At 36.4% G+C, this 72,089-nt stretch overlaps 2 protein-coding genes across 7 annotated transcripts; both read left to right on the top strand.

Annotated features, from left to right (window-relative positions):
- The first annotated feature begins 13,203 nt into the window (after window positions 1-13,203).
- LOC133794790 (probable LRR receptor-like serine/threonine-protein kinase At1g53420) lies at window positions 13,204-41,196 on the top strand. 5 transcript variants are annotated; one of them, XM_062232193.1, is made up of 33 exons: window positions 13,204-13,463; window positions 16,562-16,739; window positions 20,512-20,583; window positions 20,693-20,764; window positions 20,898-20,969; window positions 22,098-22,172; window positions 22,687-22,746; window positions 24,369-24,422; window positions 25,420-25,491; window positions 30,590-30,661; window positions 30,752-30,823; window positions 31,485-31,556; window positions 32,246-32,320; window positions 32,414-32,485; window positions 32,992-33,063; window positions 34,371-34,445; window positions 34,591-34,662; window positions 35,681-35,740; window positions 35,888-35,935; window positions 36,018-36,067; window positions 36,168-36,556; window positions 36,647-36,842; window positions 36,965-37,099; window positions 37,203-37,315; window positions 37,447-37,657; window positions 37,870-38,113; window positions 38,215-38,374; window positions 38,477-38,726; window positions 39,107-39,228; window positions 39,371-39,581; window positions 39,913-40,153; window positions 40,265-40,427; window positions 40,576-41,195. In XM_062232193.1, exons 1-33 carry the CDS (start codon window positions 13,310-13,312, stop codon window positions 40,852-40,854), a joined length of 4,263 nt encoding a protein of 1,420 aa, XP_062088177.1. In that variant the 5' UTR covers window positions 13,204-13,309; the 3' UTR covers window positions 40,855-41,195. The 5 variants fall into 5 exon arrangements, with proteins under 5 accessions (XP_062088177.1, XP_062088176.1, XP_062088178.1 ...); XM_062232192.1 differs by having other exon boundaries at window positions 36,965-37,120; XM_062232194.1 differs by lacking the exon at window positions 34,371-34,445 and having other exon boundaries at window positions 36,965-37,120.
- A 21,056-nt stretch (window positions 41,197-62,252) lies between these two features.
- Window positions 62,253-64,397, top strand: LOC133794788 (uncharacterized). 2 transcript variants are annotated; one of them, XM_062232190.1, is made up of 4 exons: window positions 62,254-62,808; window positions 62,909-63,070; window positions 63,194-63,561; window positions 63,643-64,397. In XM_062232190.1, exons 1-4 carry the CDS (start codon window positions 62,274-62,276, stop codon window positions 64,105-64,107), a joined length of 1,530 nt encoding a protein of 509 aa, XP_062088174.1. In that variant the 5' UTR covers window positions 62,254-62,273; the 3' UTR covers window positions 64,108-64,397. The 2 variants fall into 2 exon arrangements, with proteins under 2 accessions (XP_062088173.1, XP_062088174.1); XM_062232189.1 differs by having other exon boundaries at window positions 62,253-62,808; window positions 62,909-63,561.
- The last annotated feature ends 7,692 nt before the right edge of the window (window positions 64,398-72,089 follow it).

Raw genomic sequence — 72,089 nt, 5'->3', positions numbered from 1 at the left:
CTTTGGCAGAAGAGATGTCTCAGCCCGGGGGTAATTTACGGGGTGTAGTCTTCGGCGGGAATCCCCCAGCAGGGCCAAGGCTGAAAAGGCTCCGAGAGTCCAAGAGCGCGGCCGAGGCCTCCACCAAATCCCCGGCTAAGGAGAAGGAAAAGACCCCGCCATCCCAGGTCGAGGGGGCGATCCTCCCCGTTTCCCGAGCAGGAGACATGCCCCCGCCGCCCCAGCGGTCTCCACCATCCACCCAGGACGTGATACTGGAGGTCGGGGCTCCCGTGCTCCCGGACGTACCCATACCGGTCAACTCCCATGATTTGGGAAAGATCCCCGAAGCATTCCGGGGGACGGTGTATGTAACGTCCCTAAGGTAGGGTACGTCTGCCACATACTCGTAATTCTAGGGTTTACGAGTATGTAAGGCACTTGACCAAAAGAATTAAATAAAATGATACGAAGAAATACAGAAAAATTTAAAACTTTTATATAAACTTATTAGAAGAAATTATTACACGTATGAATACTTTAAATTTAAGGCAGCCATATGAAAACTCTAAACCATTATTGCATTGCTACTGAGTCCGTGCTCCACAAGTTGCTCAACAGCTAAAGCCACACCTGGAAAAATGTTGGAAAATAACATAATGAGCTAACGCTCAGTAAGCAAATCTCATGCATACACATACACATGAGTGTCGTGAGTTTGAAGTGCCCATATACTAATATGCTGACTTATATACTTATGCATTTCATTTATTGCTCATACACTTTCAAACTTTACTTTTATGCTCTTTCTTTTGGTTTCACATTTTTATGGGCCCGATTTCTCTTGTGCACACTGTTTGATTCGGCAATTGCCTGCAGGGCTTATAACAGATATCATATAGAATCCCATGGGTTCTCCTCCGGCTAGCCATCATCTCAGCTAGGCTCATCATAACACTCATTTCATCGTTGCCATAGCTGCCATACTTATTACACATATGGAGGAGAAAGACGGGAACATGGCAAACATATCTGAATGGTCAACTCTGACCTAGCCCACACTAGTGGACGGCCACTATAAGCCTTAATAGACCTCCGTCTTCTTTACTGAACTTACTTGATTGCTTCATCGAAACAGTGGCACCCTTTTTAACATCTTATTATCACTTTGCTTAAGCCTTGTGTCATTAAAATGTTTAACTTTACATAAAACTTTTCAAGACATTTCATAACTTTTCTCATATTCATATGCATGGTCTTATATCACATAATAATATATCACATAACTGTACATGCCATGCATACATGCTGATGCTGAAATGCCAATGTTCATGTTCATGATTCATGTTGATGGTATTCAATCAAGGCATTGTATCACATCTCATATAACTCAAAACATCTTTAGTCATAATACATGAAGCTTTGGGTTGGTGGCGTTGTTATACCTTAACGTAGAGCTATGGCTCAGGTCTAAGGTTTCCAGCCTAAAAACTTAAACGCTTCATATATCATAACATATAACAAATCATGAACATAGAGTAATCCACATATCCATCAACATAAGAACACATACTTGCACATAATTCATATCATTCTTAACCAAGTAAGACATCTTTCACATATCACAGAATTCATCAATTACATATCACACAACACCCTTATGGTGTTCATATAACCATTCTTCACATACTTATCATATGCATCATCATCATACCATACTTAACTCATCAGATGTACACAATCAATGTAGTCATGCATCTCACACTTAAGCACAAAAAAGGTGAGATTTACTTACCTTAGGTCCTTAGCTTATTTTAAAACGGCTCACCAAGAGTCAATCAATTAAATCCATACAAATCATATTCAAGACACATAATTTATTAAATTCGATCAAATCCATAAATATACACTATTGATAGTGTATATTAACAATACCAGAAACTATATAAATGATAATAATAATTATTATCAACGTAATGCAAATCACTCTTCATATAAAACCATGCTTTAAACCTTGCTCATAAGATAATGTACTCTTATGATAATAATAATAATAATAATAATAATAATAATAATCCCAACAATAATAATAATTATCGTCTATAAATAAACTTATTTCAATATTCATAACAAAATACTTCAATAACAATACGTATATGAATGTATATATTCCAATAGTAATTTTATAAAAGAAATCATATTTTTAACATAAAATTGTAATAATCAGTATAATGATAATAATATAAATATAAATATTTATATTATTATTAATTAGTCATAATATCAATTACATTGATATAATAAATATACTTTATCCAAAATTCACTGGTCTTACAAATATCAATAACTGTAAGAAACTAATATTGATATTATTTTAATATTCAAATATTAACAAAATATTAATATATAAGAATAATTGTTAAATAACATGTTTACTATAAATCACACTTTTTATATATATATATATATGTATGAAACTATATTCTTGATTTACTTAACAAAATAATAACAATAATAATTAAAATTACTTAATCATAATAATTTCCATATTAATATAAAATCAATTAAATATGTATTTTTTTATACTTTATTTAATATCTAATATTTTCTAGAAAATTGGACAGCACAACGGCTATAAAGTGGACAATTCCAAAAAATCAAAACATGTATCAAAAATATATATAATTCCAGACAGCCAGTATAATTACAGAAAAATATTCCATATATCAATAATATATAATTATATACTATAAATACACATAATAACAATCACTCTAATCAATCACAATTAAATCACAATATATAGGTCAAAGAAATTATACCAAAATGATCGGGTTCCACAACAAGTCAAACGATGATTTTCTGAGACTCAAAACGTACTTCAAAACCCCGAACACTAAGTTTCGACCGTCGGTCTATGGTGGATCGCGGTGGCTCGTGGTGGGCCCACCACCCAACTATGGTAGATGTAGGAACAAGTTATTGGGTTTTGAAGCCCACAACACGAGGAGCACGATGGTGGTGACGGATCGGCAAACGGATGCCCGAGGCGGCCGAATCGCAACTTTGAAGTCGCGGGGTGGCCGAACTTAAATCGAGTGGTTGAGGCATTTAATTGGCGAGTGAGCTCTAGATTCTCGCGTGGGTCGATAGTTCGGAGGCCTCTGAATCCAACGGTCCGGCGCGTGGATAAAAATGGTGGCCGGAAAGTACTCCTGCGTCGTCGGCAACAGTAATACGCAGAGGAGAGAGAGAGAGAGAGAGAGAGAGAGAGAGAGAGAGAGATTTTCTGAGGAGAGAGAGAGAGACTCGGGTAAAAAAAAGAAAGGCTGAAGCCTTTTCTTTTATTTTTTTTTTTATTTTTTTTATTTTTTATTATTTTTAAAATTACACTTGGACCCAAAATATTAAAATTCTTTTCAAATAAGCCCTTTAGCAAAACTTTCTTAATTTTATAAAAATCCCCAATTAAAATTATATGACATTTGGGTCCAATACTTGACTACTCAAGTTTCTCTCTCTTTAATCTCATTAAAAACATAAAATCATATTTTAAACACTATTTTTCCATTACTATTTCTTAAATTTGTAAACTTGTACATTTTATGTATTAAAACTCTGATTTATAATAAAAATGTTGGATATTACAGTGTATGAGTCGGCGAGCTATGCCGTCGGCCGCTTCTACAAGCTCAAAGAGAAGGATCTCCGGGCTATCGAAGCAACGAGTCATAGAGTCATAGAGTCATAGAGTCTTCGCTGGACATGACTTTAACGGTAATCTGCCCCACTCTTTTAAAGATGTAACACTTATACAATGCCTTATCTTTCCACTTAGCCAACTTATCCTTCCTTTCTTGCAGGGCATTGCTGCCGCTCATCGAGGTATCGCCAGGATCAAGGCTCAGCTCGAGGAGATGGAGGCTGAGCGCCAGGCCGCCCTTCAGGAAGCTCAGGCGGCGAAAGATGCGCTGGCGACTTCGAAGGCCGAGCTAGAGAGGAGCCGCTAAAAGAATCGAGAACTTGAAACCTCCCTTGCCACTTCGCGAGCAGATCTCGAGGCAGCGAAGACCGAGGCCCAGACTGCCCTGAAGGCCGCCTTGGAAGCCGAGAGGGCCATCTCGGAGCAGTCCCTGCAGGACCTGTTCTATCACTGCTGGGCTCATAACCCGGATGTTGATTTCTCTTTTATGCCGCCGGACCTCTGGGATTTTCTGCTGCCGAAACTCCAAGCCCGCCTAAACAAAGAGGCACCGCCCTCAGAGACTGGGGAGGCCTCTGGCGCGGTGGAGCAAGACGAGACCACAACCTCCAAAGGACCAGCTGATGGGGCTTAGGGCACTTCTCTTTGGGCATTTTTAATTATTTTTTATTTTCTTTGTAACCTTTTCATGAGGTGTTTCCACCTCGAGACGATTTACTTGGCAATCTTAACTTATATATATATATATTTTTATAAAAGCTTAGCTCATGCTAACCGTTATTTATATCCCGAGCTTTTTTAGAAAGAGCCACGACCAATAAACTTAAGTTAACTTCCAAGTTTTATGACCTGGTTAAAACCAGGACCTTATTTTGAAAACTTAGTTCGTGTTAACTTTTATCCATATCCCGAGATCTTTAAGAAGAACCACGATCAATAAATTTAAGTTAACTTCTAAGTTTTATGACCCGGTTAAAACCAGGAACTTATTTTGAAAACTTATTTCGTGTTAACTTTTATCCATATCCTGAGCTCTTTAAGAAGAACCACGATCAATAAATTTAAGTTAACTTCTAAGTTTTATGACCTGGTTAAAACCAGGAACTTATTTTGAAAACTTAGTTCGTGTTAACTTTTATCCATATCCCGAGCTCTTTAAGAAGAACCACGATCAATAAATTTAAGTTAACTTCTAAGTTTTATGACCTGGTTAAAACCAGGAACTTATTTTGAAAACTTAGTTCGTGTTAACTTTTATCCATATCCCGAGCTCTTTAAGAAGAACCACGATCAATAAATTTAAGTTAACTTCTAAGTTTTATGACCTGGTTAAAACCAGGAACTTATTTTGAAAACTTAGTTCGCATTAACTTTTATCCATATCCCGAGCTCTTTAAGAAGAACCACGATCAATAAATTTAAGTTAACTTCTAAGTTTTATGACCCGGTTAAAACCAGGAACTTATTTTGAAAACTTAGTTCGTGTTAACTTTTATCCATATCCCGAGCTCTTTAAGAAGAACCACGATCAATAAATTTAAGTTAACTTCTAAGTTTTATGACCCGGTTAAAACCAGGAACTTATTTTGAAAACTTAGTTCGTGTTAACTTTTATCCATTATCCCGAGCTCTTTAAGAAGAACCACGATCAATAAATTTAAGTTAACTTCTAAGTTTTATGACCCGGCTAAAACCAGGATAGGACTTAGTTCGCGCTAACCCTTACCCATAGATAAGAGTCAACACCTAAGTCGTTAAGGAGACCTGGTTATGTCCAGGTACCATATGCCCCCCAAGTAACTGGGAAAGGGTCTTTCGTGGTTACTTTTAAATTCACACTTGCAAATAAAAAGAAACAGTCGATTCTTATTTATACATAGAAAGTGGCCCTCCAGGCCTTACAAGTGGATCATTGAATGTATTTCTTTAAGTGGATGGCATTCCAAGTCCGCGGGATCGCCCCTCCATCAAGTCGAGCTAACTTATAAGTTCCCTCCTTGATGACTTCGATGACCTGGTATGGTCCTTCCCAGTTTGGTCCCAAAACCCCATCTTTGGGATCTTTTCCGGCCAGGAAAACTCTCCTTAGGACCAAATCGCCTACGCTAAAGACGCGTTTTTTGACCTTGGTGTTGAAGTAGCGGGTGATCTTTTGCTGATAATGGGTGAGTTGGAGTTGCGAATCCTCCCGCTTTTCATCAATCAGGTCTAGGGAATGGTACAGGAGTTCGTGGTTCCGGTCTTGGTCGTAGGATTGGACTCTATGCGACAGAACTTTAACCTCCACGGGGAGGAATGCTTCACTCCCGAAGGCTAGGGAGAAAGGAGTGTGACCCGTGGGAGTTCGATGAGAGGTCCGGTATGCCCACAGGACCTGGGGGAGCTGGTCTGGCCAGACCCCTTTTGCCTCGTCTAGCCTCTTCTTGAGGCTTGTCTTTAGAGTTTTGTTCACAGCCTCGACCTGGCCGTTCGCTTGGGGATAGGCCACGGACGAGAAACTCTTCACAATTCCGTGCCTTTCACAAAATTCGGTGAACAGATCGCTGTCAAATTGGGTGCCGTTGTCGGAGACGATCTTCTTAGGAAAGCCAAATCGACAAATGATGCTTTTCACCACAAAGTCGAGTACTTTCTTTGATGTTATTGTCGCCAATGGCTCTGCTTCGGCCCACTTGGTGAAGTAATCAATGGCTACCACGGCGTAACGGACCCCGCCCTTCCCAGTGGGCAGGGCGCCCACTAGATCTATTCCCCAAACGACAAATGGCCAAGGAGCCGAGATCATTTTTAGCTCGACCGGAGGAGCTCGGGCAACCACAGCGAATCGCTGACACTTGTCGCACCTTTTCACATACGAGATTGAGTCTTTGGATAGATTCGGCCAATAATAACCTTGCCTGAGAACCTTTAAGGCCATGCTTTGCCCCCCAGTGTGGTCTCTGCAGAATCCTTCGTGAACTTCCTGTAGGATGGCGTTCGCTTCGCTTGGAAGAACGCACCGAATGAGAGGTAGGGAGTGCCCACGTCGGTACAACACTCCTTCGACTAGCGTATATCTAGGAGCTTGATAAAGGACTCATCGTGCGTCGTTACGCTCTTCGGGTAACCTGCCTTCGACGAGATACTCAAGAATGGGAGTCATCTAGGTCGGCCTAATATCAATCATCTCGATCTCTACCCGATCTCCCTCTATACTTGGCTTTTTCAAGAATTCTATTGGCACCAACCCCAGGGTTTCTGCCTCTCCCGAGGTGGCGAGTTTGGCGAGAGCATCTGCGTTGGCGTTCTGCTCCCGAGGTATTTGTTCGATCGAACCTCACCCAAACGCGGACAGCTTGGCGTTTACCTTTGCCAAGTAGGCAGCCATCTTTGGTCCCCGCGCCTGATATTCTCCCAGAACCTGGTTCACCACGAGCTGGGAGTCACTGAAGCACTGGACGAAGTTCGCCTTTAGCTCGCTAGCTACCCTCAGCTCAGCCAACAAAGCCTCGTACTCTGCCTCGTTGTTAGACGCCTTGAACCCGAACTTTAGCGTCGAGTGGAATCTATGTCCCTCGGGGGATATCAGGATTATTCCGGCCCCGGAGCCGTTCTCGTTAGATGAACCATCGACGAAGATCTTCCACGACGAATGTGGGGAGGCGACCTGAGGCAAGCCTTCTGATGGATTCTCCTGGAATCCCGTGCACTACGCCACGAAGTCGGCCAAGGCTTGACTTTTTATGGCAGTTCGTGGAGTATAGAAAATCTCGAACTGACTGAGTTCGATCGCCCACTTTAGCAAACGTCTCGATGCTTTAGGCTTTTGCAACACCTGCCTTAGAGGCTGATCGGTCATGACGTGTACAAAGTGGGACTGGAAGTACGGCCTGAGCTTTCGCGAGGCCGTGATTAGGCAGAACGCCAGTTTTTCCATCAGTGGGTATCGCGACTCTGCTCCGAGGAGTCTCTTGCTAATGTAGTAGACTGGCTTTTGAACTTGGTCCTCTTCTCGCACTAGCACGGCGCTTGCTGCATCTTCAGTGACGGCCATGTACAGATAAAGAGGTTCTCCTGCCCTGGGCTTGGACAGCACAGGCGGCTCAGCCAGATGCGCCTTCAAGTTGAGGAATGCGCTTTCGCATTCTACTGTCCACTCAAACTTCTTGTTTCCCCGGAGCAGGTTGTAGAAGGGCAAACATTTGTCGGTTGATTTGGAAATGAACCGGTTGAGTGCTGCCACTCTTCCTGTGAGGCCTTGGACGTCTTTTCGCGACTTGGGGGAAGGAAGCTCAAGCAGTGACCTGATTTTGTCGGGGTTTGCCTCGATTCCTCGGGTATTGACTATGAACCCCAGGAATTTCCCTGATGCGACACCGAACGTGCACTTCTGAGGATTGAGCCTCATGCCGTATTCTCGTAGTATTCCAAAACATTCTTCCAGGTCAGGAACATGGTTGTCGGCAGTCTTTGATTTGACAAGCATGTCATCAACATACACCTCCGTGTTCTTTCCGATCTGGTCCGCGAACATTCTGTTTACTAGCCTCTGATAGGTAGCTCCGACATTCTTCAGACCGAATGGCATGACTTTATAGCAATAGACATTCGTTGGGGTCATGAAGCTGGTATGCTCCTGGTCCGCCGGGTTCATTGCGATCTGATTGTAGCCTGAGTACGCGTCCATGAAGGACATGAGCTCGTGTCCCGCCGTGGCATCCACCAGCTGATCGATCCTTGGTAATGGAAAGCAATCCTTGGGGCAGGCTTTATTCAGGTCGGAGAAGTCGATACAGGTCCGCCACTTCCCGTTGGGCTTTGGAACCAGCACGGGATTAGCGACCCAAATTGGAAATTTGGCTTCGCGGATAAAACCACACTTTTTGAGCCGAGCCACTTCTTCTTCAAGGGCTTCGGCTCGGGTCGTTCCTAAACGCCTCTGCTTTTGGGATTTGGCAGGAACACTTTTATCCAGGTGGAGTGTATGCATGATGATACTCGGACTAATCCCCACCATGTCCTCGTGGGACCAGGCGAATACGTCCAAGCTATTCTTCAGAAATGCAATCAGCTCCGCCTTTCTCTTGTCGCAGAGGTTCTTCCCAAGCTTAACCGTCCGTGATGAATTTTGCTCGTCAATGTTCACCTCCTCGAACTCCTCAATAGCCTGGAGCTCGGATCTATCCTCGCCTACTCGGGGGTCAATGTCCTCATTTAGGGCGATCTTTTCCTCCTCGGAAATCTGAGGTTTTTCAATCTCGGGAGCCGCCTTGGGTCCCTGAGATTCCTCTACGCCCTGAAGGGCCATTGCCAGCTGCCCGGGTTTAGACTTTCCCTTCATGGAAATGCTGTAGCATTCCCTGGCAGCGAGCTGATCGCCCTTGATGGTACAGACTCCTGTTGAAGTAGGGAACTTCATGGCGAGGTGCCGAACGAAAGTTATGGCCTCGAAAGCTATGAGCGCAGGTCGGCCCAAAATGGCGTTGTAGGCGGCGGAACAGTCAATGACCACGAACTCAAGCAACTTGGAGACTGTCTGAGACTCTTCTCCTAGGGTGATCACCAGCTTGATCGTCCCTATCGCTGCTGATCCTTCTCCCGAAAAACCATATAGCATCATCGAGGTGGCCTTTAGCTCGGCGACAGTCAGACCCATCTTTTCTAAGGTGGATCGGAATAGGAGGTTCACCGAGCTCCCATTGTCCACCAACACTCTCCTTACTTTCCGGTTGGCGAGCTGGACTGCTACGACCAAGGGATCGTTATGAGGGAATTGGACATGGCCTGCGTCTTCCTCCGTGAAAGTTATCGATTGTTTCTCTAACCGTTGTTGTTTTGACTGACGTTGCTCCGGGACGAACTCCGCTCTGTTATGAGCCTTTAACTCATTCACATACCTCTTCTGTGCGCCTCTGTTCGTGCCAGCCATATGCAGCCCTCCAGAGATGGTGGATATCTCTCCCTCGATCACGGGAGGAGGGACGTCCTGATCTACCCGAGGCCCGGGCTGATTGGCTGGGACTTCTAGAGTTGGTCGACCCGCTGGGACCCTGTTTCGTGAATATTGCGCCAAGGGGCCTGCTCGGATGAGAGTCTCGATTTCATCTTTTAGATGTCTGCAATCGTCAGTATTGTGGCCGATGTCGTTATGGAAACGGCAGAACTTCGAAGTATCTCTCTTTCCCTTGTGGTGCTTCAATGGCTCCGGCCTCTTCCAGGGGACCCGAGCAGCGTTGGCCAGGAAAATATTTTCCCTGGACTGGGTGAGCTCGGTATATGTTGTGAATACGGGCTTGAATTTATCCACAGACTTATTCTTCTTTTGACCGTGCTGACTGTTTTCACCGTTTCCCTTTCTTTTGCCCCCACCGGGCTGGTTGTTCTGCGCGTCGCCGGGAATTACCACTGCGATCTCCGTCCCTGCCCCTGCGGGCTGCTCGGGAACCTGGCTGGTCCCCGCGGCTGAAGCTTCAGCTTCCTCTAAGTTTATCCATTCTTGGGCTCTGTTAAGGAATTCGTTAACCGAGCTGACTCCCTTCCTTTGAATATCTTTCCACAGGTCTCCTCCAACCAGGATTCCGGTTCTCATGGCCATGAGCTTAGAGCTATCATCAGCGTCCCGAGCTCGAACAGCGACATTCGCGAATCTGCTCAAGTAGGCTTTTAGCGTCTCACCGGGCTGCTGTCTTACGTTAGCTAGGGAGTCTGCCTGGATTCGGGCGGCCTGGGAGGCGCGGAATGCCCTTTTGAAGTCAGCTGAAAAAGTCTTCCAGGAACTCATTGACTGTCTTTTACTTTGCTTGAACCACTGCCTGGCAGGTCCGATCAGTGTGGAAGGAAAGATCAAGCAACGCAGCTCCGGGCCAATGTTATGAGCCATCATTAGGGTGTTGAACATCCCCAAATGATCTGACGGGTCCTCGTCCCCGTTGAACTTTGACAAATGGGGCATACGGAAACCAGATGGGTAGGCCGTCGTTGCTATATTGGGAGCGAAGAGTTCCATTTCGTCGCCAGAATCATACTCGTCTTTTTCTTTTTCTGTCAGGAGCTTTCTCATCAGCTCCTCCATCTGAGTTAGGCGCTCAAGGGTTTTGTCCTGAGATCCTGGGTTATTCCGGGGCTGTTCCACAGCTCCGGACCCATTGTACACATTAGGTGGGTTGTTGCCCCTCCTATCTTGAGATAGGTTATTTGGGACATTCCCTCCGTTATGTACTTCGAATCGGACCCCCGCCGAGCGGGCCTGTCTACCATCTTCGGTTCGATCGTCTCTGTGAGAGTTGAGGTGATCTCGGAGGTCGCCTCCTTGTGTAGTCTGGATACTTTGTGCCGAACTCAGTCGCTGACGCAGGTCTCCTCCCGAGAGATCACTCCGGCGACTACCGGTCCAGTGACTCCTGCTGGATAGGCTTGGAGTGCGTCTTTCGCGGTTACGACCTGATCCTTCCCCTGGCACCCTGCTGCGCCAGGAAGGCCCAGCCGACGGCGGGTCTCTCCTACTACTCCCGTAGGCTGGGATGTCCCGAATGGGCTGAGGAGATGGGTATCTGATTGGAGAAGGAGGATGCCTGACTGGGGAGGCGATCCTAGTTCCGTCCGTACGGATCAAATTTGGCGGGGGCCTTTCGGCCCTGCCAGCTTGCTGGTCCTGCGCAGGGCGAGCTGGACGAGGCGCAGGACGGTCTTCTGGGACGGGCTGGCGCTGCTGGCCCGCCCCGGATCTCCTTCGGGAGTTTCCTCGAGCTCTCCTGGGCGCCCTCGAGGAAGGTTGAGAGCTAGGGGTTGACGTCCTAACCGAACGGCTGTATTCCTGTTGTCTGACCCCAGGCATTTCCCTGAAGTTTGCCTCTTGATGGTGTGATGAAGGGGCAGAGCTGGCTGCATGAGGCCTATCCGAATGGCTATGTCTGGACCGATTACTCCGGCGAGACTTAGGAGCCTCACCTTGCCTCTCTCCAACGTTAACGTTGGTTGTGAGAGGGGGTAGTCGGGCCAGAATATCCTGGATTTGCCGACCGGCTGTTGCTAACTGGCTCCTCAGTTGAGCATTCTCCATCTCCACCGCAGTATAATAACACAGGTTCATATTAGGTGCCCGGGGTGCTGAGCTACCAGTGTCGTCCTGGCCCGCCGGCTGCTTTCCTGGCCTCTGCTGGACTTCAGGAATTTGCTCATCAGGGATGGCAACCTGGTGGGCCTCCTGCCCATCATGAGGTTCTGTTTCGTTGCCATGTTTGGATCGAGTGGTCACCATAGTTGGATGTTTGCGGTAGCACTAATCGAACTTGCTCTCAATGAAAGCACCAAACTGTTGACGCGGTTCTTCGCCAACAGGTAATTAAGAGAAAAAGATAAAGGGATTAGTGCTGAAAGTAGAACCGTCACAGATATGAAATCTTAGAGAATGAACTATGTGACTCAAGACACGTTTTTTAAGTGGTTCAAAGGTTAAAATCCTTTTACTCCACTAGTCAATATTATTGATGTATTCTGGGTATTTGGTTTACAAAGTATATGGCTCTTCAGAGACTATTTTTTCCAACCCCTATCAACTCCCAGGGTCCCCATATTTATAGGAGAAGGCACCTGGAAGTTGGTAGGGAGGTCATCTCGTGACCTTACCATTGGTCATATCAACTCTGTAACATTTATGATTAATTCCTAAACCTGACACATAAGTGTGGTCTAATCAGTATGTAAGGAGATAATGGGCCGCACGGCCCAACCTAGCCGTGGGTGTCTGAATGCGCACGTTCCTGATGCGTGCCCGGAAAGTCAAGGAGATATCGGACACGTGATGTCAGATATAGGCACGTTTATCTTGCGTGTGTTGACTTTACAAAGGATCAGAGATCCACGAGCATCAGCTCGCACAACAAGCTGCTTTACCGACCCAACCTTCGGCCTTAAGGACTCCTTCCCCCAGCCTTGGGCAGCATTGGCGAGTTCTTGAGGATACCTCGAGCTAAATGACCCACGACCTGGAAAACAAAATCTCTGACCTGGGGAAGTTCTCGGACTAACATTGATTAGTCCGAGGCTCGACCTTCTAATCAGCCCGTGGGAAAACCAGGGCGTACAAATATAATTAATAAATATTTATTTTTAATTAATTTTAAATATTTATAATATCTTGTTAAAGTTAATAAAAAAAATGGTTAAAACTGATAAAAATGGCTAAATGCACATTTTTCATATAGAAGATATATTAAATGTTAGTAGTGGACTGGGGCAGAAAGAGGATAGAGAAAGTTTTAAAATTTAAAAACTCATTTATGAAGTTTTTTTTTAAATAAAAGTTAAAATATAATAAAAAGTTTCGTACCAACATATAGGTCCCCTTGATTTTCAATTTTATTAAAAAGTTTTTCTTAATTTGTGATTTTTTTTAAAAAGAATCTCGTGAAATTTGATAAATATAGTATTTTAAAACCTTCGTAAATTTTAATTACATCTGAGATTCCCCAGATAGTGCGATCCTCGTCAAAATAAAAGACAAGTGTGTTTCTTTTCAAAAAAAACATATATGGGGAAGAATCGAGAAACAGATATATGCTTATTAAATAGTTAAAACTATAGATAGATATATAAATATAGAAAGTGAGGAGATAACTGGATCATACCATTGAGCACCAGGCAGGCACTATGCTTAATAAAATAATGAGCAGTGATCGTTGTGTTGGAGCTTCTCCTAATAAGCTAATTATAGTTCACCTTTTCTTCCTCCTCTGCTTCCAATTTGGTTCTGAATTCAAGCACAATCAATCGGCACATGCTAAATATGTGCCTCATGAGGAAGGTACGTACGTAATCTGTCTAATTCTGTTTAATTAATACAAGCAAAAGCACTCATGTTTTAATCAAACAATATGTTTCAAGATGAACTTGAAATTTTGTTGTCATCTTTTCAAATACACATTTCAATATTGTGTTATCTCTAAAAACAATTAGCAAAAATTCACTTTTTAAAAAAGTTTTTTTACCCGAGCAACTAAACTGTCAAACATCAATAATTTTTTCTGTAATTGGTTAAAACTATGTAACTCTAGGTTTTGTTCGGATCTTTGATTGTTGTAAAGAAAATTTTTGAGAAAAGATGATGAAGGAAAATATTTTCTTAAAATTTTATAATAGGCTTTTTTTTTACATTTACTATTCTTAAAAAAAATTTATAATTGTTATAAATTATGACATTAATTTTTTTTTCAAAACCAAACCAAATAAAAGAATGACATAAATTAACATATTAAAAAAAAATTAAACCAAAACAAATAAACATTGTTTATGGATTTTAAATATATATATATAATATGATAACATTTTAGATCACACTACCCTATCTATCTAAGGTACAAAATATTTATGATATATTATTCAAATTATATATTAATAATTAGATAATAAACTTATTTATTCTTGATAGAAGATAAATATTATTCTAATTTCTTATGTTGTTACACGGTTATACTATTTATTATAGGTAGAAGCAACGTGCAATGCACGCTTGCTTAGTTTTAAAATTAAAAATATTGTCTATAATTTTAATAAAAACGGGTTCACTATTTTAAAATATATATAATAGAATGAATTATAGTTCTATAGCATATATAAATATTTATATTAATAATCTCTACATATATGACATCTAAATACAACGTATATATATATATATATCTACATGGCTACATGACATATATATAAACTACAATAATATTTAAAAATAAATTAATAATATAAATAAAATAAGAATAGAAAAAGTCATAGCGTAGACAGTAGTATACATGCATCAATTATTTTTAGTTTCTAATATATCTCAAAATGCTCATTGGTGAATTTGATGAAGAAAAAGAGCTTCAATCATTTGATAAAAAAAACAAGCTATCACACAAATTTATAAGATAAAAAAAATGATATGTATGTCTTTATTATTTTTAAATAAATATGATTTAATTGTTTAAATTATCATAAAATATCTTTAAAATATCATATTTTAATTAATTTATATATTTATGTTTAAGTTTATGTTTGTTCTAGTTTTTGAATTTGGCAGCAACAACAAAATATTATATAATATATGTTTAATATAATATTAAGTTTAAGTTTAATTAAATTTTATTTAAGTTATAAAATATATGGTTTTATTATTTTTAAATAATTATCATTGTAAAATATCTCAAAAATATCATATTTTAATTTTTTTAATTATTTATTTATTTAATTTTATTTAAATTTAAGTCATGTTTATAATCTACCGTTAAATATAATAATATTCTGTAAAATATAAGAATATTCCGTTAAAAGTTAACGGAAAAAAATAAAAACTCGTTAAAACTAAGAATTTCCGTTATCTACACACTTTTTATATAGAAGAGATATACACACAATGCCTATATAGAATACATTTGTAATATTTATTATTATTCAATATGAATATATCTCTTCTATATAATAAGTGTGTAGATAACGGGAAATTCTTCATTTTAACGATTTTTTATTTTTTTAAGGTTAACTTTAACGGAATATTCTTATATTTAACAGTAGTTTCTAAACACTTAAACTTAAATATAATTAAATTAAAAATTAAAATAGAATATTTTTGAGATATTTTACAATGATAATTATTTACGAATAATTAATAATTAAACAAATGAAAAATAAGATATTTTTCATATATTTTACAATGATAATTATTTTTAAATAATAAATAATTAAACAAATGAAAATATGATATTTTTGAGATGTTTTACAATGATAATTATTTAAAAATAATAAAACCATATGTGTTTATAACTTAAATAAATATTTAATTAAAATTAAACTCACTTATTAGAATAATATCATATTAAACATATAATAAAATCTACTTTGAATTAGCAACAAATTATTATTTATTTTTTAAAAAAAAGTAGAAAGAAACTTAAATTTAAAATCTAAGTATAATATTTAATATTACATTAACCATATAATATATAATCTCTTGTTGTCACTCCCAAATTTATAAACTAGAACAAACATAAACTTAAACAAAAATAAATAAATTATATAATTAAAATAGGATATTTATTTCAAGATTTATATAATATTAATATAAATTTAATAAAAATAACTAATAAATTCTATACATAAAACTAAGCAAACGTGCATATTGCACGTTACTTGTATCTAGTATATATATATATATGTATTTATGAGATAGATCAAATAAAAAAATAATATTTTTTCTTTTTAAATATAAATGAATATTTTATTAATAAAAATTAAGATTATGTATTATATGTACATAAAATGATATACACACGACACTTATATATATATGATATTTTATTATATTTTAATTTATATTAATATAAGTATTAAATATCTAGTTTTGTATTAAATATTAGTATAATAATATATTATAATATTTGAATTCATATTAATATAATTAGTAAAATAATAAGATTTTATTATCATAATAATATTTTATAACATATGAATTTACATTAATATAATTATTAAATATTTAGTATTGTATTATATATTATTATAATAATGATATTTTATAATATTTGAATTTAAATTTAAATCTATATTAATATAATTATTAAATGTGTAGTCTTATATTAAATATTATTATAATAATAATATTTTATCATATTTAAATTTATATTAATATAATTAATAAATTTCTATTTTTAATTAGCTTTAAAAGTATATTTTGTTAAATATTTAAAATATTTTGTTAAAATTAACAAAAAATACCATTAAAACAAAAAGAAATCGTTATCTAGATATATGAACAAGAACAAAAATGTCAAATTGAATATCTATTGAATGGCTTTTTCTTTATATTTTGGAACTACTTATTTAACATCATTCATTATAAGTACTTAACTAATCGGAAATTTTGCCATGTAGTAACTGCTTTGATAGAAGTAGCTAAGAATTTGGAGTTTCCAAGCGATCGCGGGATGCCGCCTGATTTTGAAAGCATAAGGAATTTATCTTGCAATCATACCTCCTCCCGTCTTTATGCGACTTTAGGCATTTCTTGTGCATGCGACTACACCGACAACATGTGCCACTTCTTGGCACTGTATGTGTATATATCTCTTCTAATTTTGTTTGTTAATTTTAATGAAATATTATAAATATTTAATAGAATATATTTTTAAAATTAATTAAAAATATATATTTATTAATTATATTAATATAAATTTAAATATTATAAAATATCATTATTATAATAATATTTAATATAAGATTATATATATATAAATTTAAATTCAAATTTAAATTCAAAATGTTATAAAATATCATTTTATAATAATATATAAACAATACTAAATATTTAATAATTATATTAATATAAATTTAAATATTATAAAATATTATTATGATAATAATATATAATCCAATATTCAAAGAGGTCTTTGCAGCAACATATTTTTGTAGTTGTAAATATTGTCACTGAAAAAGGTCTTATTTCTTGTAGTGTCTGAATTTCTGGGTTTGTTGATAATCTATGCGTTGGCAATGATGAACAACAAAATCTGAGATGAGGAAGACATTCTAAGAAGGAGTGTTGTGGGAAGGAAGGAGGAAAGAAGGATATGGGTTCATTTAATAAGATTATTAGATGCCAATTATATGATTCTTCGTCGGCGAATATGATGACAGGGAGACAATCAACTTGTATCTCTGAGAGATGGAACAGTTTGGCGAGTCATTCAAGGCATTGTCGTACAATCAGTTGATCAAAATAAGAAGTGAAAAAAAGTTTTAAAAAACAACAAAAAGTTGATTTTGGAATTTTAGTTAAAATTTTAAAAAATAAAAAACCGAATTAGTGTTACTGAACAAACCTTCTATTTTGTTTTCAGATTTTAAATTAGGTAAACAAATATATATAGGGGATGATTACAGGAGGTGCATACCTTTTGTTCCCACCAGTAGGGACGTTCTGTTTTTTGCACTTGAAAAAATTATAATCAAAATTTTCTTATATACTACTACAAAAAAAGGTAAGTGAGTCTTAAAAAAGTTTTTAGGACTCACATCTTAAAAAGTTAAGTTTTTCAGGACTCATGTTGCGAGCCCAAAAAGAATGTTTTTAGGACTTGTATTGCGAGTCCTAAAAAATTTTATTTTTAATTTTTTAAAAATTAATTGGTAACTAAAGCTCCCGACGGAGCTCCAACGATGACGGTGGTGCCACCACCCCACAGTGGTGGTTCGGGAAAACGATGAGTGGGCTTCGAAGCCCAAAGCTCGAGGAATGTCATGGTGGTGATGGTTTCTCTTAGAAAGGCCTAGAATGGCCGGAATAAAGCCATGAATTCTTGAATCTCCATGGATTCTGGCGAATGTCAATCCCAATTCGGACGACCATTGAGTTTGATCATTTAGTGAGTTTTGAAGCCCAAAGCACAAGGAATGCAGTGGTGGTGGTCCTTTAGCTCGAGGTGGTCGGAAAATGCCCAAATTTTTTTTTGGAAACCCACATAGTTGACAAACTTTGGACGCTCCATCGAGAGGGCTAGAGGGCGCGTGTGGCTAGGGGCTCGTAGGGCTGGGGGTTTCGAGGGCTGAGAGCGGGGGGTGGCCGGAGAACCGCCGTTTGTGGCTGGCAGCAAGTTGAGAGAGAGATCAATGGGGGAAGAGATAAGGAATCCAAGGAAGAGAAAGAGAGATAATGGGTTGAGTGTTTTTTTTTCTTTTCTGATTTAGTTTAATATATAACAAAACTTTTGTAAAAAAAAATTATTCAAACTTTTGGGACACATATAAATTTTTAGAGCTCGCACTAGGTGTCCTAAAAGAAATTCTTTAAGGACTCTCAATGAATGTCCTAAAAAATCGATGAACTTTTGTTAAAAAAAAAATCAAACTTTTAGGATACACATCAGTTTCTAGGGCTTACATCGCGTGTCCTAAAACAAATTCTTTAAAGATTCTCAATGAGTGTCCTAAAAAGTTCAGGAGTTGTTTTTAGGGCTCGCATCTAGGTGAGTACTCTAAAAAAATGTCCTAAAAGCATGTTTTTGTAGCAGTGATATGACAGTGTACATTATAGAAATTTAGGATCTTCCACCAGTTTTTAAAAAATTCCGAATAATTTTCGATACCGAAAACTATCTTCAAAATAACGTGTTTCATGCACGTATAAAACAAGCTTCAAAACAACTTATTTCTTATTTTTAGCACTATAAATTATTTAAAATTTCTCAAAAATTTATGGGGGATTCTAAATAACTACATTGTACACCGTCATAAAAAAAATGAATTGTAATCTATCCATATACCGAAAACACGAAAATAAGTTGTTTTAAGCCTGTTTTATGAGCGCGTGAAACAAATTATTTTGAAATCTTTTTTAGCACCATAAATTATTCAGAATTTCCTAAAAATTGGTGGGATTGCTACTGTAACTATAGTGTATACTGTTATATATATATATATAGAGCGACTCCAACGCATCCCTTTTTTTTGCAACACCAGTGTATCATTTTTCTATTTCGGCACCTGAATAGTTATAATCCCAAAAAAAAAATTATGATGGTGTACAGTATAGCTATCTAAAACATCCTACAAATTTTAAAGAAATTCTGAATAAATTATGGTATTGAAACATAGTCTAAATTGTCTGTTGCACTCATGCCTGTTTTTTTGTGTATGTGTGTAAAATTTGACAGTTTGAACTCTGTTTTCAGCTTCGTAAACTATTCAGAATTTCTTGAAAATTTGCAGAATATTCTAAATACCTACAATGTACACCTTCATATAAAAAAATTTGGGATTATATCTATCCAGGTGTCGAAAATAGAAAAGGATGCACCGATGTTGCAAAAAAAGGGGATGCGTTGTAATCGTTCCCTATATATATATATATATTGATTATAATTTTTTCACGCACTAAAAATTAGAAACGCCCCCAATTAGTGGGAACAAAATATATATTTATATACTAGATATAAGCAAAGTGCAATATGCACGTTTCTTTAGTTTTATTTATATAATTTATTAATTATTTTTATTAAATTTATATTAATGTCATATAAATTTTGAAATAAATATCATATTTTAATTAAATAATTTATTTATTTTTGTTTAAGTTTATGCTTGTTCTAGTTTTTGAATTTGGGATTAATAACAAGATATTATATATTATATATTTAATGTAATATTAAATATTATACGTGAATTTTAAATTTAAGTTTTTTGCTAGTTTTATTAAAAAAAAACAATTTGTAGCTAATTCATAGTAGATTATATTATATGTTTAATATGATATTATTTTAATAAGTGAGTTTAAGTTTAATTAAATTTTATTTAAGTTATAAAACGTATGATTTTATTATTTTTAAATAATTATCATTGTAAAATATCTTAAAAATATCATATTTTAATTTGTTTAATTATTTATTATTTTAAAATAATTATCATTGAAAATATCTTAAAATATCTTATTTTAATTTGTTTAATTATTTATTATTTTTAAATAATTATCATTGTAAAATATCTCAAAAATATCATATTTTAATTATTTATTTTATTTTATTTAAGTTTAAGTGTTTATAAACTACAATTAAATACAAAAATATTCTGTTAAATATAAAAATATTCCGTTAAAATTAGCATAAAAATAACTAAAAAATCATTAAAATTAAAAAATTCTGTTATCTACACACTTATTATATAGAAAAGATATAAAAAAAAAATAGGAAGCTTCTTATATATATATATATATAAATATATATATATATGCAGCCACTTATTTATTTATTTTCTCAAGTACTTTTACTTAAAGTCGGTGCTAGTTTTTGGTATGCTTACGAGTTACAATTGATTTCACGATGCATATGCAGCTACTGGGCCAACAAAGGCTTGACTGGGTTCCTGTCCAAAGAAGTGGGAAAACTTACTCATCTTAAAATCCTGTAATAATTCTCACTTCTTCTGGATACCTTAACTCTTCAAATAAATGCATATATGGATATATAGATTCCTTTCATTTTTTAAATATATATTGTGATATTACATAAACAGCCAATTGCAGAACAACAAAGTTAAGGGTAGCATCCCAGATTCTTTGGGGAATTTGAGTTTTCTCCGCACACTGTGAGTAAATGATTTTTCATATAAATATAATCATTCATATATATATATTTCAATAAATATAATTTGTAATTTATGAACATATTAAATCACATGTTAATTAGTTTAATTTGTAATTTATTTATGAACATATTAGGAATCTTGCATATAATCGATTAACTGGAGGAATACCGGAAAGCCTGGGGAATTTAAAGGCTCAAAAGAGGAGGTAAGTACTAGGAAAGCCTGGGGATTTTTTTAACCAAATTTAATAATCATAATTTTAAATGATAGATAAGATAAAAACATTCCTATTAGGCACAAATAGTGTCTAATACCATGACAAGTTGGCGCTTTATGAGTGGTTATCAACTTTTTATAATATAAAATTATCCATATTATATTACACTAATAATAATATTACAACTTATAATGGTGTTGTTAGGTAATATTTAAAAAAATAATTTTATTTAATTAATTAAAAATTTGATAATTAAACATAAAATATATTTAGTAATTTTATTATTTTTAAAATTTTAATTAAAATTCATTAAATTTTGAAAATAAAATTTTTTCATTTTCAAAATTTTTTTAAACCGTTTTCGATTTTCTCTTTCTTTTTTTTCTTCTCTTCTTCAAATCAATTCCTAAACAAAAAATAAAAATAAAAATTATCAAACGCATTTCTTATTTTTTGTTTTTAAAAACAAAAATAATTGCCAAACATATTTTTATTTTTTTTAAATAAGAAAAAAACAAAAATAAAATTATATTTCTAATTTTATATTTAAAAATTTCAAAAACAAAAATTTGACCGAACACAACCAATACTTTTGCACACATTGGCATTTAGCTTTAGATAATCAATGAAAGGATAAATCTATTATAGCACACATTTCCCCGTACATTTATATCAAATTTAATCATCACAATTTTAAATGATAAATAAAATAATCACCAAAATATAAGTCTATATAACACCCGTGCAAATCAAAATGCACAATTTCTAAAAAAAATATTATATAATATTAAAGAAAAGACAGTGGTAAATATTTTTGTTCAGAGCTTTTTTTTTTTTCCGTAAGAGTCTTCTCTGTTTTTTTTTCTTAAATAAAAAAACTTTTCTAAACAAAGTCTTGGAGCAATTTAAATAACAAAGAATGGGACAGGAATCTAAGACATGGATCATGTTCCAATAGGAATGTTCTTATCTTGTCTATCATTTAAAACTGTGATTATTAAATTTGGTTAAAAAAATCCTTTTGTAATCATTTATTTATTTATTAGCATTCTCAATTATTGATCTAATTTAATAAGACGGCTCACTTATTATTGTTTTTTTGTTTTATTATTAAAGTGAGGACTGTCGCAGAACTAGGACAGGCGAACTCTCCTGCGTTGCTATCCGTAGTAACTGCCCATCTTTCTACTTGTACGATTCTTCGTATTAGCTTCCATCTGTTAGTTTCTGTCGAATATTAAGTTTTTTTATTTTCTTCTTATAACATCAAAAAAAAGAATTATATATGCATCTAAAATATGTAAGATAAAATTTTAAAATATGTATATCAATTTACTAAGATTTTTTTTTAAAACAGTAACAGTTTAATTTTTTTATTGTTTATATTTTTTTTCGCAGTATCGTATAGAAAAGTTTTGTAAATTAAGCATTTTTATTAAAAAGAATAAGAATTATATATAATTAATTGTATTTAATTATTATTTTTTAATTGAATTATTCGTTGCTTCAAAAAAATAAGATTATTACTTTTTAATTCAAATATTTGATTGTAAAAATATTAAAGATTAAACAAACACCGAAAAAATATAAGATTTGGATTTCTTTTTTATATATCTAGGAAGGAATACAGTGCTTTTTGATTTGCAATCCTTTACTGTCATGCACTAGCTAACAAAGTTTCTAATTTATATATACTCTTTTCCAGGGATCTTTCATACAATTATTTGAATGGGTCGATACCAGAAAGCTTAGGGAACATAACATTGTAAGTATTTGTTATATTACGGGGTGGTAGCTACCTAATGTTTTTTATTATTATTAATCGATCCATTGGGAACTATATTATTGGTTAGATTTCATAAATTTGATTGTTTTATCTCTCTTTATAAATTATAAATATGACTAATGATATTTATGCACATAAAATATGTCATCAAACATTACACATAATAACGTGATATTGTTTTTTAAAATAGTGAATCTCAGTTTTGATAAATGTGATTGTGTAAATTAAACTGTCACGTCATTATGTGTAATGTTTAGATGTATATTTTTTATGCACATATCATTACTCTATAAATATATATATATGAATTTTCTTAGGTGGTGACATCACATTTGCCCCTACCATGAGAACATTTTTTATTATCAATACTTGAAGAAATTATAAGCCTGTTTTTTTTATGATAGCGTACATTATAGTTATAACAAATATCCCGCCATTCTTTGTGAAATTCTGAATAATTTACAGTGTCGAAATCAGAGTTCAAACAGTTAGTTGCACGAGTGCTTGATTTTTTTTTTATATGCGTGAAAAACAAATTATTTGAATTCTGATTTCAGTACTGTAAATTCATCACAATATCTTGAAAATTAGTGGGATGGCTACTATAATTATCATATATGTTGTCATACAAAGAAAACATTTATAAATTCTCAAAGTACCGAAAACAAAAAATACTTATAGAAGGGGCAAAAATAATGCCCCAACCTAATACTCTCCCTATAAATATATGTATATATATATATATAATGCAGGCTTATTTGCAGCAAAAATCTTCAACCTAATCCATCTTTTGTACTTAGGTCCCCAATCTTAAATTTTTTGCATTTCAATTCCCAATCTCTTAATCAGTTTGCGTCATTGGTCATTTTTCACTTTTTCATTCAATTTTTATGTTAAAAAACTAAGGTTTTTGTGGCAAAAATCCCTAACATATGTATTATTTTGCACATAAGTACCTAATTTAAAATTTTAGCTTTTTTTCCAAACAAATATAACTTCAAATTTATTGAAAAATATATATATTTCAGAATTTTTTTTAATAATAATAATTAAATGAGATTTATTATAATATTTAAAAAATAATTAAATTATTTTTTAAATGTGTTCTTAATGTAGTAGTAATAAATATTTGTTAATATATTTAATAACAATTTTAATAATTATATTATAAATTCTTCAAATTTAAAAGATAAAATTATAATTTTTTTATTTCTCAATAATTAAATCACAAATTTATGTCATTATTATTATTTTGATTATTTAAATTTTATTAAAAAGAATATATCAAAAATTAAAGTTAGGGATTTATATGCAAAATGATGTATAGATTAGAGATTTTTACCACAAAATCTTAATTTTTTAACATAGAAATTGGATGGAAAAGTGAAAATACCTAATGATGCTAACTTTATAAGAGATTAGAGAGATTTAAATGTAAAAAATTTAAGATTAGGAAGTTAAGTGCAAAAAGTAAATTAGGATGGGGATTTTTACTACAAATAAGCCTAGTATGCATGCTTTGAATAGAAATTGATTTTGAACTTCTTTGAGAATATTTTTTTTTTAAATCTCTCTAATTACTTATATTTACATATGAACAGTAATAATTCCAAAGATGCCAAGCTGGAATCTTATTGTGCAGACTCTTATTCCATGTGAGTGTGAAAATATATTAATTACATATTTACTTGACCAGCTCTTTTGTATGGAAAAATCAAATTTATTCGGAGAAGTTCAATAGATACAATTTTTTTACATCAATATGTAAATTAAATTTAAGAATAAAATTAAATCAAATATTAATAATTATATTTATAAAACCTAATGTGTTTGGAAATATAATTATTAGGCCGTAGTTACTAGAGTAGTAATTACATTATATTATAAATAGAAGGTATGTTTGGATTTCAAATGGTAATTACTTTTGAATTCATATTATCATGTTTGACAAAACAGTTAGTAAATATTATTTACCTCAAATTATATAGTCAGACAAACACATCAAATTAAGTAATTACTCCGAATCACAACAAATTTTAATTACAGGGTAAGTTTCCAAACGCACCCAATAATTAAATTTATGATATGTATATTTAGAAAGAGATAAAGAGAAAGAAAAAAAAAGTAGTGTACATATAAGCACCATAATCCCTAATTGAAATAGATTGAAATGCATTAGATATATAGGATTGAATAAATTCACTATATTATTTGTCAAATTTATATATTTTAAAAAAATTATTTTATTTTTAAAATATTAATATTTAGTTTACTTTTTAATTAATTAAAAAAATAAAAACAATAAATGTGTGCTATTCTAATATTAGAATTTTGTAGTTAAAGTGTGGCACATTAAGTAATGAGTAATTAAGTGGAATTCATTAATTATAAGTATACCATAAATTATTCTATAAATTTTTTATTAGGATAAATAATCTTATATAAATAAAACTATTTTAAATTTTAGTTTATTTACTTAATTCTAAATTAGTACCAAATGTATGATCAAATATATATTAAACCATCTAAGAAAAAGTGATTTATATATTACACTGTACACTATTGTTATCATTTGATTTATGTAGCATTTTTTAATATGATAATATTTATAATTAACTACTTGATGTTATTTATATACATATATAAATCCAGTGATCTCAGTAATAATTTGTTGACGAGGCGCATACCGAAGACTTTAGGAAATCTAAAGTATCTTAAATTCATGTAAGTCAATGTTAATCAATAATCTCAGGTACTCTAAACATAGTTTGTTACGTAAAAGCAGGGCTGTCATTTTAATTTGCTTCAAAATAGGGGACAAAGCAAGGGTATGAAATAATATCTCATTGCTGAACACCCCATTGATACTTTAATTTTAATATTAATATAATATAATAAATTTTTATTTTTTCTATTATATTTACAAAATTTGAAAGAAAAAAATTGTTATTTTTTAAATGAGTTTTCATTTGGCCCTCTCATCCCATTTAAGCGAGGTAAAAAGTGAAGTAATACATAATCTCGCTGCTCGATTAATATCCTACATATAATTAGTTTTTATTTGATTTTGATAGTAGTAGACCCAAACTTTTTAGTATAGGATAATATTAAAGGGGTTTTTTTTTAAAAAAAAAACTTATGTACGTAAAGAAAATACAATAATAATACACATAATTATTTTTACACAAGTGATGCAAAATATAACTCAAATTCGAAAATAGCCATTCAATAATCAATGCCAATCAAAAATAAAAAGTACCATATTTGACAAAATTGATTATAGATTATTCAAATAAATTATTTGACCAATTAGTTAACAAAATTATTAAACACCAAATCAATTACATCAAAACGTTCAGCCACTTATTTTAAAATTTTAAAATTTAGAAAACAAATGCTTCATCAAAATCTGTAGAAAAAAGAATACAACAACAAAGTTTTTTATTAAGTTGTTGTTAATTTTCATTATAAACCAAAAAGTGTGTTAGGTTGTAACTGTTTCCGCATCAATTACAACTACAACTACAAACTCCTAATAAAAAAAATGTTTATACTTTTTTGGACCATATATTTTATCATATTATTTGTTTGGATCTTGTGTTTCGATAAATTATTTTTTGAACCCTATATTTTGTAAAATGATTAAAATAAAACCCTAAACTTAATTTTGATGAAGAAAAAATTGAATATAACAACACAGTTTTTAAGCAGAATAATTTTATTTTTGTTCTGAATTCTTAGTTTGGTAAATTATTTGTGATTTTAGTTGAGAAAACATTGACCAAAATCGGATTTAGGGTTCTATTTTAACAATTTTACAAAACATATGGTCCAAAAAGTAATTTGTCAAAACACAGGATCCAAACAGGTAATAGGACAAAATACAGGGTCCAAAAAAATATAAACTCATTAAAAATGATAACTCTAACATTGGTATCCATTGTTGCCGACCAACAAAAACCAACCTTATGAAACCTAAACACACCGGTCATTACAAAAGTGGAATAATAATAATAATAATAATAATAATAATAATAATAATAAGATTTTGTTAACTTAAACTAACGTTATTTATATTTTACATTCACTACAAATAAGTGTAACTTTTAGTGACAACTTTTTAGTTTTTATAACATATATTTTGTGTGACTAAATACTACATTATAACTAAAACTAAGATTTTTTGTAATGATTATAATGCAAGTAAAACAAATCTTGTTTTGTTGTTTGATCCATTCATTGTGGCAATGTTGAATCTCATGTATATAAATAAACTAGGTAAAAGCGATGTGATGCACGTTTACTTAAAAAAATAAATTAAATGTATTAATTTATTTTTATTATGTCTTTTTAGCTTTCATATAAGTTTTAAATACTCATATATTATAAAAAATAACATAAACATATATATAAAAAAAATTAAATCAAAACATAGTCTATAGTTTAAAAAAAAGTTATTTTGTATTTTATTTTTTAAAATAAAAAACCGTTAAACTAAGAATCCATTAGATACACACTTTTTATATATAAAGATATGGTGCACATTAGTTTTAAAATTAAATACTTTTTTTTCTTCTAATTTTCTTTTAGAAAAAATACATATGAATTTCAATATAATAAAATATTAATAAAAAATCTAAATTGAAACTATGAATTTAAAAAGTTTATTTGATCAAATTTCAATTATTTATTATAAAAAAAAAATTAAAACCAACAAAAAGTTATATACAAATATATATTATTGAATTGCTAGAGCAATTAAAATAAGTAATTTTTTCTCATTAAAAAAAACTAAACGACAAAATAAGAAAATATGTATGTTTATGTCTTCTTTCACTATTACATATATGTTTGGATAAATAAAATACGTTAAATGAAAAACTAAATAATTAATAAAAGAAATAAAAGAATAAATTTAAGCACATAGATATTTTTCTGCTATAGTTTTGAAAACATAATTGATAGAGTATCATATATTATTATGTATATATAATATATTTATTATGTATCATATATTATTATAATTATAATATTTTATAACATTTTGAATTTATATTAATATAATAATTTAATATCTAGTTTTGTATCAAATATTATTATAGTAATGATATTTTATAAATATTTGAATTTATATTAATATATTATTTAGTTACACAATCATATTATTTGTACACACACAACACTTATATATAATATATTTATTTTGTATTATATATTATTATAATCATAATATGCTATAACATTTGAAATTATATTAATATAATTATTAAATATTTAGTTTTATATTAAATATTATTATAGTAATGATATTTTATAATATTTGAATTTATAATAATATAATTACTAAATATTTATTCTACTAAAATTTTATAAAAATTAAGATTATATATTATATGTTATATATTATTATAATAATGATATTTTATAAAATTTAAATTTATATTAATATAATTAATAAATATATAGTCTTGTATTAAATATTATTATAATAATAATATTTTATAAAATTTAAATTTAAATTAATATAATTAATAAATATCTAGTTTTATATTAAATATTATTATAATAATGATATTTTATAACATTTAAATTTATTTTAATATAATCAATAAATATCTATTTTGAATTTGTTTTAAAAGTAACTTTTATTAAATATTTGAAATATTATGTTAAAATTAACAAAATAAACCGTTAACAATAATTAAAAACATACTTTTTATATATAATATAATAAATAATAAATATAGATAGATATATAAAAAGGTAAAGATAATTTCATGTTGAAATACTGCCACGTCATAATATATATTATTACACAAATTATTTGCTGAGAATATATTTTATTTATATATATATCTTCTATATAATAAATACTAGATACAAACAACGTGAAATATACACGTTTACTTAGGTTTATTTATAGAATTTATTAATTATTTTTATTAAATTTATATTAATGTCATATAAATTTTAAATAAATATTTTATTTTAATTAAACAATTTATTTATTTTTGTTTAAGTTTATGTTTGTTCTAGTTTTTGAATTTGAGAGTATATTATATATTTAATATAATATTAAATATTATACGTGGATTTTAAATTGAAGTTTCTTGCTAGTTTTTTATTTTTTTTAAATAATTTTTGCTAATTAACAGCAAATTATTTTATATGTTTAATATGATATTATTCTAATAAGTGAGTTTAAATTTAATTAAATTTTATTTAAATTATAAAACGTATTATTTTATTATTTTTAAATAATTATCATTGTAAAATATTTAAAAAATATCATATTTTAATTTGTTTAATTATTTATTATTTTTAAATAATTATTATTTTAAAATATCTCAAAAATATCAAATTTTAATTTGTTTAATTATTTATTATTTTTAAATAATTATCATTGTAAAATATCTCAAAAATATCCAATTTTAATTTTTGAGATAATTTATTTTATTTAAGTTTAAGTGATGTAAACAAAACCATTAAATATAAGAATATTCTGTTAAATATAATAATATTCTATTAAAGTTAACATTAAAAAATAAAAAACGGTTAAAACCAAGAATTTCTGTTATCTATACATTTATTATATAGAAGAGATGTAGATAATGAAATTTTTTTGTTTTAACAGTTTTTTATTTTTTTCGTTAACTTTAACGGAATATTCTTATATATAATAGAATATTCTTATATTTAACGTTAGATTGTAAACATGATTTAAACTTAAATCAAATTAAATAAATAAATAATTGAACAAATTAAAATAAAATAGTTTTTTTAGATATTTTACGATCATAATTATTTAAAAATAATAAAAACCATACATTTTATAACTTAAGTAAAATTTAATTATACTTAAACTTCACATATTAGAATAATATCATATTAAACATATAACATAATATAATTTACTATCAACTATTAACAAACTTCTTTATCAACTATTAACAAACTTCTTTGAAAAAAAAATAAAAAAAACTAACAACAAACTTAAATTTAAAATTCATGTATAATATTAATATTATATTAAACATATAATATATAATATCTTGTTGTCACTACCAAATTAAAATCTAGAACATACATAAACTTAAACAATAATAAATTATTTAATTAATTAAAATATGATATTTTTAAGATATTTTATGATAATTTAAATAATTAAATCATATTTATTTAAAAATAATAAAGTCATACATATCAATTTTTTATCATTTATGTGATAGTTTATTTTTTATCAAGTGATTAGAGCTTTTTTTCTTCATCAAAGAACATTGCGAGTTACATTAGAAACTAAAAATAATTTATGCATGTATACTACTATACACTATAACTTTTTGTATTATTATTTTATTCTATTATTAATTTCTTTTTAAATATTATTATAATTTATATATATGTCATGTATCCATGTAAATATATATATCTATGTCAATATTGTGTTTAGATGTCATATATATATAGAGATTATTGATATAAATATTTATATATACTATAGAACTGTAATTTATTTTATTATATATTAAAAAAATGAACCAGATTTTATTAAAATTACAGACAATATTTTGCCCTAATTTTTTAATACATTTATGTCATATATTATATTAAACATATTTTATTTATTTTTATGATATTGTTTATTTATTTAAAATTTATATGATAATTAAAAAATAATCAAATTTATAACTTTAAAACTAAACAAACGTGTACGTTATACCTAGTATAAATGCATAAGTGCACGTTTCTTCAACTTTTAATTATCTGAAACTAATAATAATATACAGTAATAAACATCTCTAGCTTGGTCCTTGTTTTGAAGGGATTTGAGCGAAAATCATCTGAATGATTCTCTTCCAGTTGAACTTGGAAATCTGATCTCACTTCGAGCACTGTAAGTTAACATTTATATATATATATATATATATATATATATAAAAGGAGGGACAGAGATATATTTATATAATTGAGTGTTTATTTGCAGCTGGTTGGAATCCAATCATCTTACTGGTGAGTTTCCGTCCAGCTTCGGCCAACTTGTAAATCTATTAGGATTGTGAGTATAATTTAATTAATTCCCTACTAGATTTGATTTTTTTTCTTAATCATTTATTAATTAAATAAGAAAAAATCTATATACTTCTTTTTTAGTTGCTCATAATTATGGCAACCTAGCTACTTTAGTAAATTAAGTGCATGTAAAAGGAATTAATAATTGGTGTATTGATATCATCGGTATTGAATTTGAAGCTATACATAATTATCAAGAAGAATAACCAGTCACTGCGCCCACTTGCATTCTTGAGCTGTTATTGTAATTTGTAACTAGTATAAAGTTACTGTATGTGGTTAACTAAATGCCCAAATATTAAATGAAAAGATCATGCCATTTTCCTAGATCAGTCTACACTCCACAGCACTGTCTTGTTCTTTGATTCTTGTTTTTTCTTCTCTGGTCAAGTCAACTTCATTTTTTTTATTTTTAAAATATAAAGCTCTGCTGCACATATCCCTCCCTATATATTAACTTAATTATTAGAGAATCTAAATTCAAATATGAGTAATGTGACAATAAATGTTGGTTTCCGATCTAAGCTATACCATATTAATTACGCAACTAATTTGTAACTGATGATGAAACAGAAAAGCATATATAGATGCAGAGGAAAAGGACTAGAGAGCAAAAAAAGAAACTAATATATTTGGGCTTGATGCAGTTCAATCTCTGGGAATTACTTGACCGGTCCTTTCCCTAGCGTAATTGCCAATTGGACTCAGATCAACCATTTGTAAGTTATCAATTTTTTTTTCTAAGGATTCCATTTTATCATAGTTGGATTGAATCAATAAATTTACAATTCTTTTTAAAAAAAATTAAAACTAATATGTGACATAAATTTTTAAAATTTACACCAATTATCAAATTTGTGAAAACATTTTCCTCTATTTTTTCTCATAAAAATTTTCATTGCTAAAATTCAATGTCCAAACAAAATCTTAATGGAATGAAATTCAAATCATATCTTATATTCATATAATATTCTTTTGAGCAATTCTGTATAAATTATTGTATATTTTCAACTTTTACCCTACACAAATGCAAAAACAATTGCTTTTATTATTTTTTAAATAATATTTTTTCTTTTATTTATTTATATATATAATGTTTTTAGAGCTTGTTTATTGTTAAATTGGCACACCTTTTGCTTTCTAAAAGTAGAATTTAAAAAAAATGAAAACTCTCAATATAAATATATACAGCATTTCTGATTTTGGCATGCAAATACATTTTCATATTATAATTTTTTCATGTACTAAAAACAAATACGTTGTTCCTACTAATAAGTAAGTAGAAGTGACACCCCTATATCATAATCTCCCTATCAAAATATATATATATATATTTATATAGATAGATAGATAGATTAGTAGATAAAAAATTTGTTTGAAAAGAAATTCATTTTTTCCATGCTCACAGGTACTTTCAAGGCAACAGTTTTGAGGGGGGAAATATACCTTTAGAAAATTTTAACTTCTCAAGCCTAGACACTCTGTGAGAATTACTCTATTGGCATCGCTTATAAATTCACACAATTTTGCTATGTTATATTTTAATGATTATTTATTTTTCGTTTTATGTATGCAGGGAAATTAGTGATGTAGCCACTTCTTCTTTCCTATTCCCACAATCTATAAAGTTGAATGTCATAGTTACTCTGTGAGTTATAGCTAGTAAATTGTGTAGTCTTGATTGAAAAATGTTGGTTGCCCTAGCAAACTACGCATATACAGTATATTAACACTACAATATATAATTTATATAGATAGAGAGTGTTCGTGTTATAATTATATTTTTATACAAATATTAGTGATGAGTACAAAAAAATCAAATAAATAAATAAATAGAAGGTATTATTATTTTATTAGGAAAAATGAAAATTGTTCGAGTGTATATTACGCTCTTAGTGAGTATTTAAACAATAAATAAATATATATATAAATTTATAGATATGTAATTAGATTTAAATAAATTTATGCGTTACAATTGCCCTTTACTTAACAATTATATATGTTTGGATGAAGAACATGATCAAATAAGCATATATAATTGTTGTTTTTATATAGTTTCATGTGGGACTTTTTTACTGTAAAAAATTACATACTTATATAATATGCATATATATACTGCTATAATATATGTGTATATGGTTTTACTTTATACAGGGTTTTGAGGAATTGTTCAATTGGTGGTTCAATCCCTCCATATATTGGTGATCTGTCAAACCTGAAATATCTGTAAGTAGTTATTTTCGTTAAATGGAATACTATAACTTGCATTTCCATTTTCAACACCCACATATAAGTATGTGTTCGGATAATTATAAGAACCAAAATTAATATTCTTCTCTTGTTCTATTTGATGATTATTCTTACATTTAGTACTCTTCAAAATTAATGTTTGGTTTACTAATTCAAATACTTGATCAGTTAGTATGTATATGTCTCGTGCAATATTTGACGATGGATCGACCATCAGGGTTGAATTTTAAATTGAATATATATATATGCTATATTACATGTCTTTATTATATAGAAACATGGCCATGATGAGGTGAAGATTTATGATCTCCAGTTTCATTTTGATTTTTCTGATCCAGATTTTATCACCACATAAAAATTATTTTCATCTTTTGTCATTTGTTTTGCCAACCACTGTCCAAATACCATGAATTTATTTTTCTTAACAGAAAGTAGCTTAATTGGCCATCCCAACGAAATAAGAAGAAAAATATATATAAATGATCCATTAAACCTTTTCTCTATTATTTCCATGTGGCGTTTTCAATGTATAAGATCATCACCAGACTTTATTATTATTTATTATTATTCTAGGCTCTAGGTAAAGTAATTAATAACTTAGAATTTTATAATAGAAAAATATTGAAGATTGTGGTATATCTAAGTAGTGGGAAATAATATTTTCGTTCTTTTCAATAATTCACTACAAAAATGTAACTTTTAGTAACTACAAAAAATTATTTGGGATTAAAATTTAATATATAATTATTACTAATATAGTTTTAATTATAAATTGTTATATATAATAATAAAATTTGTTGGGACTAAAAGCGTTATAATACAATATACTTTTTGTAACAGATATTTTAAATACAGATTTTTTAGTGATAACATATTTATAATAATAATAATAATAGTTTTTTCATCGCAGATTTTTAAATTTTAGTACTAAATGTGATGGGATTAAAGATAAAAAAAATTATAATGATATTTTATGTGAGCTCCACAAATGTTCCCATATTATAAAATTTTAGTACACACTTGAATTAATTAGTAAACATGCAAAGGATAAGAAGTAATCTTAGCAGGCAATATTATTGGACAGTAAGAAAATATAAGACTATCTGCCGCAATTTCGGCATTTTATATATCTTTTTTGTCGGGCGGATTTATATAATTGATTATGTTTTCGTCTTTTGTGTATAAAGTCAAGTAATTATGTAAAACTATTATCGCAATTATATGTAAAACTATTATATCTCAAAGGTATATATAAATGAAAAGTTACCAATTTTGTCTTGCAGAGATTTGAGTTTCAACAAATTAACTGGTGCAATCCCAGATTCATTGAGAAATTTTAATTTAACTATCAGTTACATGTAAGCGATCGAGCGCAAATTTATTTCAATCCCTTTTGGCATGATTTTTTATTTTTAACATTTTCTATATACAATTTCCAATCATATAAAGAACTAATAGTTTTTTATATCTTCATACTTATATAAATATCCAAATTCTGCTTAGGTCTTTTGCGAATAATCTACTTGGTGGTGCAATCCCAGCTTGGATTTCTCGCGTAGCTGCCCCGGCTACTGTGTAAACTTTTCCATCAATATATACCATTTCCATTTCATACTCTTTTTGCAGTCATAATTAATCAAGTTAAATAGTCATTTTATTCTCTTAAAATAATCCATCAATTCTTACGTAAAATGACGTGGACAAGATACATGTATATCTCTTCTATATAATAAGTGTGTAAATAAAAGAAATTTTTTATTTTAACGATTTTTTATTTTTTTAATATTAACTTTAACGGAATATTTTTATATTTAACGGTAGTTTGTAAACACTTAAACTTAAATAAAATAAAATAAAAAATTAAAATATGATATTTTTGAGATATTTTAGATCATTATTTAAAAATAATAAATAATTAAACAAATTAAAATTAGATATTTTACAATGATAATTATTTAAAAATAATAAATAATTAAATAAATTAAAATATGATATTTTTGAGATATTTTACAATAATAATTATTTAAAAATAATAAAATTATACGCTTTATAACTTAAATAAAATTTAATTAAACTTAAACTCACTTGTTAGAATAATATTATATTAAACACATAATATAATCTACTATGAATTAACAATAAATTATTTTTATTAAAAAATAATAGCAACAAACTTAAATTTAAAATCAACGTATAATATTTAATATTATATTAAACATATAATATATAATCTCTTGTTGTCACTCTCAAATTCAAAATCTAGAACAAATATAAACTTAAACAAAAATAAATAAATAATTTAATTAAAATAAAAAATTTATTTAAAATTTATATGACATTAATATAAATTTAATAAAAATAATTAATAAATTCTATAAATAAAATTAAACAAAGTGCAAATTGCCCGTTATTTTTATCTAGTATATATATATATATGTAAGTGATCAATTGATTTTGATTTCTTTTTCTCTGGAGATAATATAATAATGTTTTCTACTTAAATGAAAAATAAATGCCATTTGGTTAACTTGCCTATATGGAATAAACTATTCTCATGCACTGATATTTCAATATAAAATTTTATCTTTTTCAGGGATCTTTCGTTCAATAACTTTTCAAAAGCGAGCATCGAAATATACAAAAAACCAAATGTGTAAGGAATTCAGGAATGGAGAACCACTATATATATATATATATATATTACCTGTAGAGTTAAGAGTACCTCTTTCTATGTTTTATTAATTAATTACGACTCTAATTAACCTCGATCGATCTATGGCCTTAATTTAATCTGTCGCAGCAACTTGTTTTCCTGCTGCCCCTCCTGCTCGGTTTGTCAACAAGAAATGTACGTGGGATTCTTTTAATTACTCTGTTTTCATTTCTGAACGGGCCAGTTTTGTAAATATATATATACATATTGTTTGCAGGAAAGGTGTGGACTATTTAAGGAAACAAAGTTGTTCGAATCCCAAGTACTGTATGTAACTTAATTCACATCACCTGTCCAATTTGAGCTCTACTACTGTGATATGTTTATTCCCCCAGTTGAGTAAATATACTGTGGTGTATATATACAGACAGTAATTCGATGAATGTAAACTGTGGAGGTGAGGAGAAAGAAATCGATGGAGCTCGTTATGACCAAGATAACGAAATAGCACTATATGGTGTGAATTCATCAAGCAACTGGGCTTTCAGTAGCTCGGGGAGCTTTTTGTCACCTAGTACAAATTCCAGTGATTATATAAAAACGGTCAAATGTGGAATTTCAGTTGATGAAGCACCTTTGTATGAGAAAGCTCGACTGGCTCCCGTGTCTCTGAAGTACTATGGGTATTGCTTACATAATGGTAATTACAGTGTCACACTTCATTTCGCTGAGATTGTATACGTAGATCAAGATGACGATGACCCTGATAATGATTACAAGAGCCTAAAGAAACGCGTATTCGACATTTATATTCAGGTAGATATAACTATTCTCTTACTTATTACTTTCATATATACATATATATATATATATATGATAGTAAAATAATGAATAAAAACGTTGCAGGGTGAGAGGGTACGAACAGATTTCTATATCAACAGCAGTGCGGGACCGAACAAAGTAGTTGTTGAAAACTATACCACTACTGTGAACAACAGTCAATTGGAGATTAAATTGTACTGGGCTGGAAAAGGGACTCAGTCATATAACTATGCACCTAGTTTTAATGGGCCTCTTCTATCAGCCATTTACGTAGCTCGTGGTAAATTTATATTGTTAGCTTAATTTGATCTCTTGGATAATAAATCAACGTGTATATATATATATATGTATTTCTATAATACAATTTATGATTATGAACCCTATTGATTTAAATGAAATCAGATATCCCAAAAGAGAAAAAAGGACTATCTCGTTGGCAAATAGCATTGATTACGATTGGATCCATTATATTTGCTCTGCTACTTTTATTGGCTTTCGCTTGGATTATGGGATGGCTGGGAAAAGAAGAGTTGCACTGTGAGACTACAATTAATCAGCGTAGCAAGTTACTATAATTAATTTTATTTTAATATAAGGTATTGTCTTTTAATTACTAATCTTTGTTGTTTGCGTCGAACAGATATAAAAGTAGGCGAAAATAGAACTGTTCCCCTTAAAAGATTAATAGCTGCAACTCAAAGTTTTAGCAATGAAATGGAGATCGGGAAAGGTGCTTCTGGGACAGTATATAAGGTACATTTAAATGTCTTTCTATTATGTTGTTGGGCCTTATTAATATATATCATTAGGATTGTTGAAAATGAAGAGTGATTAGTTTTTTAATGTCGGTCTCTGTTTTTGTGGATGGGAATGGGATGGCGTAGGCTGAACTATCTGATAATGACAATGTTGCTGTGAAAAAGCTTTCCACTCTTTCAGAAGCAGGAATCCAAAAATTGGACAATGAAATTGTTAACATCCAAACTTTGAGGCACGAAAACCTTGTTCGGCTGTTTGATATTTATGTAGGAAAAGGCTTGTGTTTTCTTGTATATGAATACATGAAAAATAAATCCCTCGAAGATGTTTTGCTTGGTAAGCTTTATTTTCACCTCTTGCTAATTAGATAATTATAGCGCTCGCAAATATTTTTTTTTCCTTTTCTGTTAACAATCATAAATGATTACATTTCGGCTGTCATAATTAAATTTGAGCTGGTTTTAGATGATTTCAAAATAGTTTAAAATGAAAATTAAAGTACTTGTAGAGAATATAGTAACAATTGCTATCATGTGGATGATTTGTAGACCCAACAAAAAAAGACCAACTTGACTGGAAAACAAGATTCGAAATTTGTCTAGGAATTGCCAAGGGTTTGAAGTATCTACATGAGCTTCCAAGACTGAAGATGGTTCACAGGGGAATTAAAGCTGCTAATATCCTTCTTGATGAAACTTATAAGCCTAAGATATCAGACTTTGGGTTTGCAAGAACTTCTACAGAGAGTGATAATGCTATTCAATTCCAAAGGGTAATGGAAGAAGCATCAAAGTAAGTACATAAATATATATATATATAGGCAATTATACTACTAGAACTAGCAACTCCTAAGCTCTTCTCATTTTCCTTTTTGTTGGTTGATATATATACAGTGGATATATGGCACCAGAGTATACAGCGAAAGGAAAGGAACTAACTGACAAATATGATGTATACGCATTTGGGGTGGTTGTACTTGAAACTGTCTGTGGGAAGAAAAATGTAAGTCTAAGCAGGAAAAACAATCAAGAGATGGAGATTCTTGTGGACCAGGTAATTATGAAGGTTTTTGCGTTTAATTTGCTCTAGCCAGTTATTTAGCTAGATGTCTAATCAAGCTAGCTAATGACATTTTTAATGAATCGATGAATACAGGTTCGCATAGCAGAAAGAAAAGGAACTCTGCTGAAAGATATGCCAGACAGTAGTATGAACAACATTTATGACACAAAACAAGTCATTACTGTCCTAAAGGTAGCAATTATGTGCACCAATATATCCCCTGGTGTTAGACCCACAATGTCTCAAGTCGTGAGTGTTCTAATGAATGAGAAGACCCTTGAAGAGATTTTTGAAGAAGATGATATATTTAGATATGAAGACTTTACGGAAGACGATTTTAAAGGTACAGATTCATTGAAATAAATGGCTTGAAAAAAGAAGCATAAGAGAGAGAAAAAAAAAAAAGAAACGAAAATTGCACCGCATTACTGATAGAGTGATTTGGTTATATAAATCTGGTAGCATGACTAAATCGATTTTTGATTTGTACAAACATCTACCTTTAAGGGGTTGACGATGATATGAACTTGGTTTTAATCGCTGCCTTATGTGATTTCAGTATGTATATGAATGCCAAAAGTTTCGTTTCTCATCTATTACAGAAAAGGACATTTAGTATGTAGTTTGTAAGTATGATATATTTGTATTATATATAAATATATATTATACTATGTATATTCATATTATGCCGGAGTAATTAATATGTATGGCTTGAAATTGCAGGGATTATTAAAGTAAGTGATGAAGAAGATAGAACTGTCACCCTGAAAGAACTAATAGATGCAACTGAAATATTTAGCAAACCAAGGAAGCTTGGTAAAGGAAGTTTCGGAACAGTTTATAAGGTAATTATATTATATAGTCTTTATTAATTTTCTACTAATTAAAAATTAATGTTGAAGAGATATAAGTTTCGATTTCTATAATAATAGCTATACATAGCGATTTCTATATCGAGTCCCAATATTTTGAATGATGCATATTCAGGCCATACTGCCACGTGATCATATTGTTGCTGTAAAGAAGCTTTCCACACTTTCAGATGAAGGAATTGACAAACTAAATAAAGAAATTGGTAATTTCCAAAGTTTGGAGCATGACAATCTTGCTCGGCTCTTTGATTTTCACCTAAAAGAAAGCTTGTGCTTTCTTATTTATGAATACATGGAAAATAAATCCCTGGCAGATGTCTTGTTCGGTAAGCATTTTATTTTATTTTTTTACCTAATATATTTTGTGATTTTTTAGATGGTGTAGTTTGACTGGTAACTGTTATCTTCAAATTATTAGCACCGGAATGAAAAACATGATATAGATTTTATTTTCTATTTCAAACTACATCAACAGTTTCAAACATTCTTATTTAATTATTAGGGTGCTTTCTCATATTTTTATAGTGCGTGCATTTCGCATTAGTAATAATGATATTATTTATTTATAAATATATATATGTCTACAGCAACCCAAAAAATCTTAGCCATTATCTCTAAAAAAAAAGTCATATTGATCAAACCGATTTTTTTTCATAGACCCGAAGAACAAAATCACACTCGACTGGGAAAGTAGATTCAACATATGCCTAGGAATCGCAAAGGGTTTGGAGTATCTACACGCGTATAAGATGGTTCATAGAGGAATCAAAGCTACTAATATTCTTCTCGATAGCACTTTTAAGCCTAAGATATCTGACTTTGGATTGGCAAGTGCTTATGCCGAGAGTGACAATGATTCTGCTCAGTTACTTAGGGTCATGAAAATAGAAGCATCAAAGTAAGTAAATGGTTTAGTACTATATATATATATATATATATAAAGTACTGCTATCCTCCTAATTAACCTCCAATTCAATTAATTTTTATTTTCTTATGACCATCTATATAGTGGATATATGGCACCAGAGTACCCAGTAAGAAGAAATGAAGTAAGTCACAAATATGATGTCTATGGATTTGGGGTAGTACTACTTGAAATTGTTTGTGGAAAGAAAAATGTACCTCGTCCGAGCAGTAAAAACATCCAGGAGCTTGGCATTCTTGTGGACGAGGTAATCAATTAATATATATATATATATATATCAAGCAATTAATTAACATTATATAAATGGTTTTGCGTTTAATTTGCTCTTGCTAGTTACTATTTAGCTGGTGCCTAATGACATTAATTGTTAATATAAAAATGTATATATAATACAGGTTTGGGTAGCAGAAACAAAAGGAAGAATGTTAAATATGCTGGACCAAAGTTTGTCCACTTATGAAACCAAACAAGTGATAACTGTGCTGAAGCTAGCAGTGAAGTGCACCAGCATATCCCCAGGCGTTAGACCCACAATGTCTCAAGTTGTGAGTGTTCTAATGAATGAGAAGACCGTTGAAGAGATTTTTGAGCCTGAAGAAGCCTCTGGACGAGTTGACACAATTCGTCAAGACTTTACGGAAGACGTTGTTAGAGGTGCAGATTCATCATCATAAATCACCTTTAAAAAATAACTACGTAAAAGAAACCAAAAAAAAAAAACATTGCTCCGTATTAATATTTATTAGTTATTTTTATTTGGTAGGATTAGTAACTTAATGAGTGTAATCTTTTATGTAGTTGATATGAATTTGATTAATAATGATATTTATTACTACGACAGACAAGACGTTTGGTTTGTATATTTTGTAAGGGTAAGAGTAGAGCTGTGTCCGTGTGTATGCAACGACATGTCGTTCGGTCATAGAAAGGCATTGAACACAAACATGCATATTTCTTTCTCTTCTTTTTCAACTACTGCTACTGACTAATTTTAAAAAGGGAAATTTGTTTATGAAGTTAGATTAGTTGTGCTTAAATGCTTATGTAAAATATTTGGCGGCAATACCTACCGTTAGTATTACCTAGCGTTAATATTTTGGTGCATTAGTATGTTCCTGGCCGTTAACTCTAACTGAGAATTTAAGTGACAGACATGTGGCAACATCTAATTGGTGCAATTAATTTTAATTTATTAAATATATCAAAAAATATTTTTACAAATATAATTAATTTTAAATTATAAAAAAAATTAACAAAATCAAAAAAATAAAAACTTAAAATTTAACTAATTGAAAAAATTTAAACGTAAAAACTCATCATCATCAACATAAATTTTATCATGTTTTCAAGAACACCAAAACTTGATAATATACTACAGATCTGAATCTCTGTAGCCTAAAAAATCACAAAGATATGAATCAAATCATTTTTCATCAATAATCCTTTCATTGAAATTTAAGAAAACAACAACTCCAAATCTTAAGAACACCCAAATCATTAACCAAAAACTCTTCAAGAACACCTCTAAAAATACCATTACAAAATACCCACTTCAAATACAAAATCTAGAAATTTTAATATCCAAATCAAATACAAATCTAGAAATTTCAATATGTTGCGATTTTTTATGCTACGCAAGTGCACCTATTGGAATTTAGTAATAATCTTGGTAAAACCAAGTATCGTCCTCAAGGACTGAATCCTCAATTAGCAATCAATTAATCTATTTTTCTATTTGGTCAATTAGAATTTTGATTCTTATAGACAAAGCAAAATAAAATATAAAATGCGGAAACGATAATTAATGATTAAATAAAACAACGAATAACAGCAAAACCTTGGATTTAAACAATGAAAGAATAATTAGGATATTTAATCTCATCAACTATCATCCCTATCACTCCCTAATACAAAATACTAAATTCTTCTTCTTTCTGCCTATTCAATTAACGAGTTGACAAAAGCAGCTTATAATCATATTATGAATTATAAACTCAACTTAAGTGACAATTTCCTATATTTCTATGGTAAATTGAATCACAAAGATAGCATTAATCTCAACAACTCAATAAATAGTTACACAATTAATCTAGATATTCTCATTCCAAATTAGAATTATGTCCAATATAACCAAAGCAAATTCAAATCGCACTTCTCAGATTTTGATTAAAAAACATATAGATAATGACTATAGATGGCCAATCAATAATCAATCAATAAGAATAGGCTATAAGGAATTGAAAAGAGATTGAAGAAGAAAAATAAAATTGCATTAATTCATAATAAGGATTTAAGTGATTCAATTAAAAATCCTAAACAGCAAATTAGTTCATAATTGTAATTCTAATCACAAAGAAATTAAAAAATAACATAAGAAAATAGATGAAAAACATGCAGTTTTTTAATTCTCTCAGCCTTCTTAGCCTCCAAGACTCTCAAAAAAATTTGTATCCTCTTTCTCGTTTTTTTCTTCCTCGTAAAACCTAATCTTTTCAGCTTTTGAAGAGGCGGGTCGTGGCTCTACATGTACCATGCCGTGGCCCATGTCTTAAATCTTCACGGATCTGAATTGCCAGGCCGCGGCTCTCCCAAATCCATGCCACGGCCCGTTTCTCTGATTTCTGGGTTTTGGCCCTTCTATGCCGCGGCTCAAGTTTCTCCTCCGAAACATAGGTTCTGTTTCAAGGGCTAGTCGCGGCTCTACAGTGCTCATGTCGCGACCCTTAAGACATTTCTCAATTCTTGCATTTTGAAGCCCGAAAAATCATCAATGCATCCAAATCATGTTGAGATCCATCCTTTGTCAAAAATATTATCAAAACTTGGATATTTCTTCTCTTTTTGGACATTTTTCCTCCAAGTACTCAAATCTTCCTATTATTCACAAAAGCTACAAAAACAAACAAACAACAGCATAAACCCACACTAAATGAAAGAAAAATGACATAAAAGACTACCTAAAACATCATCTAAACATGACAAAAACTAGACTCAACACAATACCACTACTACAAAAAATGTCATTTGTGACAGTTCCTAACTGTCACAATTGATTTTTTGCGTCAATTTTGAAACAGACGCGAAATCCCATGACACAAATCAACTTGACATTTGCGTCAGTGTCCAACTGTCACAAACGTGGCATTTGTGACAGTGTTCAACTGACGCAAATGCTAAATTAAAAAAATAAAAATAAAACGCTATGAACCTCGACCCCGTGTACCCAGCCCCCAGCCACCCTATGCGACCCCATGCGACCCCAACCCCCCTATACCCAGTCTCCAGCTAGCCACCTCTCAACCTCCGCGACCCCAACCACCCCCCACGACCCCCGCGACCCTAGCCACCTACATGACCCCTGCAAATCCAGTCAGAGAAAAAAATCAAGAGGAGGGTTTTTGGGTTTTGGTTTTTCAAACAATAATCTTCAAAATAAAAAAACTATACAAATTTTTTTTAAAAAAAAAACTATGTATAAGTTTCAGAAACATATTATATTCATCAATTTAACCATAAAATTTTTTTTAAAAAAAAGTGATAAAAACTCACCAAAATGGGTCAAGAAAGTCGAAGGTGTCGTTGGTTGTTGGGAGAAAACCTAAGTTTTCGAATTTGGGAGAATGAGGGGGCTCGGGGATGATGGTTGGGATTTAATACGGGGCGCACTATTTGCGTTAGTGGGCAACTGACGCAAACATGCCGTTAGCGTCAGTTGCCCACTGACGCAAACTTCGCCAATTAAGAGCGTCAGTGTTATCACTGACGCAAATGCCCCAACATTTGTGGCAGTGCTCATCTGCCACAAATGTTGATTCTCGGTCAACGACATTGACTATTTTGGTGTAGTGTACCCAAATCAAAATATATTTTTTTTAAAAAAAAAAACCCACTAACTTTTTTCAAAGAAGAAATTAAGGGTCTGATTGGTACGCGATTAGAAAACTGTATTTTTGAAAAGTGAGATTCTGAAATGAAAATCTGAATTTAGTGACTAAAAACATGTTTCTAAAAATGTGATTGGTTAAATGTCAAGAAACTATTTTTGAGTTTTAAAAAACTGAATCTGTGAGGGGCAAGATGTTATACCCAGATTTCGAGCCATAGTAAATATGACATCGAAAGCTGAGTTCGCAGCAAATGGTCTCGTGAGGATTAGAGTGATCTAGGATTGTAAGTCGAGCCTGCAAAGTATGATATATGATCTCGAATGCGGTGATCTCGAAATGATCTCCGTCTCGAAAGGTAGCTCCGAGAACACCTTCATCTTCAGGAACTTCGGAGCATGGGTCTTGAGCTCGATATCCCATCTCGAAAGTAACGTTAGCTCGGGAGATGTCAGTGGCTTGCACAATGACATGAAACCTGAAATGCTGGAGCCTTGAAGATACTATGAGATGTAACCCTCATTAATTGATGTAAATCCCCAAGAATTGTGGGATATTATTTATTCAGTTATACGCTCCTTGATCTTTGGGGGGACGTTTCCTTTTATATCTGATTATTGGCATTTAAAGCCATTTATTTTATTTACACAAAAAGAGTAACTACCCAATATATGTGGGATAGTATTCTGCATTCTTCTCTATAAATAGGGAAGTCATGCACCATTGTAAAGGACCGAAATTCTGATCCTTGAGAGAAAACTCTGTAGAATTCATGCTAAAGAATTGTTCAGAGATAATCTTGAGGTTAATAACAGAGACTCGTGGACTAGGCAGATTTAACTGCTGAACCACGTAAAAAACCGTGTGTTTGATTCGTTTGTTTCTTTTTGCCATTGTCTTTAATTGTTTACGTGCTCTCTTCTTTTATCTGTTGACGAAAAACGGCGTCAACAGTTTGGTGCTTTCATTGAGAGCCTTACGCATTCATCCCTGAGAGATTCATGGCTGCAAACAATCAGAACACTCCTGAAGAAAATTACCCAAGGCGTCCTGGAAAACAGCCAATGGAGAACCCGGACGCTGATGAAAGGAGTGGGTCCTCTGATTCCCGGGGACCACCTCCACAACCAAGGGATGAGGACATGTACTATAACCCTGAACGTTATGTCCCTATTGTAGAATTGGAGAATCGGCAGCTGAAACAGTTGTTGGCAGAAGCTAACAAACGTAACGAGGAGTTGACTAGGATAGCCGCAGAGGCGCAGGTGGCTCAGCCCCCGCCTCCGCGCGAAGACCAAGTCCCTCCTCCAAGGGACATGCACGTTCCTCCCCGGAGGCCCCGTGGACGTCCACGAAAAAATGCTGCCACAAGGAGGCCGGCACAACCTCCAACACCAGCAGAGCCATCTGCTCCTTCTAGGCCTCAGAGGAGTACCCGAGCTCGGGTCCCGCCTAATCCACCTGCGGAAGCACCTGCAGGAACTGAGAATAACCGAGCTCATACCGAGGCTCGGACTCAGGTTCCTGGTAGTGCACCAAACGCAACTGGCCCATCTCGGGCAAATTCTGGACCCTCTAGGCCGAAGCAAGGGAGGCAGCCACCGTCACCTATACGGTTCCCTCCATCTCCCGTAAGATATCCTTCACCTCCCCGTAGAAACGCTCAACCTGTTCAGAATCAGGATCAAGGGCGTACGGGGGATAGGCAAGGACACAGGGAGACTTTCCAGGAGCGGAGAGGCGCACAATCTGAGAGAAGTCAGACGTCCCGGTCTCGCACTGCGGAGACAAGGCGACACGGGAAGAACCCATCTCGAAATGACCGATCAGTAAGTTTCACCAGTGACGAGTCCGGAGAAACCAGGTCCGTCAGTAAACGCGACCGAGGTCGTAAAAATACTGGAAGCCACAAGACCCGTCCCGACCTGCGGAATCATCTGAATCAGAGCAGGGGGAAAGGAGATCAGACAAATCCGGATCTAAGGAATCATCTGAATGGGCGTAGAGATCCCTCACGGAGACGCGAGCCTGGGATCGCGATTAATGACTATCAATTCCAGACACCCCCTAAGGACCCAGTCCAAGAAAGGATTGATCAGCTCGAAAAAGCCTTTAGGCTTTTGAAGAATGAATGAGGGAACGGTCGATATGAGGACTCTGATGAGGAGCTCGAGCCGTTTGCTCCCAATATTTCTAACACTCAGTTTCCCCAAGGGTTCCGGATTCCTCACGTCCCAGCGTTTGAGGGAAAAACTGACCCATGTAGCCACCTGAGTACATTCAACACTATCATGAGAGCTAGTAACGTGGGTTACGAGCTCAGATGCATGTTGTTTCCAACATCATTAGCCGGACCTGCCAAGAGTTGGTTCGAGAAGTACAAGAGACACTCGATAACCTAATGGGATCAGTTGTCTAGGGACTTCAAGAAGCAGTTCTGGGCTATGATGGGAGTCAGACCAGAGGCATCCACTTTGACCAACGTCCGACAACAGCCAGGCGAAACACTGAAAAGCTATCTAACAAGATTCAATCTTGAGGTCGCCCGAGCTCGAGATGTGGATGACAGTGGGCACCTAATGGCTATCCGAGCTGGTGTTTTACCCGGGAGTGCCCTTTGGGATGACATGCAAGGGAAACCGGTGAGGTCGATGATAACTCTTGAATAAAGAGTTATTTCATGTGCTTTTGAACTTATATTTGTGAAAAAAATCATGAGTGATGTTAGTTTATTTTTAGTTTTTGTAGCTAACTTGGATGTTTTCATTATCTTAATTAAGTGTAATTATTTTTTTAGTTTTTAATAGCTATTGGGTTAAAGATAATGATTTCATGGTTAAATATTTGCACAAAGGAATGAGTGAGCTTAAGAGTCTATTGTGATGAAATTATTGTGTTGATGGCTGAATATTCAGGATTGCTGCAGCAAAACTGAAGCATTGTGATCAACTATATTTTGGAGGAGGGAACACGTGGCAGTCAAGAGTCAAGCTTACATTTCAGCTGATGTGGCAGTGGCAGAAGGAAATAATCAGTATATTGGAGAAAAGGACAAAAGAGAAGGAAGACTTGATGTTTTGGGAGAAAAAGAGGGGCATTATGGTACTTTTGGAGGAGAAGAAGATAACCTAATATACCAAAAGAATGCTCCAGCCGTAATATACAATCAGCAGCCATTTTTGGCAAAGAAAACCAGAAAAAAAAAACAGAGAAACAAGCTGAGATACCAACAAGGAAGAAGGAGGACAAGCATAGAAAGCTCAAGCATCATTTGGATTTGTTCTTTCTTCTTTTCTTAAACTTTCTGTTATTAATTTCTGAGTTAGATACTAAATCTGAATATTATGGGCTGTTTTGATTGTGAATTACTGTTTATGAAACCAGCCATGAACTAATTTCTTGGTGGCTTGAATTGTTGATAAACCCTATGTTATAATCTATCCATTTCTTGCACTTTATTTTAGTAAAATCTCCCTTGATCATTCAAGTGTGCTTAAATTGATTTTTTGTTGTTGTTTGGCCAGCAATGGCAAGTTATTTTAATTATATTTAATGCTGGAAAGGTTGAATGTAATAGGAAAAGCTTGAATGACACAAGTCATAATCTAGGTTAGGTTATGTTAGTAATTAATATAGGGATATGTTAATTACCTTGTGTAACATATGAGAAGTGAACTGTGATTTCATTCTTAAATCTGATTTTGCATAGGAATATGTTTAATTAGGTAGAAGAATTAAGGTCATAAGATTTGGGAAAGTTTTATGCGTATTAAATGAACTTTTTGTTATCCTGGGAGTTTTGCTAGAGTATTGCTGCAGCAACACGTTCGCAATTTGTTCAGGACGAATAATATAGGGGAATTCAACAATTCAAGTCCATTTTGCAATTCATAAATTTCTCTCAATTTTCTTGTTCAGTTCAGTTTTTAATTTCAGTATTTCTATTTTATTTTAATACTTTGCTTAGTCTATAAACAACCACTTGACTTTTAATTTTCTAAAATTGTTTAGTAATTGTTTTGCTTACTTTTTAATTTGCAATCCCTGTGGAGACGATCTTGAATACTTACTACTTTATTACTTGTTTTGTGACTGTGTACACTTGCACATTTTAATCGAATCAATTTTCACAACAGTCGATAACCGAGTTTAACAGACGGGCGCAGAGATTTGTCAATGTAGAGGAGGCGAGGTCAACGCTCAAGGCGACCTCGCAGACCGAAACTACAACGATAAACATTAATTCCGCCTCAACCTCGGCTGACCCAGCAGCTCCACAGCCTACCTCGGAGAATCCCTCCAAGAGGAAAAAGAGCGAGGGAAATAACCCTGAGGCTGATGGAGGAAAGAAGAAGAAAGGAGAAAGGTATTTCTCCGTATATAAAGTGCACACCGAGCTCAACGAGTCTCGGGAAAACATATACCTGGCTAATGAAAACCAGGTCCCCTTCAGGTGTCCGGACCCTATGAGGAATCAAAAGTCCAAGAGGGATTCCAGCAAGTATTGCCGGTTTCATAGGGACACCGGACACACAACTGATGAGTGCCGACAGCTGAAGGACGAGATCGAAGGGTTGATCTCGAGAGGTTATTTCCGGCAGTATGTCAAAAACCAGAATACTGGACAGACTACTGCCAGCCAGAGAGTAGCCGCGCTTCCGGCAGCACAGAATAATAACTCCCGATCTCGGGAAGAAGACAGGCCTCCGCCGATAGATGGAGAGGACATAATAACCATCTCGGGAGGTCCTCATCTCGCAGGAGGGGGTAGAAATGCTCAAAAGCGATATGTGAATGAGCTGAAGACAGGGGACGGGTCTCCTTATGAACCCGAACCAAGGGCACCAAAAAGCCAAAGGGTTGAAACTCAGCCTATAACCTTCACCGAGGAGGATGCCTCCCATGTCCCGTTCCCTCATCATGATCCACTTGTCATCACCCTACAACTTGCCAACAAAAGAGTGCGCCGAGTTCTCATAGACAATGGGAGCTCAGTTAACATTCTTTATAAAGCAACACTAGAAAAAATGGGACTCTCCCTTCGCGACCTGAAGGCTTGTGCAACCACGTTGTACGGCTTTTCTGGAGAAGGAACCGCCTGTATGGGGTCCATCGAACTCCCTGTGACCTTGGGAGACTATCCAGTCTCGATGACCAAGATGATGGAGTTCGTGGTAGTAGAGTTACCATTTGCCTACAATGTATTGCTCGGGAGACCCACCCTGGTCGGGCTGGGGGCAGTTTCATCTGTAAGGCATCTAGCCCTTAAGTTCCCAACTTCGAGCGGAGTCGGAACATTGAAAGGAGATCAATTGGCAGGAAGGGAGTGCTACAACATTTCCTTGAGGGGAAAGAAACAAACGAGCGCTCAAGCACTCGTTGTCATACAGAATAAAGATGGGACAGTTTTAGAAATTGATGAGGAGATCGATCCGAGGATTGAGGAAAAGGTTGACCTCCAACCTTTGGAAGAGCTCGAAGAGGTTCAGCTCGAGGAAGCTGATCCCTCAAAGAAGGTGAAGGTCAGGAAACACCTCCAAGACGAATCAAAATAGCAATTAATTTGCTTTCTGAAGAAAAACCAGGGTGTCTTCGCGTGGTCACACTCTGACATGGTGGGAATAAGCCCTAATGTAGCGAGCCATGCATTGAATATAGACAAAAGCTTTCCCCCGAAGCAGCAAAAGCGAAGGCAGCTGGATGAAGACAGAAAGAAAGCACTAAAGGAGGAGGTGGACAGGCTGAAATCAAATAATTTCATAAGGGACGCTTTTTACCCGGACTGGGTGGCCAATCCAGTGTTGGTCCCGAAGCCCAATGGGACGTGGAGAACGTGCATTGACTACTCGGACCTCAACAAGGCCTGCCCGAAAGATTGTTTTCCCCTGCCGAGAATTGACCAGCTTGTAGACGCCACAGCGGGACATGGGCTGATGTCGTTCATGGATGCCTATTCTGGATATAACCAGATTCCCATGCACGCCCCCGACCAAGAGCATACGAGCTTCATCACAGATAAAGGGCTCTACTGCTATAATGTCATGCCGTTCGGACTCAAGAATGCCGGAGCCACGTACCAGCGGCTCGTAAACATGATGTTTTCAGAGCAAATAGGAAACAACATGGAAGTTTATGTTGATGACATGCTTGTAAAGTCTCAACTTAACAAGAACCATGTTGAAGACCTCGAAGAGTGCTTTGGCGTGCTCAGAAAGTTCAACATGAAGTTGAATCCTCAGAAGTGCACTTTTGGGGTGTCTTCAGGAAAATTTCTGGGTTTCATTGTCAATTCTCGTGGGATCGAGGCTAATCCGGACAAAATAAAGGCCCTGATCGATATGCCTTCACCTCGGAAGCATAAAGATGTTCAAAGCTTGACTGGCAGGATGGCAGCTCTGAGCAGGTTCATTTCGAAGTCGACGGACCGCGGTCTCCCATTCTTCAACTTATTAAAAGGAAGTAAGAAGTTCGAATGGACAGATGAGTGCGAGCTAGCCTTTTAGGAGCTCAAAAAGCACTTAGCCGAGCCGCCCATCCTATCGAAGCCTGAGACAGGAGAAGTACTATTCCTATACCTCTCAACTACCGAACACGCGATAAGCGCGGTGCTCGTTCAAGAAGAAGAGAGAGTACAGAAACCCGTCTACTATATCAGTAAAAGATTACTGGGGGCAGAGTTAAGATATCCACTAATGGAGAAGCTCGCCCTCAGCCTAATCCACTCATCTCGCAAGCTCCGCCCTTACTTTCAGGCACATCCTATCCATGTACTAACAGATCAACCACTAAGGCAAGTCTTGTCTAAACCAGAGGCGTCTGGTCGACTCCTTAAATGGGTTGTTGAGCTCGGACAGTTCGAGATCACCTACCATCCGAGAACGACCATTAAGGCACAAGCCTTGGCAGACTTTATAGTGGAGTGCACTGGTATAGCCGACGACGAGGTAATAACCACGGCCCACGAGCTGTGGAAACTCTACGTCGACGGCTCGTCAAATGAAAATGGAGCAGGGGCAGGAGTTATTCTGATCACTCCTGCAGGGAGCAAACTTCACTCTGCGTTAAGGTTCGGCTTTAAAGCATCTAATAATGAAGCTGAGTACGAGGCTTTACTTGCGGGACTACGAATAGCAAAAGAGCTCAAGGTCAAAGCTATACATTGCTACAGCGACTCCCAGCTCGTGGTTAATCAAATCTTGGGAGAATACCAGGCTCGTGGCACAAAAATGGCAGCTTATCTGGAGAAGGCAAGGTCCGCATTAGAGTTTTTTGAGTTTTATGCAATCGAACAGGTTCCCCGAGAACAAAACTCAAATGCAGATGCTTTAGCTCGGCTCGCCACCTCTGCCGAAAATGAGGAGCTGAATGTTATACCCGTAGAACACCTGTCAGCACCCAGTATTACTGAGCCTGACGAGGAAGATGTGTGTATGATCGAGACAGAGCCGACCTGGATGAGCCCGATCGTTGAGTATCTCGAAAATGGAATTCTTCCAAAAGATCGAAATCAGGCTCGGAAACTAATGTATCAACTTCCTCGTTACACCATCCTGGACGGAAGGCTATACAGAAGAGGGTATTCCATGCCATTGCTCAGATGTGTGACTCCTCCCGAGGCAAAGAAGATTATTGAAGAAATTCATGAAGGGTTCTGCGGAGACCATACCGGGGGGCATAGCCTATCCAAGAAGATTATACGCCAAGGATATTTCTGGCCAACCATTAAAACGGACTCTTTCGAGTACGTGAAAAAGTGCGACAAATGCCAGAGATTCGCCACGATACCCCGAGCTCCACCTTCCGAACTGACCATGTTGACATCCCCATGGCCTTTTGCGGTATGGGGCATCGACCTCATAGGCTCACTCCCAACCGGCAAAGGAGGAGTAAAGTATGCTGTGGTCGCGGTTGATTACTTCACAAAATGGACGGAGGCTGAACCATTGGCGACCATAACTTCAAAGAAGATCCTAGATTTCGTGGTAAAGAACATCGTATGCCGATATGGAGTGCCAAGAAAGATTGTGTCTGACAACGGAACCCAGTTTGATTGCGACTTATTTACGAACTTTTGTAACAAGAACGGTATAATAAAGAGCTTTTCGTTAGTGGCCCTGCCTCAGGCGAATGGTCAGGTCGAAGCCGTTAATAAAACTCTCAAAAGTTCTTTGAAGAAAAAGTTGGAAGAAGCAAAGGGACGATGGCCTGAGGAATTACCTCAAGTCCTTTGGGGATATAGAACTACAGCTCGGACATCAACTGGACATACCCCATTTTCTCTAGCATACGGCTGCGAGGAAATGTTGCCCATTGAGGTCGAAATTCCAACGATTCGAACTCAGATTTACGACCAAAGTTCCAATCATACTCAGCTCGAAGAAACCCTAGACTTGATCGAAGAAAAGAAGGAGGAGGCTCAGCTGAGAAATGCTGCTTACCAGCAACGAACCACAAGATATTTCAATAAAAGGGTTCGAGATCAAAAGTTCGGAGTAGGAGATCTGGTATTGAGACGCGTATTCTTAGCAACCCGAGATCCAGCAGCAGGAGTACTCGGGCCAAACTGGGAAGGACCATACCAGATAGAATCAGTCATCCGCCCTGGCGTATACAAACTTTCGAGATTAGATGGGAGCCTTATACCACGAGCATGGAATGGCGAACACCTTAGACCTTATTATCAATAGTATAGGAAAAGTGTTGCCTGTAACCATGATTTTTTATCTGTTAGTTTGTTTTTGAATAACATGTCTACTTTGTTTCGCATGTAATTTTTTTTTATTTTTGCAATCTCTCTTAATTTAATAACCTATGGTCACACTCATAGGATATTAAGGGGGCATCATTGGTATACATACCACCAGCTTAAAAAATAAAAAATAATAAATAAAACATGAAGTATTTGGATATAACCAAATACGCGAGCTTAAATAGTTCGGACTTAACCGAGCGAGCTTAGATAGTTCGGACTTAACCGAGTTATCAAAAACATACTAAGTGTTTGGATATAACCAAATACGCGGGCTTAGATAGTTCGGACATAACCGAACTACCAAAAACCTAAAACGTTTGGAGTTAACCAGATGTGCAAGCTTAACAGGTTTGGAACAAACCGGCCAAATTATCGATCGATGATAAATGGGAACCTAAACCTATTGCGAAATATGTCGAGGTCGAGGCTGGAATATCCTAAAGAAAAATAGTTTCGAACTCGTAACCTCGGAGCCAAAATACTGAGGAAGAGGAAAAGTGACTAAAAAGATAACCAAATCATTCATATTACATACCATATAAGTACTTTCGAGTTCATGGTTGAAGTAATATCCGACCTTGATAAATAACGAGGTCGGAAACGGATAATTCGAATAAACTATGCATGAATGCATCGAATTTCGAGCCTAAATCCAAACTATGTTTGTATGCGTAAATAAACATAACCGGTTCATCAATTATAAAAATGTGCAAAATATTTCGAGCCAAGAAATGTAAAGCATGTAAAAGAATTAGTTAAAGAAATTGTATCAGCCCCATGGGCATAAAATAATTACATAAGGGGACGTAGCCCCGATAACTGATTTCTCCGAGATCGAATTTAAGGAAGAAGAGTCTCCTTGGCCTTCTTAGCATCAGTGGCACCGGATCCCTCAGGACGAATAGCATGACTATCCTGCTGGGCCGCCTCTCGAGCAGCTGCACTTGCCAAAAGACGGGCATTCCACCGCTCAACATATGTGGCTTCGAGAGGACCCAGGAAGCTGGTGTCAAGCTCGGCATTGTCGGCCCAAAGCTTGTACATGGCCTGGTTGACCGCTTTCTCCCTCTGCTCCTTAGACTCATTCAAGAGGCGGGTCTTCTCACTCTCCATGAAATCGAGGGTGGCAGACTTCTCCTCTTCGAGCTTGGCATTGGCCTTCTCGAGCTCAGTGTTTGACTTTTCAAGCTCCTCGAGACGGGTCTTCAATTTTTCAAGTTCAGACTTCGAGTCTTTGAGCTCGTCAGCCATCTTCAGCTCGCGATCCTTCGACTTCTGAGCCAGAGATAAGCTCGTTTGCACCTCGTTGGTCAGCTTGTAGTTGAGTTGTGCTGAAACAACAAGGGCCTGAAACACAAAGAACGAATCAGAATTATAATCAGAGACATAAATACTCTAAATAGAGTTGAGAAGGCTACCGCGGTGGAGAGTTCGATACTCTTCTCATAAAGAGTGTTGCAGTCCGAGGCCTTGCGCACGAGGTCCCAGTGGTCGGCGCCAAAGCCAGAAAAGCTCTGACCCACCCGAGAAAGGACGTCCGAGCTGAGAATCGCCCCTTCTGTCCCAGCGGCGCCATCAAGTACATATTCCTCAGTATGAGTTCGGGCCGTTGGCAGCTGAACCGTTGAGGTAGAAGGTTTCTTCGGGGGCCGAACAACTATTAACCGGGTCTCGGTGGGAAGCTGCGAGATGGATGCAGTAGGGCCTGACCCATCAACCTGGGCAGTCGGTTCCTTGGAGGTGTTCGCAGTGATCTGGGCCGAGGGAGTCGTCTCGTGATGTTTAGGTACCTTGGACTATCGGTCGGGCCTCTTTGGTATCCTCGGGCGTTTGCTCTTCTGGGCGCCAGCTCCCCCATCACTAAAGAGCACGGCGTCGAGGTCGGGATTCATGGCACCTGCATAATGACAGTGAGTTAAACAATGATAATAACTTTGGGAAAAGATGTAAACCAGTTGAAGAAAAAACCTAACTGAGACTCTCCCCCGAGCTCGAGCTTGGGGACCATGAAATTCCCCCGTCTTCAGAAGAGGCGGGGGGAGTGCCTTCCCTATAAGTTGGAGATAACCTCGAAAGGTCCCTATAATCATTGGTCCCATACTGCACAGCAATCCCATTCCACACCTCGTCCGTGGTGTACATAGTGTCGTATTTCCCGAGCCCACTATCAAACCTATGGACACAGTCATCTACCCAACTCCATATGTAGAAGTGGTATCTATCCTGTGGGCACGAGACTAGTCTATTGGGCCTGTGTTTTAATAAAGTGGGGGACCACATTCGCGAAGTAGGAAGGGTTTTACCTCCACCGGAGTCCGAACTCGAGGCTTCGTCATTGGCCTCATTTCCCGACCGCGGACTTCTCGAGCGAATTGGGAGAGATGCTTTCCTTTCTCTCCTAGGAGGAAGGATGCCTGTGGGCAGTGGCACTTCCTCCCAGCGTCCATATTTTTTACTGGACCAGTCAGAGGTTGACTGGTCCTGTCCCAACAACCCACAAGCTCGTAGCTTGTCCTCATGTAATAAAAATGAGAGAGACCTCCTGCCGTATGGGAGTCGGAGCAGGGCCTCTCTGTGCTCCTTCATTGTTTCGTCAGGAGTGGGACGCTGAAAGTTAGCTGAAAGACGAGGTACACTTCAACTAAATATGGATTTTAGGGCTAAAATTCCGAGCTTAAAAATAGAAAGTAACGAGAACACTTACGAATCCTCCTGAACGAACGGTGTCGAGACGGGGACAGACCGTCTATCCAGAAAAAAGCCTTCTTGAAGTCAGGAGGATGGTTCGGAAGATCTTCAAAGATCTTTGTCTCTTTGGGGTAGCTCGAAAGATAGTAAAAACCATCTCCTCCCCGAGCTCGGGAGGGATTACTCTTCAAACAAAAGAGATATAAAATCTCTTGGGGTGAAGGCCCTGTCCACCCCAGCTCGTGGAACAAGGACCTCAGGGCAGACAGCACCCTGTATGAGTTGGTGTTGAGTTGGAATGGAGCCAACCCAACGAAATCAATGAAGTCTCTGAAAAAGGACTTCAGGGGCAGCAAAGCTCCTGCCCTTATATGTTCCTGGCTCCAGGCCGCGTATTTCACACTGGAATCGCGGCCCCCAGGAGCGAAACAGCTCCGTTCATGCCTTGTCGGAGCTCGACACTTCAGTGTGTCCAACGAACTAAGGCCATGGAGGACCAAGATATCAGTTATTTGGTCGGTGGTGGTAACCGAGCTCTGGTAGAATTCGGCTTCAAACATCTCCCTCCTAGGCTGCGAAGATGAAGGCTCCGCCATTAAGGAAAACTGGAGTTCCCCTGGGTGGTATGCAACCGTGACTTTTAACGCTGGGTCGAGGGGAATTGGCCTAGGTCCAGGGTTGGGCTCCGGATAGATGGCTTCCCGAAGAACTCTTCTCTTCTTTTCAATGACCTCGTCTATCTGACGACGATAGTGGGCTCGAATGTCCTCCTGCTCGCGCGCAAGCTCGTATTCTTTTATCCGACGTTGGTTCCGGGCAAAGATCGATTCCGGGCTCGGAGATTTGGGCTCGTAAGGTATTGCTCGTAATGACCCCCACCGTCTTTTCGGATTCTGTGACATCTAACGAGAAAGGAAAAATGGTGAGGGCCATGCATGCAAGAATCATGAGCTCGATGGGATGAGCTCGGAGATCTAAGGACAAGAAACTAAGTATTAAGACCCTCACTAAAGAGTCAGAGCGCGTGTTCCACAGGAAAGAAAAAAGAGCGTGGATGATTTTTTTGAAAATCCCGAAATTCAAGGGAAAGGAGAGTGGCGGTTAGCCAGGAAAAGCGTTTTTGGGTTTCGTGTATTTGTCAAAGCCCATGTTTTTATCCGAAAGCTTAATGTACAAGAAACGCTGCCTAAGAATTTCAAAACCCAGAAAATAGGAACCACATTCAAACGTCGAAACTGGGTATAAACCAGAGACGAACATCCAGAGTGAAAATCCAGAAAGCATAAAAACCTATCGGTTCAAAACCTCATATCGTATCATGCTAAGAACGTAAACTAACATACACAGCAAATACAATATAAAAAGAACAACAAAATTGGCGTACTTACACAGTGATGGTGATTGCAGCGAAATCGTCGAGTGGAGAAGAGGTTACAAGAAAGAACTCACTGACTCGAACAAACCAGGATTCCTTTGTTTCTTCGGCCTAGAAAACATGCACTGAGTGTAAACTGTGATAAGAAGTTTAGGGAGTGTTTTTCTTTTTTCTGGCTTGTGATGAACAAATGTGAAGAAGACGAAGAGGGGGTCTTGTATATATAGGTGGGAAAACTAGATTAATCAGGAGCGTTGATTAAATTCCTCAACAGATCGAATGGATGGGGATCGGTGACAAGATGGCGCCGAAAAGTTGTCAGGCGAACGATCGTGGGCGTGTTCCCAAGGTACTCAAGTACCTAAAGTGAGCAATACCCATCTGGCACGTGTCCATTTTCAAGAGTGTGACGGTATGGTTCCCAGAAAGAGTAGTTCAAAAGTTTCCTTCTCTTAGGATTCGAACAAATACTTTTGAGGGGGCAAGATGTTATACCCAGATTTCGAGCCATAGTAAATATGACCTCGAAAGCCGAGTTCGCAGCAAATGGTCTCGTGAGGATTAGAGTGATCTAGGATTGTAAGTCGAGCCTGCAAAGTATGATATATGATCTCGAATGCGGTGATCTCGAAATGATCTCCGTCTCGAAAGGTAGCTCCGAGAACACCTTCATCTTCAGGAACTTCGGAGCATGGGTCTTGAGCTCGATATCCCATCTCGAAAGCAACGTTAGCTCGGGAGATGTCAGTGGCTCGCACAATGACATGAAACCTGAAATGCTAGAGCCTTGAAGATACGTTATAACCACCTTGAATATCTACAAGTATTATAACTATGAGATGTAACCCTCATTAATTGATGTAAATCCCCAAGAATTGTGGGATATTATTTATTCAGTTATACGCCCCCTGATCTTTGGGGGGACGTTTCCTTTTATATCTGATTATTGGCATTTAAAGCCATTTATTTTATTTACACAAAAAGAGTAACTACCCAATATATGTGGGATAGTATTCTGCATCCTTCTCTATAAATAGGGAAGCCATGCACCATTGTAAAGGACCGAAATTCTGATCCTTGAGAGAAAACTCTATAGAATTCATGCTAAAGAATTGTTCAGAGATAATCTTGAGGTTAATAACAGAGACTCGTGGGCTAGGCAGATTTAACTGCTGAACCACGTAAAAAACCGTGTGTTTGATTCGTTTGTTTCTTTTGGCCATTGTCTTTAATTGTTTACGTGCTCTCTTCTTTTATCTGTTGACGAAAAACGGCGTCAACAGTATTAAATTTGGGATACGAATGTGGAGAGAGTTTTTAGGATTTTTGGAATAAAAATCACAAAATGAAGAAAACATCAATTTATCATTTTCTATTTTACAACTGGGAATTTGGAAACAGATTTCAAATTTGTTTTAAAAAATAAGCTGCCAATCAGCTATTTACATGGGACCCACAAATTTTTAAATTCCAAAATGATAAAATCCAATCCAGATCCATTACCAATCAGCCCCTAAGATACCTAGAAATTTATTCTAGAATTTCTACCTGTTCATCTTCTATCTTCCTCCTCCTATACCTAAATCCTTAGAAGTTCTAGATCCCCTAAATCTCATTGTTGTCTCAGTCGCCCAAGTCCGGTCCAAGGTCTCGGCATCTCTAGGTCAAGTCGTCGCTTAGGTATAGTTATCTTCAAAGCTTCGAAGTCGCCGTCGAGATCTTCAAAGCTTCGAACTCGTTTGTCGTCGGCCTTCAAAGCTCCGCCCAAGAAGAAGAAGAGATCTGCCGCTGAAGAAGAAGAAGAAGGACGAGTTGGGGGTTTGGCGTTTTCTGGGTTTGGGGGCTTTGCACGGTTGGGGGGAGAGCTAAAGAGCTAGAGCTTGAAGATGAATCCATTTTTCTTTTCTTTACTACAACAAAATTATCGTTTGATGACATTTAAATTTTGTCATTGAAGCACTTCCATGACATTTTTTGAGGTGTTGTTGAATGAGGGTGTGGTGGTAAGTCCAATACTTTATACAACATTTTTCTTGTGTCATTACTAGTGTTGTTAATTTTTTTTCACATTACATAATAAAAATGTCATTGAATATTTATCAATTAATAAGAAATCATTAAAATATTTTATATTAATTATTTTCGAATAATTTTTTACTCATTTTTTAATTCGCTTTTTTTTTGTCAATTATATTCTTATTAATTATAAAAATTTATTTATCAATATGCCACCCCGAAAATAATCCAAGGATTATTCAGTTGACCAATACTAGCCAACTTGTCCCATAACTTTTTTCTCTCCCCCATAGAGTTACTACCATAAACCACCGTGGCAAAGAAAACCTCCTGCTGGCCACACACTTTTATCTTGCAGTGAACAAGTTGAGGATCCTCGAGCAAAATTTTGACCTTCACAAACTTAGCTTGCCAAATAACCAAAATCCTACCAGAGGTGATAGAACTAGAAAAATATTCCCAATTAGGGAAATTATTCTCAAAGACATCTTGTATCTTCTCATGTTTCACCTTAGTCTCAAAAAGAGCTCCAAAACCAACCTTATTCTCCTTACAAACATCTAGAATAGCTTTTTGCTTTTCTTTTTTATTCATACCCCTCACATTCCACCCTACCATATTACACACTTCCATCAATTAATTGGGTTAGAATTGGTGACCAAAAGCCCATCCCCAGTTTCTTGTAAAACCTCATATCCATTACTCGTACTAGCCTTGATTGGAGCTGCATCTGCCTTGGAAGGAGCTGCCACTGCCTGTCTTGGCCCTCGCCTTTTGGGAGTAATCCAATTGCCAGAGATTTCATCACTGCCTGTTTCACCTTGCTGAGAAGAGTTTGGAATACCCTGTTCTTCATTACTCTCCTTTGAATCAAAGCCCCTATCCGAACTCTTTTTCCTCTCATCTGCAACACCACTTGTAGAATTATTCACTCTTTTTTCTGGTATAGCAGTCCCAGATGGCTGCTGTTGTTCAATCTCTATACCAATTTGCCCTTTCTCAACAGTGGTCTTCTTCTTCCAAACCACTCATTTTTCCTTGTTACAATTAACCACTGTAGAGGTGATTTCCTACAATTGATTAGATGGGCACCAGCAACCTGTCAATAACAAAAAGAAGAGAGACGAGAGTTCAATTGGGAGCACCGGTGGGGTGTCAGCCAAAGGGACTCCGACGCTCAAGTCAGTCGGGTTGTAACGAGAGCTAATAGAAAGTAATAAAATTAAGATATAAATAGTCGAAATGATGATGGATGAAGGAGTCGTAAAATGGTCAGAGTGACGGTGGCGATGACGGAGGAGTCAAGCGACTAGGTCAGGTCCAATCAGACTGACTAATTAGTCTTGCTTGACTGGATTGCTCAGAAATAGAGTAGCCTTCGTTTCAATTAGAGAGTAAAGAAAGTTCAGTGATTATTTGATGCCTTTTCTCAACCTCTGATGGTCTTATTTATTGTCCTCCTCCTCGTTCCGTCCTCCTCCGTCTTTCTCCTTCGCTTGACTCGCTCCAAGTGGTTTTATTCCGAGATTCTTGGCGAACGTGATGGGAGCCTTGACTGTTTCAAGGTCCCTGGCTGACTGAGTGTATCCGAATTCGGGTCCGGGTATGGTTTTGGGTAATTGGATGGTACTTTGTATATGCGAGCCTATTTTACATGGGCTTTGGGCCTTCTTGGCTAGTTAGATAGCTTATTGGGCTGACTGACTGCTTGTTGGACTATTATTTTTCAAGTATACGAATTTTGTCCACTACAGTTTGTCCCTCACTCTTTGGTATAGAATTCATTCTTTTATCAAAGAGTAAAAAAGAAATTAATTCCATCAGAATTTATCCATTTTCCCAATAGTTACAGAATATGCATTGACTCAATTTACCTTTTTCAGAAATTATTCACGGGGGTGGTATACTCGATTTTACTTGTGGCCGAGTGATGCGTTCCTATGCATCCGGCCGAGTGATGGGCACCTACGCATCCGGCTGTCCGAGTGACCTGTGGATGCGCGCGGCCTGGTTGGCCGATCGGCTGTTTGGGCCGACTGGCTGCTTACTTTGCGGCCGAGTGATGCGCACCTACGCATCCGGCCGAGTAATGAGCACATATGCATCCGGCTGTCCGAGTGGATTGCGGATGCGCGCGGGCCTGGTTGGCCGACCGGCTGCTTGGGCCGACTGGATGCTTGGGCCGAACGGCCTTCTGGCCTAGTGGTCCACGGGGTGGCCCTGAGGCATGGCCGAGTGGGTCACATGTTGGCCGACTGAATGGGCTGCACGAGCCGAGTGTTCCTCCGGGAAGGCCGAGTGTTTCGTTGGCATGGCTGATTGCTCCCCCGAGTGCTTTACCGGGGTGGCCGAGTGCTTTGTCGGCATGGCCGAGTGCTCCTCCGGGTGGGCCGAGTGCTTCGCCTGGGTGGCCGAGTGACTCGTGTGTTTGGGCCGAGTGGTCTGCCGAGGAGGTAGTGTGTCCGGGGGAGATGGCCGAGTGGGCCTAGTGCGCTCAATGTGAATTTTCATTTGTCTCTGAGACTTTAAGTGTCCTTAGGAAGTTAAATCCTTTTTGGTAGGGCCACCTGATGGTTGACACTTGGCACTAATCGGGTGGATTTGTGTGCCTATATAAGGGTGGTTTGTTTTTACTATTGCATTCATTTGAGGAAGGCTTGGAGAGGAGGTGCAAGGTGTGGAGTAAAAGAGCTTCTCAAGAGGTAAGTTTTCTCTCATTTGTTTTCCTTTCAATGTCCTTATGCATGTTCTTTGTGTTCTTCGTGTTCTTCATGTTCTTCGTGCTAGGTTAGTTTATTCAACTGTTATTTTTGTTTGATCCTGTAGATTTTCTGTTTGCGTTTGATCTGATTGCAATGGTGGCATATGAATTTCTGTTGTTTAGGCGTATGTCTAATTCATGTGTTTCTGTTCCTTGAGCTGAGTGGTATGTCTGACTGATTAGTAGAGACTTATAGGCTGACTGCTGTTTAACTGAATACTTTGTAATCTAATTTGATATAGTAGTCTGTTTTGCCTCGTTTAATCATATGTTTTTTATGTTTGGTCCGTCTGACTGATTGATTGATGAGTCGTCCAGCGCTTCTTGATTGTGTATCGAGCTAAATATTCTTCATGTCTTTTTTGTGTTCCTTAAGGCTTAGCTGTTGTTTTGCTCTAGGTGATCAGCTCATTATGTCTACAAGTAGGTGTGATAGTCACGCTGATTCAGTCTGTCGACTGTCTTGTTCGTTTAGTGAAGAAGATTTTAGTTCTCTCTTTCAAAGTTCTACTGAGATGGTTGATTGCAACCGAATTACAGTAGTAGAATTGGGGGGTCGTCCTTTAGGTGATGTTACTGGAAGGGGAATAGATTCTAACGAACCTATTGATGGTGGTATGTCGGGTTCTGGTAGTATGCTTAGTTCTAATCCTAGGTCTTCCATAAGTTTAGGTGAGTTGACCTATCTTCGTCGTCATTATGAGATCCCTGATACCATCAGTCTGCATGCTCCTGCTAAGGCGGAGCGGCCTGACTGGCACTTACCTGGTTGGGTGTGTCTGTATGAACTTCCCTTCAAAGAAGGGCTTCGGTTTCCCATCCCCCGATTAGTCGTTGAGTTGTGTGAGTACCACGAGATTTCGCCCGAACAACTAATGCCAAATTCATGGCGGATTTTGATGTCTCTCGAAGTCCTTTGTGAAAGGCACAAGATAACACTTGGGGTGGCTGACTTGTTGAGAGCTTACTACTTGAAGGCACACCTTAATGACAAAGGTAGGTACCAGTTAACAACTAGGGGGAAGGACCCTCCTTTAATTATTAGTTTGAAGAGTGGAGATAAGAGGTGGAAGGACCGTTACTTCTTCGTCCCTTTCGTCTCGTTGGGGTTACCTGCTGATAGTAGGATACCTTGTTCATGGTCTCCTGCATGTGAGTCTTTTATGCTTGCCTACTAATCCGTTTCCTTGCATATACATGTTGTTGTTGTTTTTATTTTATTTTGTGTGCTGATACTTCTATCATTTTGCAGGTAGGCTTCGAGTTGAGTACCTTTGGGATTCGAGGGAGTCTTCTGGTCGACTTAAGAGTATTCTTGCTATTCCTGAGGCGGAGCGTGAGTGGAGTGATTTGCTGTCTGAATCGAGTCTTCGTCAGAGTTCTTTGTGGCGCTCTGTTGAAAAACTCCCTGAAGGTATTCCTCTTCTACAGAGTCCTGATAATCCTCGTGTTGTGTTTATCAAGAGAAGTTTAGAAGTCTTGGGATATACTCCCAATTTTTTGACTGAATTGACGACAAGTGAGCGGTTGTTTGCAGACGTAGCTATGTCCCGACCCTTTACACTTCCTCTAACCGGTTCCAATGCCTTGGAACGTTTGCGTCAAGCAAAGAAATCGTCCGTTGGGAGCTCAGAAGCTGATAGAGAGGTTGTTGTGCCTCCGGCTGATCCCCCTGTTTTGACGCGGAGTCAGACGAAAAAAAAGAAGAAGGCTGTGCGGGATGATTCTTCCGACCCATTTAGCGACACCGTTGCCCTTTCGTTCCCTTCCAATGCTGCGGCCTATAGTGAGATTGGGCCTCACTTAGGAGAGATTGATAAGTTGTTGTGGCCCGAAGATGATCACAGAATGGAGCAGGTTGGTACGGATGGGTCAATTGATACCACTGTTTCTCATTTGTTCCAGGTACGAATATTTCATTTAGTTTTGTTTGTGCCGACTAGCTGATTTCTCTTGTTGTCTTACATTTTCTTTTTTATGTGTCAGGGTTTGCAAGGGGTCATTTGGCTGAAGAAGAAAATCAAGTCCTTAATGGCAACTCTAAAGGAAGTAAGGAGTCAGAGAAATGATCTTCGGGGTGAAGTTAGTCGGCTGAAAGATTCCAAGAAGGAGTCTGATCAACTCATAGCTGATTTGAAGGCTCAACTAGAATCCAAGGAAGCTGATGTCGAGAAGCTGAGAGTGACTCTTGGTCAAGTTGATGATTTGAAAGCCGAGGTTGCTTCGTTGGAGAATCGGATGTTGGTCATTGGGCTGGAGGCTGAGATCCAATGCCGTGGCGTAATGGCTAGTGAGTTTCGGGATGGTAAGGCTGATAGCTGGGATGTTCCCAAATACATTGCTGATCTTGAGGAATTGGAGAAGATGAGGGCTGAAGAGATAACCCGGGCCGAAGAGTTAGCCACTTCTTTTGGCATCATGACTACTAATGATCTGGTTGTGGATGACTGATTCCTCTTCTACTCGTGTTCATTGTCGTGGGATAACAGAGTTTGTCGGGCCTTTTCTAGTTGTAGTATGAACTTTTTCTTATGTAGTATTGTATCCTGATCTAACTGACCTAGTTTTGTTGTATTATGGCTTGTTGTAGCTTTTGTTAGTGTTGTTTAAGTTATTGTTCTGGTAGCTTTTGTAGTCCTTGTATCGGATGCTGATTGGCTGAATGACTTATGGAGTATTAGTGTCTTATTCCCCCAATCTAAGTATAAAGTGACTTAGTCAATTTATATTTAGATTTGTTATTGAACTGTTCGTAGTATATATATAAAGAAAAAATGGTTGTGATAGGGGGCTGCGCTCCGTGGAGCTGCCTACATACCCTTTGCAGGGATCAAGCCCAAATGTAGTTCTGACACTTCCTGCATTATAAGTGTCAGTATGTTGCTCGAATGAAGATCTTGTGAGAATACTGATGAAAGAAAATGAAAGTAGACTGGGTTAAGTTAAGAGTGATACAGTCTCAAGTGGATAGCATTCCAGCTGTTGTTGATATCGCGTCCCTCCTTTGTTTGTAGCTTGTATGCTCCATGTCCGACTACCTTTGTGATGAGGTAGGGACCTTCCCATGTCGGGGCGAGCTTACCTGCTCCAGCTTCCTTAGTGTTCTGGAAGACTCTTCGTAGAACCCAATCTCCTACTTTGAATGTCCGAGTGCGGATGTTCTTGTTGTAATGTCTGGCTATGCTCTGTTGATAGGCTGAGACTCTTAAGAGTGCTTTGTCCCTTCTTTCGTCGATGGTGTCGAGTTCATGGCACATGTTTTCCCAATTTTCTTCGTCTGTAGTTAGCTCATATCTGGCTGTCGGAACTTCGCTCTCAGTTGGGATGACTGCCTCCATCCCGTAAGCTAATGAGAATGGTGTCTCCCCTGTCGCAGTCCTGGTTGTGGTTCGATAGGACCACAGGACTCCTGGCAACTCGTCAGCCCATCTTCCCTTAGCTTTTTCGAGGCGCTTCTTGATGTTGTTCATGATGGTCTTGTTGGATGACTCTGCCTGTCCATTTGCTTGGGGATACCTTGGTGTCGAGAAGCTGAGCTTGATGTTCCAGAACTTGCAGAAGTCTTGGAAGTCGAAACTGATGAATTGAGAACCATTGTCTGTCACAATTTCTTTTGGTACTCCGTACCTACAGATCATATTCTTCCAAATGAAACCCTTTACTTCTTTGTCTCGGACTTGGTGGAATGAGTCTGCTTCGATCCACTTGCTGAAGTAGTCGGTCACTGCAAGCATGTACATTTTCTGTCCTGGTGCGGTTGGAAGCTTGCCTACTATATCCATCCCCCATTTCATGAATGGCCAAGGGGACGTGATTGAGATGAGACGCTCCGGAGGTTGGTGGGATATCTGAGCGAACCGTTGGCATTTGTCGCATCGTCTGGCATAGTCAGAGGCATCAGCTCGCATGGTTGGCCAGTAGTAGCTTGTGTTAGGGCACGGTGCGCCAAGCTTCGTCCTCCAGAGTGGTTGCCGCACTCTCCTTCATGCAACTCAGCCAGTACGTATTTGGCCTCTGCAGGGTTAATGCATTTCAAATATGGACCAGAAAATGAACGTTTATATAGTTTACCTTGTATAATAGTGAAGCGGGCTGACTGAGCCTTGACCCGACGTGCTTCGTTCTTATCTTCGGGAAGTATGTCATGTTCTAAGTACTCGACTATTGAAGTCATCCATGTTCGGTTGTTGGAGATGTCATTAACTTGCTCTTCTTCATCTTTCCAGACAGCTGGCCATTGGAGATATACTACAGGTATTGTCTTGGGGTCGGTTGTCTGGATGGAGGATCCAAGGTTTGCTAATGCATCTGCATGGCTGTTCTCCTCTCTTGGTACTTGGTTGATAGTGAACTCGTCGAAGACTGACTGCAACTCTTTAGTCTTGTTGAGGTAGGCAGTCATCTTGTTATCCCGGGCCTGGTAGCTACCTTGCATTTGGTTGACTACCAATTGAGAATCACTGAAGACCACGATCTTTTTTATTCCCATGTCTTTGGCTAGTCCGAGTCCTGCTATCATTGCTTCGTATTCAGCTTCATTGTTGGTAGCTTTGAACCCGCATCGGACTGCTTGTTCGATTATGTCACCTTGGGGTGAAGTCAGGACGAGTCCGAGTCCACTTCCTCTGGTGTTACTTGAGCCGTCTACTTGCAACTTCCAGATTCCGACTGATTGTCCCTCGGTCAGACAACAAAGTTCTTTTTCTGCCTGCACATGCATGTTAGGTGTAAAATCTGCAATGAAATCAGCTAATACCTGAGATTTGAGGGAAGTTCGTGGCTTGTATGTTACTTCGTACTCGCTGAGCTCTACCGCCCACTTGGTAAGTCTGCCTGACAATTCTGGTTTATGGAGGATTGTTTTGAGTGGGAAGGTGGTCAAGACCGTTATTGGATGGCACTGGAAGTATGGGCGTAGCTTCCTTGCTGCGTGGATGAGTGCTAGTGCAAGCTTCTCCAGCTGGCTATATCGGGTTTCTGCATTAAGCAAAGCCTTGCTTACATAGTAGACTGGAGACTGCTTGCCTTCCTCTTCCCGGACTAGGACTGCGCTAACTGCCGTCTCGGATACTGCTAGATAGATGAATAATGTCTCATTGTCTTTTGGCTTTGAGAGGAGAGGCGGGCTGGTCAGGTACTGTTTTAGCTGGCCCAGTGCCTCTTCGCATTCAGCTGTCCACTCGAAGGTTTTTGATTTCCTTAGCGTGTTGAAGAAGTGGTGACATCGTTCTGAAGACTTTGAGATGAATCGGCTGAGTGCTGCAATGCGTCCAGTTAGTTTCTGTACGTCTTTTATGCACGTTGGGGAAAGAATCCTTTGGATTGACTCTATCTGTGCTGGGTTTGCCTCGATTCCCCTTTGGGTTACAAGGTACCCAAGGAACTTTCCTGCAGTCACACCAAAAGAACATTTAGTTGGATTCAGTTTCATATTATATTTCCTGAGAATGTCAAAAGATTGTTTTAAATGGTTGATATGGTCCTCTGCAATGAGGGATTTGACGAGCATGTCGTCAATGTAGACTTCCATCGTCTTCCCCAGTAATCCGGCAAACATCTTGTTGACTAGTCTCTGATATGTTGCTCCTGCGTTCTTCAATCCGAATGGCATGACCTTGTAGCAGAATATGCCTAAGTTGGTCATGAAGGCTGTCTTTTCCTGGTCGTCTGGATGCATCAGGATCTGGTTGTATCCTGAGTATGCGTCCATGAAGCTTAGGAGTTCATGACCGGCTGTGGCGTCTACTAGCATGTCTATGTGCGGTAATGGGAACGAGTCTTTTGGACACGCCTTGTTGAGGTCTGTGAAGTCAATGCAAACTCGCCATTTGCCATTCTTTTTTTTTCACAATGACTACGTTAGCCAACCAGTCGGGATAATGCACCTCCCTCACGAACCCATTATCAATAAGCTTTTGAACTTCTTCGTTAATGGCTTTGTTCCTTTCAGGGGCAAATTTTCTTCTTTTTTGCTTCCTTGGTGGGTAGTCTGGATCAACCTGCAATTTATGGACAATTATTTCGGGGTCAATTCCAGTCATGTCCGCATGGGACCAAGCAAAACAATCATAATGGGCAGATAAAAAGTCAATGAGCTTAGTTCTGATGTCAGGATCCAATCGTGATCCGATTTGGACTTTGTGATCTGGAAAGTCCGGATGTATCTGGACTTCGTCCAACTCCTCCATGTCTGGTTGGTTCAACTGGGAGTCAGTCAGTCTGTCTTCCTGTAATTGCTATAACTGAGCGGGTTTGGGTTTCATGGTAGTTTGGTAACACGCTCTCGAATCTTTCTGTTGGCCTTTAATTTCTTTTACTCCCCACTTAGTTGGGAACCTTAAAACTTGGTGGTATGTTGAAGGGACTGCCTCCATTTCATGTATCCATGGTCGTCCCAGTATCACGTTGTAAGCAGACGGAGAGTCTACTACCAGGAATCTTGTGCATAGATTGACTCCTTCGGCATAGACAGGTAGCTCGATCTCTCCTAGTGTGTTCTTTTGTTCTCCACTGAAACCGATGAGGATTGTAGTCTTCTTTATAATCTTTGATTCATCTATCCCCATTTCCCTGAGAGCACTTAAAAATAAAATGTTAGCTGAACTACCATTATCAATAAGTATACGTTTAGTAAGACAATTAGCAATGTAAAGTGCAATGACAAGAGCATCATGATGTGGGTTGAGGAGTCTGGTTGACTCTGTTGTTGAGAAACTGATGGTTTGAGCTGGTAGGTTGATGGTATTCTTCTCTGTCTCGCCGGACTCTCCTTTGACCCAGTTGGTCTGCCTGGCATGTCTTTTGGCTGCTGAATGGGTGACTCCGCTTACCTCAGAGCCACCAGTTATTACGTTCACCGTCCGTTCATGAGTAGGTGGTTTCGGCGGGGTTACTTCTCTTCGGATGACTGACCTGTCTGCCTCCTGCTGGAATGTTCTTTTGCCTTTGTCTGTAAGTAAGTCAGTCAGGTGACCACGCTTTAACAGGTTGGATACTTCGAGTTTTAAGGCAATGCACTCATCCGTTCGGTGACCGTGGTCATTGTGGAATTCACACCATTTTGCTTTGTCTCGCTGGTCAGACGGAGTCCTCATCCTTTCCGGCCATTTCACTTTGTCTCCGAGTCCTTTCAGTACGCCAACGACTTCAGCTGGAGAAATTGAAAGATTGTATTCTGGTATCTTTGGTCCATCTCGCAGACGTGTCTCGGACGACCGGTTGTACTCCCTCCTTCTGTTCTCTGATCTGTTGGGATATGGGTATGGCTCGGATCGTCTATCACTCTGCCGTCTGCCTGCCCTCGAGTCTCTTCGAGTGTCTTTCCTCGGAGAAGAGTGATAATAGTTAACTTCATCCTCCTCCCACTTGATCTGTGCCCAGGCTTTGGCGAGAACATCTTCCATCGTCTTGCAAGGATACTTGGTAAGTTCTTTGTATAGGTCTGAGTCGTACCGGAGTCCCTTGCGGAAGGCTGAGATGGCTGTGTCCTGATTACAATGGGTTATAGAAACCTTTTCTTTGTTGAAGCGGCCTACGTACTCTCGTAAAGGCTCACCCCGTCGTTGAACTATGATGTAGAGGTCTTCTGCAGACTTTTCAAGTTTCCTGCTACTAGCAAACTGCTCAACAAAAGTGTCAGTCAATTGTGCAAAAGTAGAAATAGAATTATTAGGTAAATTAGTATACCACTGGAGGGCTGGTCCAATCAGACTAGAACCAAACCCCTTACACATGCATGCTTCCCTCATATCACGTGGGATGGCAACGGTGAACATCCTCTGCCTATACTGTGCGATGTGATCATCCGGGTCAGACGTCCCGTCAAACATCTTCATATTTGGGAAGTTGAACTTCTTTGGCATTTCCACTAGTGCAATGTCGTCTACGAATGGAGAGTCCGCATAACAGCTTGCTGCACTCTTCTTAATCGGAGCCGGCATCCCAGGAATCCGTTGAATGAGCGCCTCCATCTCAGCTAACTTTCGAGCCAACTCAGGATCTTGGATTGGAAATGAGCTTGTGGTTGCTCGGCGGATTGGCTCGCTCAAGACTGGGTGATTAAATCCGATTGCCTGTTGCTCAGGTATATTCTGACCAGCTCCAATGATGATCTGGCTGGCTCCAATGGTAGGCTGACTAGCACTTGGAACCTGCTGCTGTCCGGGTCTAGTGACTGGCTGACTGGCTCCTGGAATCTGTTGCTGTCCGGGTCCAGTGGCTGGCTGACTGGCTCCTGGAATCTGTTGCTGTCCAGCTGCACCGGCTGGCTGACTGGCTCCTGGAATCTGTTGCTGTCCAGCTGCACCGGCTGGCTGGCTGATTCCCGGAATCTGCTGTGATCCGGGCGCAGATGAATGTCCATGTTCAGTCATGGTTACCTGTTCGCCTGTATTGACAACATAATTTTGAATGTTAGACATGGTGGGTGGAGTTTGATAATTCCTTACCGAGGGTGATGGAACTGTCTGATTCGGTCCATCACTGTTAGAGATAGGAGTGAGGTCTCCCAGAGGTTGCATAGGGCTGACTGGGCCTCGGAAGCGGGATGGCTGAGCCTCGGTGGCTTGAGAGGACATGGCCTCCATTCGTACGAGCAGGTCAGCATTTTCAGTTTCGAGCCTCCTCATTTTCTCGCGTTCTTCATTCATCTGGGCAGTAAGAGCAGCGAGTTGAGCAGACAGATCGGGTGTCTCAGTCACGTCTGACATGGCTCTCAAGTGAACTTTTTGATCTCTTTGTTGATCGTTTGATTGCTAGGGCCCCACGGTGGGCGCCAAATTGTAGAGGTGATTTCCTACAATTGATTAGATGGGCACCAGCAACCTGTCAATAACAAAAAGAAGAGAGACGAGAGTTCAATTGGGAGCACCGGTGGGGTGTCAGCCAAAGGGACTCCGACGCTCAAGTCAGTCGGGTTGTAACGAGAGCTAATAGAAAGTAATAAAATTAAGATATAAATAGTCGAAATGATGATGGATGAAGGAGTCGTAAAATGGTCAGAGTGACGGTGGCGATGACGGAGGAGTCAAGCGACTAGGTCAGGTCCAATCAGACTGACTAATTAGTCTTGCTTGACTGGATTGCTCAGAAATAGAGTAGCCTTCGTTTCAATTAGAGAGTAAAGAAAGTTCAGTGATTATTTGATGCCTTTTCTCAACCTCTGATGGTCTTATTTATTGTCCTCCTCCTCGTTCCGTCCTCCTCCGTCTTTCTCCTTCGCTTGACTCGCTCCAAGTGGTTTTATTCCGAGATTCTTGGCGAACGTGATGGGAGCCTTGACTGTTTCAAGGTCCCTGGCTGACTGAGTGTATCCGAATTCGGGTCCGGGTATGGTTTTGGGTAATTGGATGGTACTTTGTATATGCGAGCCTATTTTACATGGGCTTTGGGCCTTCTTGGCTAGTTAGATAGCTTATTGGGCTGACTGACTGCTTGTTGGACTATTATTTTTCAAGTATACGAATTTTGTCCACTACAACCACTATATGACCTAATTGAGCACACGCAACACACTTAGAGGGGAGCCATTCATACTCAACCAATTGTTCTACTAATTGTTCCCGTTCATTGATGTAAGCAATAGTTTTTGGAGGGTGGTCCGAAATCTCCATATCCACCAAAACCCTTGCATATTTCACCATCGATCTACTCTGAGTCACCTTGTCCACCATTATCAGCTTGCCAATGGTACTCACCAGAGCACTGAGACTATTTTTTCCCCAATATTGCAATCCCAAACCATTCAACCTAATCCACACCGAAACAGACTTTACCATTCTCATAGAATCCATGTCTGTTGTCCAAGGACGAAGGACAACTGGTTTTTTGTCAAAGTGAAGGACTCTCGTTTCCAATATCAAGTCCCGAGTAGCTTCATCCCTGAAATTAACTAATGTGAAACCTGAGTGCATTCTCACAATTTTATCAACACCTAGATTTCCCCAAACTCTTTTGACAAAACCTTCAAACACTCTAAATGGCGGGTTAGCACCAAGCACAATACAAACAATAGCATTTTTCCAGAACGACGCTTCAATCTCCACCTCCTCCATATCTAGTCGAGCGACAATTTGATCACCAACTTTCAGGGGTTCAGTGAAGTTCAAACGAGTAGAGGGGGTTAATACCTGATTCGATTTGAACTTACTCCATACGTCCTTCGCCGAGCTCTGATAATCGGTTCCCTCGCCCTCCTCAGTCCAACTCACTGATTTGGGAGAAGTACGATTCAAACTTCCATCACGCATCTCATCAACTCCACGATCCATCTCTAAATCGGCACAAGGATCATGAAATTCTTCAACATGATTCGATTCAGGCTCCACTTCTTGGATCGAAGGGAGGTCCTCCGCCACCAGAGTCTCATCGGAAACCACCACCGGCTTCGATACAACTTTCCTCTTCCGAACCATGGGGAGAGAGAGAGAAATATC

The sequence above is a fragment of the Humulus lupulus genome, chromosome 8, assembly GCF_963169125.1.
Source record: "Humulus lupulus chromosome 8, drHumLupu1.1, whole genome shotgun sequence".
Taxonomy (NCBI): Eukaryota; Viridiplantae; Streptophyta; class Magnoliopsida; order Rosales; family Cannabaceae; genus Humulus; species Humulus lupulus.
The sequence above is the reverse complement of the archived record's forward strand: the minus strand, read 5'-3'. Positions and strand labels throughout refer to the sequence as shown.

Bases quoted from the DNA above. Each gene is read 5' to 3' on its own strand.
- LOC133794790 (XM_062232192.1), top strand. From the start codon at position 13,310: ATGCTTAATAAAATAATGAGCAGTGATCGTTGTGTTGGAGCTTCTCCT. The intron at 13,464-16,561 runs GTACGTACGTAA...TTTGCCATGTAG, and splicing joins ATATGTGCCTCATGAGGAAG to TAACTGCTTTGATAGAAGTA. The intron at 30,662-30,751 runs GTAAGTTAACAT...GTTTATTTGCAG, and splicing joins CTGATCTCACTTCGAGCACT to CTGGTTGGAATCCAATCATC.
- LOC133794788 (XM_062232189.1), top strand. From the start codon at position 62,274: ATGTCGGGTTCTGGTAGTATGCTTAGTTCTAATCCTAGGTCTTCCATA. The intron at 62,809-62,908 runs GTGAGTCTTTTA...ATCATTTTGCAG, and splicing joins TTGTTCATGGTCTCCTGCAT to GTAGGCTTCGAGTTGAGTAC. The intron at 63,562-63,642 runs GTACGAATATTT...TTTATGTGTCAG, and splicing joins CTGTTTCTCATTTGTTCCAG to GGTTTGCAAGGGGTCATTTG.